The sequence below is a fragment of the Sapajus apella genome, unplaced genomic scaffold, assembly GCF_009761245.1.
Source record: "Sapajus apella isolate SASKATOON/1434 unplaced genomic scaffold, GSC_monkey_1.0 scaffold62, whole genome shotgun sequence".
In the NCBI taxonomy this organism is placed as follows: domain Eukaryota; kingdom Metazoa; phylum Chordata; class Mammalia; order Primates; family Cebidae; genus Sapajus; species Sapajus apella.
The window spans coordinates 2,028,473-2,100,561 of NW_022437002.1; positions in this window are offsets into that span (position 1 = coordinate 2,028,473).

Genomic DNA, 72,089 nt, shown 5'->3' on the forward strand with positions numbered 1-72,089 from the left:
TTGTATGTTTCAGGTCCTATGAAATGTGAACCCCTTGTCTCTGAGGGCTTCCCACTCTACTTGGAATAAAACATCGCCTCCTCCTGTAGTCCTGCCCTGCTCACCTCCTGCCCCAGCTCGCCGGCCCCTCCTTTTTCTCACCAGGCTGCAGACCCCTAGGGTTTCTCTCCTGCCTTCTAACTACGGAGCTCAGTCTTGCATTGGCAACTTTGCATTTGTCCTATTTCCTGCCTGGAACCTCCTCCTCCAATCTTCCCTTCTGGTGATCTAGGGTTCAGCTCAAGGCTAGCTCCTCTGAGAATCCCTGGCGGACATCCCTACTTAAGATGGAGCTGCCTGCCCGCCCTGCCCCACCCTCGTCCCTCCTCCATCCCTCTGTTTTGTCCACTTCGCAGTGCATGCTTCTATCTCCCTGAGGCTAGCATGTTTCCTCTTCAGTGCCTGTCACCTCCCTCTTCCCAGGGGAGCTGTGGTCACGTGAGCCCCAGGAGCAGTGGGGTGGGGGGGTTCATGTCTGTCTTGTCTATCATATCACATAGAATGGTGCCCAGCTCACAGCAAACACCCTATGGATAATTGCTGAGTAGACTGTTGTTTGTAGTTTGAGTTTGCAGCTTCTTTCTGGAAGATGTGTTGGTAATATGCTCCAAAAGTGTTAAAATGTGCAAACCCTTTCACCCACGACTCCTACGTCTAGAAATTAATCCCAAGGCAATTATCAGAAAGAGACACAAAAAGGGAAGTTAGCCTCCTGATAAAAATTGTGAGAGTCAATCAGATTAGGGTTTTAGTCTTGCATCCCCCAATTAAATAGGTGCAGTATGAACCTAAGCACGGCTAACATCAGAGTCCTGGTCCTCATCTGAGAAAGGGTATGGTCATAGGAACACAGCTCAGTGCTGACTAGTACTGTATTCCATGATGCTTGCTATGGTGTTGTTTATGTTGGGATAAAATCTGAAAGATCCTAAATATTTAACCACAGGGGAGTCCAGGTCAGTGCCACCCAGCTGAAGTGTAACGCAACACAAACTGCAAATATAAACACATATGTAATCTTTAATTTTTCTGTATGCACATTAAAAAGTAAAAAGGAACAGGTAGAATTAATTTTAATAATACATTTGGTTTCATCCAATATATACAAAATAGTGTTTCAACTTGTAACCAGTATAAACATTATTAGTGAGATATTGTACCTTCTTTTTTTTTGTGCCAAGTCTTCAAAATCTGATTTGTATTTTATGCTTACATTTATTTCAAACTATAGAAATGACCCCTGAAAGGATAGTCTTTTTTTTGAGTCTCATTCCATTGCCCAGGCTAGAGGGCAGTGGTGCGATCTTGGCTCACTGCAATCTCTGTCTCCTGGGTTCAAGCGATTCTCCTGCCTTAGCTTCCTGAGTAGCTGGGATTACAGGTGTGCACCACCATATCCGGCTAATTTTTGTAATTTTTTAAATTACCTGAGGTGAGGACTTTGAAACCAGCCTTGCCATGTTGGCCAGGTAGTCCACCTGCCTCAGCCTCCCAAAATGCTGGGGTAACAGGCATGAGCCACAGCACCCGGCCTGGAAGTATAGTTTTTATGCTTGTATTTATTTCAATTCAGACTGGCCACATTTTCAACACACAACAGCCACATGTAGCTAACAGCTACCACTTTGGAATGTGAAGGTCTAGGTAATTTATAGTGCAACTTTAAAATACAGTACAGCCATGAAAAAGCCTGGTTTTAAAAGAATATATAATCATGCAAGAAAAAGCTCACAAAATGAGATTCAATGAAAAATGTGGTGTAGAAAACCAGAAAAAGTATGCTCCCACTGTTGTTAATGTAAATATCTGCTTATGTTTATTTGAGTATGTAAATTGATGTGCATATTGCAAGGACATGCAGCAAAATCCTAACAGGGGTCATCTGAGGAAATGAAATTAAGATAATATTCATGTTCTCTTTCACACTTTTTCACTATATGTCTGCATTCTTTTTAGAATCAGGAGAAATATTGCCATTTTTAAAGTGTGCAAAGTGTGGTTGCACCATGACCTGACTGCAGTGGCCATTTGTGGATATGAGATGCTGGATTAGAGAACTGGTCCCAATTTTCTGCCTTTCTCTGGATCCATGCACTCTGCCACATGACTCTAGCTACTCCCACAGAAGGCGGAGTAAATCTCTGGACTCTTAACTTTGGGTTCAGCCCATGACTTCTTTTAGACAATGATATGTGAGCAAAGGTGATCGTTGTCAGCTCAGAACCTAGGCCTTACAGGGCACTGTGTGTTCCTGTGTGCCATCCTGTGCTTCTGCCATTTTCATGAGAAGAAGATGCCCTGTCTTGCTCTCTGGTTCTAGGAAGGTGAGGAGTACATGGGGGCAGATTTGCATCGAATCTGGGGCTCAGAACCACCAACCTGTGGATGTGTGAGAAATACATACTGATGGTAGCATGTCCCACCAATGTTTGTGGTTTTTATAAAGCGATGGCTGACTAATACAGTGTTGTTCAACTCTTTCACATGTACTCTCTAATCAAACAGGCAAAAGTTGATGGGAATTATAAATTATAAAGCTGAAATCGAGATGCTATTTGATGTGCTTGAATGTGTCCCCAAAAGTTCACACGTTGGAAACTTAATTCCCAATGCAGCAGTGTTGGGAGGTGAATCCTAGTAAGACGTGATCCGATCATGAGACTGGAGACCTCATAAGTGGATTAATGTTGTCACGATGAAAATGAGTCAGGTATTTCGAGGGTGGTTTGTTACAAAAGTGAGCCTGGCCTTTATGCTTTTTCTCTCTCTCTCTCGCATGAACTCTCTTGTTCTTCTGCCTTCTGTTATGAGATGACACAGCATGAAGGCCCTCACCAGATGCTGGCACCATGCTCTTGGACTTTCCAGCCTTTAGAACCATGAGTCAAATACATTTCTGTTTATTATAAATTACTCAGTCTTAGGTATTATATCATAGCAATGGAAAATGGACTAAGACACAAGAACACTTTGAAAAATTAAAAAAATACAATTACCAAAGATCTCCAAGACAAAAGAAGCCCAGGCCTTACCTCCGTAGCCTTGGCTTGGTCTCAGACACTCTTGATTACTGAAACCTAAAGTCAAAAAAGGACAGAATTTCCTTGTTCTGAGGTATTACCCAGTCCAGAGGATGCCAACAAAAACTTCCAAACCTCTTGATTTGAGAATATATTTTTTCCTCCTTGAAAAATTATTGGTGGTTGTCATAGAAAATATAAACAAACAAACAAAAAAAAGAAATTAAAAAAAGACAAAAGAATAATTACTCACAATCCCATTACCCAAAGATAACTTCTATCAAACATTGGCGTATGTGTATACCAATATGTGTATGTGTGTTTGTATGATTATATTTTTCCTACAAAAAGGATAACATACTATATAGAACATACTGTCCTATAATCTTCTGTTTACATTTACTATGACATAAAAATTTTGCTTTGCCACTTAACATCTTCCACAAAATAATTTTGAAATGTGAAATTATTACCTGGTTTTCACTTGAGTGGATATAACATAAATAACTCTAACTCTTGAGGCAATAGATTATTTCCAGATTATTAGATTACTGTGTGTTGATCTTTAGCTATTATAAGCAACATCTTATACATTAGATCTCTGTGTGTATCCCTTCCCTGATTGTTGCTGAGAATTAAATTCCTAGAAGTAGGATGTCTGGGTTGGGACACGTGTTTATAAAGCATCCCCTTAACAGAGTATCATGTCCTCACCTGTCTGATGAGAGGGACCCAAATCCTGCATCATTGTCTTCCCCTTTCCCCAGCTTCCTATTGTATTCAAACACCCCTGGGAAGGAGAAGTCCCTGGAACTAACATTGTCCAAAGGCCTTAGCTTGACTAGATCAGACCTTCCCTTCAGAAAGCAGAGCCCTGAGAGAAGTGGGAGCTGGAAAAGGTGAGCAGTGAGCAATCTCCCTTTGCCTGCACGCAATCCTGTATGATGGATCCTTTCCCTTACTCAGGTAAACCCATGTCTGAGGTTCCACTGGTCACCTATAACTCTGCCTCACTCTGGAGCACAACACGTGGAGGGAAGAGCCTGGGACCCAAGTGCACTGGAGAAACCTGGGCTCTAAGCTGGGCTCAGCTATTAACCCACTGGATTTCCTCACATATAATTTCACATCTCCAGGTATGACATAGACTGTTCAACTGTTCACCAAGTATTTTTTTTTCTTCCAGTGCACACAGCAAGATTACGCTACCCCCTCGCCAGCATCCTCTGTAGGTAGGTGGGACCATGTGACTGTATTCCAGCCAATTGCATGTGAGCATAAGTGACATGTTTTGCTTCCACCTTGGGCCCTTGAGAATCTCATAGGAGGAGCTCCTTCCCTTTCTGCCAGCCTGATACACATGAGCCAGGTGACCTTGACCTCAGAAACCAGGTGTTGAACACGGCAGAGCTATGAGTTGGAAGGGGCATGAGTCAAAGTTTGCCCCCTGCAGGGAGCCACCTACCCATCAGTAAGCCTACCCTCAACTTTACATGGGAGATAAATCGGCTTTTATCATGACAGATACTTAAATGTTAGGGTGAGGTTTTTCGAGCTGCTAACATCATCTTTAGTATATGATGAGATTATAACTGAGGGCTTTATTTCCTCGTCTATAAACAGAAGAAGGAAAGAAGCGAGTCAGCACCCACCGAGGATCTACTCTGTGCAAAACCCAGTGCTCCACACATTATACACATTTGCCCTTCAACTCCCTGCAAAATGCTATGATCTTAGGACTATTATCCCAGTTTTCTGGGGCCCTGACTGAGCTGCGATTCAAATGCAGGACTTCTGGATCCCAAGTTCGTGACAGACACAGCTTTGAGGCTCTGGAGGGCCTACCACCCCAGGATCCTGCTGGCTCTTGCTTCCCACCTAGCAAGCAGAGTGGTAAAGAGCATGCCGACTGGAGTCCAACCGGCCAGGACCTAGGCCCTCACCAGAGGAGGGCTTGGCTTACCTATGTCTCAGTTTCTTCATCTGTCCAGTGGGGCTGCTGTGGAAGTATCCACCACATGGTGTCATTTGAGGATGTTTTTCCTGATTAGGTTCAGGAAAAGCCTTTTTACCTTACCTCCATTGGAGATCTCCAAAGCTCTACCTCGCTGGGGGAATTAGGAGCCCATCATCATTATTCCTTGTTACCTAGGAAGCCAAATTGCCTTTGATGTTTTATTGGCCTGATATTTTCCTTCAAAGAATCTCCATCCACTGCTGTGAGAGTTGCTAGTTTCTACCAATTTGATGAGATGAGCATCTATTACCTCCCAAGGGGAAGTCTGACTCTGAAGGCTCTAAAATAAAAGGGGAAGAGGTTTGATTTCACTGGGGCTGGTTTTCAGGGGACTGGTTTTGGGGGCTGCTCCTGAGGATTCTGTATGTAAATTCCCAGGAGAAGCAGTGGGAGGCCTGGGCTCTGCAGCCACATCTGCTGGGTGACAAAAGCTGGATGGGGAGGCTGTTCCCAGGAAAATGAATCCCGGTGCTTGGCCGTGTGTTTCTCTGTGACATCCCATGAGGAAACCTGGGTTACGATGGCCCTGATCTCTCCCACCAGCTCTGGTCTCTGTGGTCTGCCCCCAGCTTCCTCCCAGTACTTCATGAAACCTCAAATCTATTTTTGCAACCTCAATTCAAACCAGTCCATTAACTTCCACCCAGTGAAAGTCATTAGCTTTTGCTGGATTTGCTGGCGCACAGCATTTTCCAGCCAGAAAGGATCTTGGATGTTTTAGGACCCCACCTCCTTCAAAGACTATGGCTCCTTCACTGCTTCAAGACTTCTAAAGGGCCCTCTGGCATTTAGATGGAGTCCGATTCCTTCCACACAGCATTTGATTACTTGCTGATCCGAGAGCACTCCCAGCCTTGCCTCTGTCTTGGCTCTGCCTCTGCCCTGCATGGCTCCTGACCTCTGGCTGTGATAGAAATTGTCTCAGTGTATTAGGCACCTCTTCAGGTCTGGGCGTTTGTACCTGTGTCTTCTCTGTCTGGAATACTCTTCCTCTCTCCCACCTGGTGAAATTTTCGGCACCCACCGGACACTAGCTCAGGTGTCCCCTCCTTCTGGAAACCTTCCCCGATCCCACCAGGGGGACGTAGCTGTTCTGCCTTCCATGCCCTAGACACCTCTGCCAGAATAGTCACTCCTGACGCTTGTTGGCTCCTTTCTTTCTGCTGTTGTTGTTTTGGTTTTTTGAGATGGAGTCTTGCTCTGTCACCAGGTTGGAGTGCAGTGGCATGGTCTCGGCTCACTGCAAACTCTGCCTCTGGGGTTCAAGCAGTTCTCCTGCCTCAGCTTCCCCAGTAGCTGGGGTTGCAGGCTCCTGCTACCACACCCAGCTAATTTTTGCATTTTTAGTAGAGATGAGTTTTCACCATGTTGGCCAGGATGGTCTCGATCTCTTGACCGTGTGATCTGCCCGTCTCAGCCTCCCAAAGTGCTGGCATTACAGGTGAGAGCCACTGTGCCTGGCCAGCTGCTTGTGTGAGTCAGCTTAGACATCTGCCTATTTGCTGTGTCCTCAAAAGACCTTTCCTTTGTATCTACACATGTAGAAAGAGAGGCAGATCTCACTCTTTTCCAATAAGGCCACCAGTCCAATAGGATTACGGCCCTGCCCTTGTGACCTCATTTTGCCCTAATTACCTCCTAAAGGCCCTATCTCCAAATACAATCACACTGGGGGTTAAGACTTCAATATATAAATTTTGGGAGGACACAGTTTAGCCCACAGAAATAAAGGGCCCTTTAAATTGGGGGCTGCTTTTAAGTTTTGTGTTCTTAGGAGAAGCCTCTAACCTAGGACAAGTAGAAGAGCCTAGCACAGGGAAGCATTGAGTAACCAACTCATCAGACAGCTGAGCTGAGTAGAGAACAAGATACTGAAGACTTTTGAAGATAGAAACTTCTATGAAAAGGAACCTTTTCAGTTTCTAGAAACAGAGAACAAAACACAAACTCTCCAAAACAATAGAGGGAGTTTACTGGCCAATGGAACTAAAAAATTCTAGATATGGGCTTCAGGAGTGGTTTGATCAGGGTGTCAGGTTCACTTCTTGATAGTTTTCTCTACTGTAACCCCTTTCATATATTGATTTTGGCCTCAGTCTGGCATTATTCATGGTGATAAAGCTGCATTAGGTTTCAGTTCAAGGTCCTCATCCCAACCATTCAGAGACATCCATATCGCAGAATTCTCAGCAAAAATCCTAGAATTTGTACTGACTGAACCAGTTACTTGGCAAGAGGAATATGATTTCCTGAGCAGCTGACAAATCATGTCCCACCTAGTTTTTTAGATGGTCACGCTCAATGAATCCTCAAGGCTGGACATAATGAAATAACGGAAAACATGAATTTTTGTCTTCTTTCCTCCCCCCCTTTCTTCCTTCCCCTCCTTCCCTTCCTTCCTCCTTCCCTTCCTTACCTTCTTTCCTCCCTCCCCTCCACTCCCCTCCCCTCCCCTTCCCTATCTCTTTCCCTTCCGCCCCCTGCTCCCTTCCCTGCCTTTCCCCTCCTTCCTCCCTCCTTCCCTCCCTCCCTCCCTCCTCCCTTCCTTCCTTCCCTCCTTCCCTCCTTCCTTCTTTCCTTCTTTCCTTCCTTTTTCTCTTCCTTTCACAAATTCTATACCGTTATTATAAGTGAGACTCTGCACTAGGTGTTATATGAGATCAGGACAAGATTGCAAGCTCAAGCTGTTGAGAATCCTACTTAAAGGGATTTTGAAGATTATCCAGAAGGCAATGAGGAACCATAATGAGATTGTAAGGAGGTAAATGGCTATATTAGTTATCTATTGCTGCATAACAAACAACCTCAAAGTTTGACATCTTAAAACAAAAAACATTACCTCAGTCTCTGTGGTGCAGGGATCTGAGCTTACCTGAGTGCCTGAAGCTCCAGGTCTCTCACGTGGCTGCAACAGAGGCCGTGGCCAGGGCTGTGGTCATCTCAGTGCTGACTCAGATAGCATCTACTTCCCAGTCCACTCAGGTGGCCCCTCCACAGTGCTCCTTGCAACACAGCACCTGGCTGACCCCATGATGGACAATCCAAGAGCATGAGAAAGAGTATCCAAATGGAAGCCAAAGTCTTTTAAAATCTAGTATTAGAAGGAAATCCCATCTTTTCTGGAATATTCTATTTGATGGGAGGCAATATGTCCAGCTTACACTGAAAGAGAGGAAATTACACAGACGTATGCAAGCTGGGGGTGAGGGCTGTTGGGACCATCAGAAAATTTGCTTGAAAGACAAAGCAATGACTTACCTGCAGCTCAACATTGCAGAGTAATGTCAGCGCCAGTGTCACAGCCTGCAACGGCATAATGAGGGCAACGACTAGCAAGGGAGGGTTTAGGGGTTGGCAGGAGAAAATCATGTTGGACTGGACGGACTTATTTATTCATTCAACAAACATTTACTGAGTTCCCACCGTGTGCTAGGTGCTGGAGATGCTGCCATGACTGAGAGAGGTCCCCCATGTCTCCTCTCATGAACATCAGTGTCTGGGAAGAAAGATTGAATGGGTGGTCATGTACTCCCTGAATGTCAAAGAAAAGGGCAGGGGTAAATCTGTGAATAGCACATCTCCACCCTTCCAAACAGGACTGAAGGAGTGGGGAAAGGCTTCCTGGAAGAAGACAGGTTTGAACTGAACCCTGATAGATGAGGAGTCAGGGGAAGAGCTCAGCACAGATCATTCCAGGGGAAGTGTCAGTTTAGGCCCCCCTTGGGGGTGGGTCTCCCTCCCCACTTATCTACACCCCTTTCTCCATCTCTGTTTCTGCTCCTGGCTCAGTCTTGGCCCCAGCCACTGCCCCTGTTTGGCGGCCTGTGTATTTGTCCATTTTCACACTACTGATAATGACATCCCTGAGACTGGGCAATTTGCAAAAGAAAGAGATTTATACACTTACAGTTCCACATAGCTGAGGAAACCTCACAATCATGATGGAAGATGAAAGGCACATATCACATGGTGGCAGAGAAGAGAGGAGAGCTTGAGCCAGGAACAGCGGCTCACACCTGTAATCCCAGCACTTTGGGAGGCCGAGGTGGGCAGATCACTTGAGGTCAGGAGTTCAAGGCCAGCCTGACCAACATGGTGAAACCCCTTCTCTACTGAAAATACAAAAAATTACCTGGGCATGGTGGTGGGCACCTGTAATCCCAGCTACTCCAGAGGCTGAGGCTGGAGAATGGCTTGAACTCAGGAGGTGGAGGTTGCAGTGAGCACTCCAGCCTGGATGACAGAGTGAGACTCCATCTCAAAAACAAAAACAAAAACAAAACCCAAAAGCTTGTGCAGGGAAACTCCCCTTTTTAAAGCCATCAGATCTCGTGAGACTTATTCACTATCACAAGAACAGCACAGGAAAGACCCGCCTCCATGATTCTATTACCTCCCACTGGGTCCCTCCCACAACACGTAGAAATTCAAGATGAGATTTGGGTGGGGACACAGCCAAAGCATGTCATCCTACCATGCCATCTGTCATTCAAATCCCTGTTCCTCTTTGTCCTTCAAGTCTCAGCTTGAAGGTCACTTCTGTCCCCACATTCTAAGGTGGTTGCTGTCTAACTGTCACTGTGAGTCAGTCCCCATGGTGTCACCCAGCTTTCCTTTCTTCCCTGCACCCGTTCCTACCCAGAATGGTCTTGCTAATGCATTATTTACCTGTCTCTTCCTCCCGACTCCAGAAGGTCTCCTCCCTGGGGCAAGGGCCTTTGTCTGTTTATTGCTGCACCCCAGGCCTGCACACTGTAGGGCCTCAGTGAGCCTCGGTGGAACAAATGAGCCTTCCTCCAGATCCCAGCTTCTCTCTTTGCAGCCTCTGACAGGAGAGACGCTTGGGTGTGCTATGGATTCAATGCTTTGTTCTCCCAAAACTCTTGTGTTGAAACCTCATCCCCAAGGCGATGGTATTTGGATATGGGGCTTTTGCAAAGTGTCCCAAAGGTTGAATCCTCATGAAAGGAATTAGTGTCCTTATAAAAGTGGCCCCCAAGAGTTCTCTGGACCCTTCCGTCATGTGAGGACACAGGGAGAAGGGCCACCTCTTAACCAGAAGCAGGTCCTTACCAGACCTGAGTCCCGACCTGCACTTCTCAGCCCTCACAGCTGTGAAAAGTGCGTTTGTTTGTTGTTTAAACCCCAGCCTATGGTAGTTTGTTATGGCAGCCCAAACAGTCTACAGCAGGTAGCTCCCCGGGGGTGACCGGCATCCTGGGCAGTTTTAAGCCCTCAGCAGGGTGACCTTACCTCACCCAGACCCTCCCCTTGGCTGCCCATCCTGACCTTCCCCACAGGGCAGCACGCGGAGCTCAGAGCCCCAGGCTGGACCCAGCCAGGCCGCTCCCCTGTGATGCTTCATGGCTCCTCTCCGGGCTCCCGACATCAGCAACATTTTGAGAGTTTGGAGAAGGAGCATTAAGGCCAGTCAAGTGGATAATTCATATTTCTAAAAAATGGGCCAAACATGGATTTACACAGTAGCCTGTGACAAACGCAGCTTCAGGAGACGATCTGGCAGGAAACATCCGTTTTTCCAAAGGGCATTACTCCCCTGGGAGAAATAATGAGGGCTTTTTTGGGATTCTGATCATTCCCAGGTGCTGACAGGCCAAAGCACCAAGAACCTCTGCTGCTCAGTGCTCACGTGTGGGCCCAGCAGGGTCTGTTCTTGGGTGTCTCAGCTAAGCATACAGCTCCCAGGTTGGCCTGTCCTGTCCAAGGTACAACCTGCAGTTCCTTCCTCCCTCCTGCTGACATGTGCCCATCTCCACTGAGGTCTCTGGAGAAGGAGCACTGGGCACTGGGCCTGCCAGGGGCTGGGAAGGCAGGACCAGGATGTGGCACGAATGGGAGCCATGAGCCCCTCATGATGTCCTTTAGTGCAGGGACCCCCAGGCCCCAGGCCACATTAATAACTGGGCCACATAGCAGGGGGTGAGCAGCAGGCAAGCATGAGTGAGGGAGGCTCCATCTGTATTTACAGCCGCTCCCCATTGCTCGCATTACTGCCTGGGCTCCACCTCCTGTTAGATCATCGGTGGCATTAGAGTCTCATAGGAGCACAAACCCTACTGTGAACTACACATGCTAGGGACCTAGGTTGCATGCTCCTGATCATTCCCAGGTGCTGACAGGCCAAAGCACCGAGAAGCACTGCAGCTCAGTGCTCACGTGTGCGCCTGCACACTCCTCCTGTCACCCCCTGGATGCTCAGCACCTGGTCTGCTGCCAGCTCAGAGGAGAGCACAGGCCATGGAGCCAGACAGACAGGGTGTGAGACCCTGCTCATGAAGAGGTGACGAAGGACCAACTGCAATGCTGCTTGGCTGTGGGCAGTGATGCTACCAGGGGTATGTGTATATGTGAACCAATTGGATGGCTGCTGTTCTAGATGCAGGCTTCAGGGTTGGGGACTGCATAGCTTCCCAGCGTCCCCACTAAATCAACAGTCCCCAGTCTTTTTGGCACCAGGGACCAGTTTGTAGAAGATAATTTTTCCACAGACTGGGGCGGTGGGGGAGGGGATAGTTTCAGGATGATTCAAGTGCATTACATGTATTGTGCACTTTATTTCTTCTATTATTACATTGTGATATATGATAAAATAATTCTACAACTCACCATCATGTAGAATCAGTGGGAGCCCTAAGCTTGTTTTCCTACAGCTAGATGGTTCCATCTGAGGGTGATGGGAGACTGTGGCAGATCATCAGGCATTAGATTTTCATAAGGAGTGCGCAATCTAGATCCCTAGCACATGTAGTTCACAGTAGGGTTTGTGCTCCTATGAGACTCTAATGCCACCGTTGATCTAACAGGAGGTGGAGCCCAGGCAGTAATGCGAGCAATGGGGAGCGGCTGTAAATACAGATGGAGCCTCTCTCACTCATGCTTGCCTGCTGCTCACCTCCTGCTATGTGGCCCAGTTACCAATGTGACCTGGGGCCTGGGGGTCCCTGCACTAAAGGACATCATGAGGGGCTCATGGCTCCCATTCGTGCTCCACCCTGGTCCTGCCTTCCCAGCCCCTGGTAGGCCCAGTGTCCAGTGCTACCTCTTTAGTAGCCTGGCATGCCAATCTCCTGCCATCCCATCACTGGCCCAGAGCTGGGGTCCTGGCCCTGCTGTCTCCTGGGTCTGGGGCCACAGGATCCTGAACAAGCTCAGTTGCTCTGGCTGTTGATCCTGCCGAACCTGGGCCCTATCCATCTCCACTGCCTCACCTTAGACCAAATCCCATCAGACTCTATGGAACACTGCAGTCACCCCAACATGTCCCCCATTCATTCTTCCCCACTTCCTGTTCCTCTTCCACGGCAGGCAGGGACATTTTAGCAAACTTTGGATCCAAATTAAGCCCTGATCCTGCTTTAAACTCCTAGTGTCTTTGTTTTTGTTGAGACAGAGTCTCGCTTTGTCACTCAGGTTGGTGTTCAATGGCACAATCTCAGCCCACTACAACCCTTGGCTCCCAGGCTCAAGTGATTCTCCTCCCTCAGCCTCCCGAGTAGCTGGGACTACAGGTGCATGCCCCCATGCCCAGCTATTTCTTTTCTTTATTTTTGTATTTTTAGTAGACACAGTGTTTCACTGTGTACCCAGGATGGTCTTGACTCCTGACCTTGTGATCCACCCACATCAGCCTCCCAAAGTGCTGGGATTACAGGCATGAGCCACTGCACCCGGCAAAATTCCTAGAATCTTAAAATCTGAACTCCTCATCATGGAGTGACAGTCATGGTGCTGGCAGGGAGCAGATGGCCCACATGGGGAGAACTGAAGGGAGTAAAATGGAGGGAGGGTTCTCCAAGGTGTGACAGGGATACAGGAAACCAGCAGGGGATGGTGAGACCCCTGGGGCTGACAACAGTAGGGGGCTGTTTCCATCTTAGTACTGAAGGGACCAAAGGAGGAAGCCGTTACCAGACTCCAGAGAGAGCTGCAGCCTTGGGAGAGGAGCTGTCTGATGGAGCTGGGGCCGTGAGAGAGAAATGCAATCATTGCTGCTATGGCTCAGAGGGAGGGAGCCAGGGAATAAGCACTCATCCTCTCTGTACTCCCATTCCTTTGTCTCCTCTGGTGCTTCCACAACCCGCAGAAGCTGGGGCACAGGAGGACACAGGAGCCCTGTTGATGTTATCCTCGCAAGTCAGTCTTCTGGCAGGAGGCTGAGCGTGGGTCTGGAGGGCACAGGGAGGGCGGCAGCACATGTAGCCCTAAGGCCCTCCAGATGTGCCCCTGCCTGCCCCTCCAACCTTATCCCCTACCCTCTGCCCTTACTGTTCCCACTACCCTATCCTCTGCTTAGTGATATGGTTTCGGTATGTGACCCCACCAAAACCTCACGTTGAATCATAATCCCCAGTGTTGGAAGTGGTGCCTGGTGGGGGGTGATTCGGTCACAAGGGTGGTTCTCACGAACGGTTTAGTACCATCCCCACTTGGTACTGTACAGTGAGCGAGTGCTCACGAGATCTGGTTGTTTGAAAGTGCGTAGCACCTCCCACCTTGCCTTCTCTTCCTCCAGCTCTGGCCAGGTAAGATGTGTCCGCTTCCCCTTTGCCTTCCACCACGATTGTACATTTCCTGACGCCTCCACAGAAGAGGAAGCCTCCATGCTTCCCGTACAGCCTGTGGAACCATGAGCCAATTAAACCTCTTTTCTTTATAAATTACCCAGTCTCAAATATTTGTTTATAGCAATGTGAGAATGGGGTAACACGCTCAGTTTCTCAAATCTGTGGAATCCATTCCTGCCTAAGGGCCTTTGCACCTACTCTTTGCTGTCCCTGGGAGACTCTTCCTCCTCATCTTCTTACGGCATTGAGATCTCAGCACAAATGTCACTTCCTCCTACGGGGTCTGAAGACACCCATCCATCTCTGTCCCCACATGATGTGCTCCTTTATTTGTACATAGCATGGATCTCCATCTAACATTTGTGACTTACTTCTTTTTCCAGGATAGAATGTCAGCCTCCCCTTGTCCCCAGGGCAGGGACTGTGCCTTAATTATTCCCTTCTACACCCTCAGCACTAACAGCACACAGCGGTGGCTTAAAGATGGCTTTACCGTGACTCTCTGATCACAGCAGGAGGTCGGGATTAGGAGACCAGCCTCCGAAGCAACACTGAGTTTGAAATCCGGCTTTAACATTGGGCAAATTTCTCCACTCCGGTGGATCTCAGCTTCCTCCTCTTTGAAATGGGGACAATAACAATGAAATTAAATGAGTAAACGTGGGAAACATTTCCACACCTGGCTCCTAGCAGGTGCTAATGAGGCATTTACTATTATTCTTGTTGTTGATTTCCGGGAACATTAAGACCCCAGGAACTGCTCCCTGCTTTATTCCCTGGGGGCTGTGCTGCTGCCTCTCTCCTTCTGAGACTCTAGACCGTGTCTCCCTTCAGCCCCTCAGGCATGCTCTGACCACCCACTGTGCCCACTCAATGCTTTCCCTTCCTCTCCCTTCCTCCACAAATGCCTCCTCCTACAACCATCCTCCTCAGGGAAGTCTGGTGGGGCAGCGGGGATGGGGGGCATCTCACCTGGGATCAGATCAAGGCGTGTTATCCGTCTCCTCCCTGGCTCCCTGCTGGGGTCATTCATTTCACTGTAATTAACCAGACAGTGTTTGACTCCCCTGCCAGGATCCCTTCGTCTGGTTCCCTGCTGTAGTCTCAATGCCTGGCTCTTTTTGGCATTCAATCAATATTGCAACCTCCTGGCCTCTGATTCCTTCCGGGTCCCCACTGCCCCACACTCCAGCCAGGTGTTCAACTCCCTTTGCGGGTCAGGCTCATCTGTGATGGGGGTGGAGGCGTTCCTGAGCAGGAGGGCTAGCAGGGGACTTTTGGTTCAGAGTCAAGATGCCTCCTCACAGCTGGTAACACAACCTGGGCCCGGCTCTGCCTGGTCGCTGGCCTGGCTTCCATCCCCAGCTTACCCTGACTTCTTTGTCCAAGCCTCAGTTCTTCCCTCCCTGGACATTTCCTGAGCTCCTCTTCTGGACTGGGCACTCAGGTTGTAAGTTGCTGCTCCTGACCTCAGGGCCTCCCAACCTCCTAGAGGTGGGAAGTGCTGTGAGAGGACTGAGAAGCGGACACAGATGGAAAGCAGGGAAGGCCCTAACCCAGCCTGCCAGGTTTCTGGGGAGTGATCTGGAAAGGCTTCCCAGGAGAGGTGTCCTCTGAGCTGAGTTTTGAAGGATACAAAACAGCTGGCCAGGGGAAGTTGAGGGAGAAGCATTCCTGATGGGGAGCAGCGCGTGCCTGTCTGTCCAGTGGTGAAAGAAAGTTGGGTGCCTTCTGGGAGCTCCACAGCAGACGCGGCGGGGGGAGAGGTAGAGGGAGGTGAAACTGAAGACTCAGTGTGGCAGATAGCAATGGGCCACAAATTCCTCCCACCTGTAAAGGCGTGCCCTTTGCTCCAGGATGTGGCCGTTTCTCCACACCTTGAATCTGGGCGTGGCCTGGTGACTTGCTTTTGCAAAAAGGGGCATCAACAAACACAAACAGCAGGTTGAAAAGCCCTAGCCCTTTCTAGTACCTGGGAACCCTCAGGCACCACCATGTGGATGAGCCTGAGCTGGCCTCTTGGAGGATGAGAGACCTTGTGGAGTGAGGCCGTAGCCGTCAAGCCCTCCCTGCTGTCCCGGCTGAGACTCAGACAGGTGACTGAGGCCACCTGAGACCAGCCAGTCCCAGTGGAGCCTTTCGAGACAGGAAGAACTGCCCAACCAACCCATGGAATCATGAGACATAATAAACGTTTGCTGGTTTAAGCCAATGTATTTCAGGATGATCTGTTATGCAGCAGAAGCTAACTAATACATGGGAAAATGGATTCCATCAGTGGGGGAATCCCACTGTTGTGCTTTTGTGCCTGGCTGGGGAGTCTGAAGTTTATCACTGTGACTGTAAGAGTAGGCTCTGGGGCACAGGTTCAAATCCTGGCTCTGCCACTTACCACTGTGGGACCTTGGGAAGTTCACTTTATCTTTTATAAACTACAGAGGGACAAAAATACCTTAAAGAACACTAAAAGTAGTGCACGCGTAAACAAACACGAAGTGCTGAGGACATTACCTGCCACATCTGAACAGTCCAGGAAACGCCGCATTTTTATCATCAAGTTTATACTGTGACATCCCCCCTGGAGCTCGGCCTGTATTGGCTGACTCAGCACGCTGCCCTTGACTGAAGTAACACTTGACCTGGGCTTTTGTCTCTGCCCATAGGGCGTCTGACCACCCCAGTGTGCCCAGGACCATCCTGTTTTTAGCACCCATAGTCCCCTGCCCCAGGAAGTCCCCCAGTAGCCCCAGGTACTTGGTCACTCTGCCTACTAGGCAACCCATAGGTCTACAGAAACTTCCAGTCCCAGCCCACCCAACTGCCCTAAGATGGCAGAGTGTCCTTTCCCTCACACAACTGAGATCCTCTTGGTTTTAAAACAATAAACATGGGCAGCATGCACAGGGCTCTGAGGGAGTGTCATTCCGCATGCACAGGAGCTGACAGCCATAGTGTTAGGTTGTTCTCAACACACCTGGGGGCCTTTGGGTAATGACTGTGTCTAAATGGAGCACTGGAGAAATTGTCAATGACACCAGTGTTTCTACAACAGGCTGTTCGACTTCACGAGAAGTTAGTAAAGCATTGAGCCAACTCCTGCAATGAGCACCTCCTGTCTGTTCTCAGACAGGGGCATCAAGACTCTTTGTTTTTGCTTCCCCCACCCCATCTCAGAGCTTGGGCCTTCCAAGACCTGGGGGTGGTCCCTCTTGAGGGCTTGGGAAAGGGGAATGTGGGGGGTGCCAGTGTCCCTGGGAAGAGTGAGGTGAGTGATGTGGGAATCAGGGGATGTGATTATCTCATTTCATTAAATCTTTATAAAGGATGCCCCCCTGCCTCTTGTATTTGCATTTAAAGGGGGTCAGAGACAGAACTGTTCTGACAAAGAAAATAAAGTCTCAACCCTTGAGGATTCAGGTGAGAACACAGAATAGGCTGCAGATCCCCCTCTGCTCTGAACTAAAAGATAAAAGGGCCTGGGAGGCTCAGACTGGACATGGTCCCTTTTTCGAGGGAAGGAGGCCCACCAGGCCGCCTGGCTGGCTCCTGCATCCTCCTAGAAGATGAGCCCGGAGTGGCCTGTGTGTGCAGATGTCCTGAGGAGGCACACAGGCCAGCGGCTGGGATGATAATAACAGACCAGACCCTCCACTAGGTGCCAGCCACGAGGGGGTGCCGCAAAGAGCAGGGCCACACCTGGCAGTCCTCCCCCTCATCGGGGGCCCTTTGCCCGGCACCCTGGTGGAGGGACAACACTGCTCCCTACCACCTGCACCTGGGCCAAGGGGCACTGTCTGCCTGCGTGTGACCCATCCACAGCACCAGGGCAGGGCAGTGCTGGGGGCAGGGAGGTGAAGAGGGCACGCAGGCCATAGGGCAGCACGGCTGGGTGTAAAACCTGATAATTTACTGACCAGCTGTGTGACCTCAGGGAAGTAACTCCATTTCTTGTTCTTCAGTTTCCTCATCTGTGAAACAGGAACAATCATGGTCCTGCCCATCAGAGGATGCTGAGGATAAAATGCGTTGACACCACTAAGGAGCTGTGAGCATCGTGTCCCCCATCAGCTCTTCAGATAAAAGGCAGGGAAGGAAAATGGTCTGATAAACTCATTCTCGCTGACAGACAGGGCAATAATAAACTTCATTTGTTGGTGTAAAGAGCTGCAAAGCCTGGGTTGGGCACTACCTCCCTCTGGCCATAATCATTACATGATTTTCACATGCAAATATTCTCAGGATCTCCCAAATCTCACTCAATTACAGCCTAAGTCAGGATGTCCTGGATCTCATGATCAAATCAGGGCCTTAGGTGGCTGAGGCATGACTCTCTCAATTGAGAGATCCAGAAACTAAAATGACAAGAGAATAGTCCATATAATCTTGGAACCCTGTTGGGCAAATATTGCCTGGTTCTGCCACTGCAGAGGCAGGGATGCCCTTGACTGGGGCCAAGGTCTGCTTTCTGAGAGTACATTGTTCTCTCTGGTCCTGGCCACCTCCTTGGGGTCTTGGTTCCACTTCCCCTCCCTGCCTTCTATAAATATAATAAAATTTCTTATAAGGAATTAGCTCAGGTCGGGTGCAGTGGCTCATGCCTGTAATCCCAGAACTTTGAGAGGCCGAAGTGAGTGGATCACTTGAGGTCAGGAGTTTAAGACCAGCCTGGCCAACATGGTGAAACCCAGTCTCTACTAAAAATACAAAAATTAGCTGGTTGTGGTGGTACACACCTGTAATCCTGGCTACTTGGGGGGCTGAGATAGGAGAACCCCTTGAACTTGGGAGGCGGATCTTGCAGTGAACCAAGATCACACCGCTACACTTTAGCCTGGGCGACAGAGCGAGCCTCCATCTCAAAAAAAAAAAAAAAAAAGGAATTAGCTCAGATGATGATGATTGTGAAAGCAGAGAAGTCCCCACATTTGCCGTCTGCAAACTGGAGACCTAAGAAAGCTGACGGCACGGCGTAAAGGCCTGAGAGCCGGAGAGGCAATGGTGTAGACTCTAGTCCAAGTCTGAGAGCCTGAGCTAGAAATGCTGAGGGTAAGAGATTGATGTCCCAGCGTGGGCAGTGGCACAGAGTGAATTCAACCTTCCTCTGCCTTTTATTCTGCTCAGGCCCTAAAGGGATTAGATAATGCCCACTTACATCAAGGAGGGCCATCTGCCTTTCTCAGTTCACCAGTTCAAACTGCAGTCTCTTCCAGAAACACCCTCACAGACACACCCAAAAATAATGTTTGAGCAGATACCTGGGCATCCCCTGGCCAGTCAAGCTGACATATAACATTAGCTATCACAGATGCTTTGACCATTCTTTCTGGAAATCATTTTGCCAAGGCCTGTGGGTTCATTCCACATACTTTCTGTCTTCCAACGTAATGTCCGTTGCTCTGCAACTGCATAACGCGAGTCTTCGTTTCTCAGACCTGCTGTAGGAGCTTCCTCTTCACCTCTCCCGTCTCCCCTAACAATTGGCTTGCCATTTTTCCCTAGACTTTGCTCGCAGATTTTTTGCCATGTGTCTGTCTTTGCACAGTGTCAATTTTACTTCATTCTATTGATCAACCAAGTCACGAGGTCCGCCTGTGTTTCAGGTGTGCGGAGACAGACTCTGCCTCTTGAGGAGAGGAGCTGCCCGTGACTGCGGTTGGATCTGCCCTTTCCCTACGCAAGGAGTCCGTGGTCAACACTGCTTAGTGCATTTTTAAAAATTTGATGCTTCAAGGGTTGATTGCTATTAATGTGTCTTGCAGATCCTAAAACCACTAGAGGTTTGTTTTGTTTTGTTTTTTACAGAGTCTGTCGCTCTGTCGCCCAGGCTGGAGTGCAGTGATGCAATCTTGGCTCACCTCTGCCTACTAGGTTCAAGCAATTGCAACCTCCACCTCCTGGGTTCAAGAGAGTCTCCTGCCTCAGCCTCCCGAGTACTGGGATTATAGGTGGATGCCACCACGCCTGACTAATTTTTGTATTTTTAGTAGAGATGGGGTTTCGCCAGAGTTGTCAGGCTGGTCTTGAACTCCTGACCTCGTAATCTGCCTGCCTTATCCTCCCAAAGTGCTGGGATTACCTGCATGAGCCACTGCACCTGGCCTGGAGGTTGGTTTTAGCCATGCCTGGCTAAAAATCACTGACCTGCAGAGACCTGGACACCAGGTTCCAGATCCCAGTCTCCTGGTGTACTGTGGGATTTTCCTACAGGAGTCACTGCTTCTCCCTGGTTCGCTTTTGAACATCCACTCATTGACTATTTACATGGAGCCAGGAATCCTGTTAGTCACAGATGGAAAGAAAAACGAAGTTGTGGTTCCTACTTGCTGAAGATTGCGGCAGAAAGCGGGAGTTTCAGTTCAATTGTAGCCTCAGGGACACAGTCTATTTTTCCTCCCATGCCTGTTTTACTAATTTTTAAACATAACTGCTATCCATGATCACACTCACCGAAATTAATAACAAGTCCTTAGTACCTGCAAGTCTGCAGACAATATTCCATTTTCCTGTGGTTTCATAGATGTTTTGTTTTTGTCTTTGTCTGATAATTTGTTTGACTCAGGAGTCAAATGGATTTGACACATTGTGATTGGTTGATAAATCTATGTCTCTTTAATTGAGAGTTTCTCCTTCACGCGTTATGTGCTCTTACAATTTATTTGTGGAAGAAACTGGGTCATTTGTCTTATAATTTTCAGAACAACCCTTTGAAGCAGCTACTTAAAGTCCACAATCCCTACCCAAACCCTGGGCAGACCCTAGCAATGAACGCCCAGCAATACTTCTTGAGTGCTGAGTGGTTTAAATATAGACTATAAACAGCCTCAGAGCAGCGTTGGTCAGTTTTTGCCATCAAAGTAGTTTTAAACGCAAATTAAAGGAAAAGCAAACTCCAACTTTCTCTTGGGGACTTTGGGGATTTGGGAATTAATTGCAGGTAAAGGGAACCCAAATTATCCAATGTGCAGTTGAGGAGACTGAGGCACCAAGAGGATGGGTGTCATCTGGGGTCGCCTGGCTAGCAGCGGGGAAGACGTGGGATTCACAGCCAAGCATTCTGGTGCACATCCAGGTTCTAACCGCTGTGCTGAACTGCCTCCCAGCCACCTGCTGGGTCCCAGGTATAGATGGATGGAGTTCTGATCCTGCCTGGGCCTCTTGACAGCGGAAAGTGATCCAGGTTGGGGATGCTGTTGAGCCTCTACTTCCCTTGTCTGTGAGATAGCAGTAGGGCTGCCTGCCCCTGGACTGCTGTCGGGGAGGATGGGATCTGGGATTCTCCCGCCTCAGCCTCCCGAGTAGCTGGGATGACAGGCACACACCATCATGCCCGGCTAACTTTTGCATATTTAGTAGAGACAGGGTTTTGCCATAGTGGTCAGGCTGGTCTTGAACTCCTGACCTCATGATTCGCCGGCCTCAGCCTCCCAAAGTGCTGAGATTACAGGCATGAGCCACCGCACCCAGCCTAGAGGTGGCTTGATGCATGGTAGGAACCCCTGAGTTGGGCCTGATCCTATCACTTGTAGGGCATGAGTGTGTGTGAAGGCCTCCCTTCTTGCCCCCTCCTCTGCCCACCCCAATCTTTGTCCTCAACCACTGGAGCCTGGCTCCCGCTGGATGACACAACCTGCAGGTCTAAGAGTCATCCATCCATCCATTTCACCCTCTCTCAACAGCTGCCCCTGCGTCCCCTTGGCCTAGGGCTGCTCACACAGGCAGTGTGGTTGTTCTTGGGAGAAGGGATATGATAGAGGCTTGCATAGGATCTGCAGTGGGCTTGGAGCACCCAGGGATTCCAAGGCCCTGGGCAGGGAGCAAAAGCAGGGCATAGGGAGGGAGATGCCGGCTCCAAGCTCTGTGTCCTCTGTGGAATCCTCAAGTCAGGGGGCTGTAGGCAGCCAGAAGGTGGCTGGAGTGGAGCTCTTCAAGGTGAGAATTCAGGGCAGGGGCCCCTTTTAGAGGAAGTGAGGGCTACTTTAAATGCTTCTCCCCTCTCTCTCCCTCCCCCTCCCCTCAAGGCTTCCAGAGCTGCCCATCTCCTCTCCCCCTCACCACACTGCCCATCTCAGCTCAACCCCACTCCAGTCCACACCGGCCCTCCCCTGCCGCTCTCAGCCCCCAGTCTACTCGGCTCTGCTCAGCGGTGCACGGCTGGGGAACTTTATAGAAACCTCTAAAAATGAGTTTTCCCTGTGTGTCAATCCTTCATCTTCTCGCTATGCTACTCCCTGAGCATTTTATAGCACAGAAAAAGAGAGAAAAAGTCAAGCTGGCATTTATTGAGATAAATAAAGGGAGTCTGCGAGGCTGAATTGTTAAAAATGCATCTTCACCTGTGCTGGTGACAGGAATGCAGCTGATAAGTCCTGTCTCCTTTGTCTTCCCAAAGTGTCTCTGCACAGAGAGGGGGCTTCGTTCCCACCTCCTCCGACAACCTGGCATTCAGGCTGCAGGAATCTCTGAGACGCAGCAATTCCACAGGAAGCAACCTGGAAACACCTTTACCATTTGGCTCTGTGCAGCGCACTGGAGCCCTTCTGATCGATTTCTCATTGTGTCTCTCCTGGGAGAGAGCGGAGGCGGTGAAACGCAGCCTGCTGCACTTCAGCATTTGCCTGTTCAACAGATTTGCTGCTATGGGTTGCACCTCCCCAGTGCCGATTAGCCTAAAACAAGAAGCACTGATTTTACCCTGAAGTCTAGGAGCCCAGGACCCCCTTGCGCATGGATCTGCAGATGGTTAGTGGGTAGGCTTTGCTGGTTTGCTTTCTCCTGAGTCTGGGGCCTTGGCTCTTATGGGTTGACCTATATGGCGCTGGTCCTCATGGCCTGGCCTAGGCTGGCCGTATTTGCATGAGATTACAAAGTGCTGGGAGTGTGGGGGAAGGTACAGAGCTCCTTGAGCTCTAGGTGCAGAACTGGCAGGATGTCGCTTTTGACACATTCTTTTGGACAGAGCAAGTTACAAGACCAGCCCAGATTTAAGGACTAGAGAAAAAGACTCCAAATTCCAATGTGGGAGATGCGAAGTCACATTGTGAAGGGCGAGACAAGCAAAAGGGGTGGGTAATTACGGACATTTTTACAAACAATTTGCTTTATTGCATTGAATCCTTGAAGCCGCCCTATGAGGGAGGAGTTACTAACGCCATTTTTTCAGACGAAGAAACTGAGGCTGAGAGAATTCCATTTGCTCATTCCTTTGTTTCTTCTCTCTTGATTGGGCATGTCAGGCACTGGGCATTGCTGGCACCAGGGACGTAGCTGTGACCCAGCTATGGTCAGCCTCACACTGTGGAAGACAAAGGAAGGGACAGACATGTGAACAGATGAGGACGATATGGGAAGTCTTGCTAAAGGGGCACAGGGCTGGGGAGACTCAACATACACGAGGGTGAGGTGTGAGGGTCAAGGAAGCTGTTCCCAGAGGAAGTTCTAAGCTGACCTCAGAGGAGGAATTAGCTAGGCAAAGAAGGGTGGGGGCTGGGTGCAGTGGCTCTTGCCTGCAGTCCCAGCACTTTGGGAGGCCAAAGTGGGAGGATCACGAGGTCAGGAGATTGAGACTATCCTGGCTAACATGGTGAAACCCCATCTCCACTAAAAACATACAGAAATCCGCCGAGTGTGGTGGTGGGCCCTGTAATCCCAGCTAATGGGGAGGCTGAGGAAGGAGAATCACTTGAACCCGGGAGGTGGAGGTTGCATGAGATGAGATTGCACCGTTGCACTAAAGCCTGGGCAACAGAGTGAGATTCTGTCTCCCACTTCCCCCAAGAAAATGAAGGGTGAGAAAAGCTTTACAGATAGAGCAAACAGCAAGAAAAGTCTGAATTGTTCAGTGGACAGGAGGTCACAGGGCTAGAAGCGTGAAGCCAGGATCCTAGCCCAGATGCAGCTGCTGCTAGCATGGGAGTCTCAGGGCAGCGTGGATAGGTCAGCAGAAGAGTTTGCAGAAGAGCTCGCTGAGAAGGGTTCCTGGAAGTCCAGAGACACCACGGGTGGTCAGAGAGTCCCCACCAAGCCTCCCTCCCAGAGCGTGGAGGTCACACGAGAAGGTGGTAGCATCTCAGACGGAGAGAACCTGGACCCTTCATCTCTGCTGGAGGCAGTGTCCACCAAGAGGGAGCCCCAGCCTGGCCCTTTGCTTGGGCTTTGCTCCAGAGAAACCAACTTACATTGAGTAAAGCCACTGGGATTCGGGGGCTCTTTGTTACTTCACCCACTCTGACATTACCCAGTCCTACTCCTCATCAACCTTCATCAGCCAGTATTCATCAAGCTCCTCTGCGCGCCAGGCTCTGTGTCACCAGGGCACAGGCATGAATGAGAACAACAGGATGCATTTGGGGAAGCAGCCAAAAAAAAAAAAAGCAGCCAAAAAAAAAAATGATGAAATGAACAAATAAATAAAATCATCACCTAGACTGAAACTTGCTGTGAAGGAGATAAGCAGGGTGTTAAGATAGCAAATGCCAGATGCAGGGAGGGTGTGTGGGATGGGCAGGGACTTCGGGAGGATGGTTGGGAAGTGCCCGAGGGCCGGAGGGAGCCACAGGGCAGGAGGAGGTTCCTGGAGAGAGGACAGATGCTATGTGCTCCCAGCTTTATGCAAATTCTCTTCATCCTCCCAGCAACCCTGGAAGGGACTGTTATTGACCCTGTTTTACGGGGAAGGGAACCGTGGCTCCAGAGAGGTGGAGTGAAGGGGCCAGGCAGAGTTCAATCCCACTCTCATGGAGCAGGGATGAACCAGGGCAGGTGGTGCGGGGGTAGGGGAGAGAAGAAGTTGTCGGCCTTACTAGGCCCAATACCGAGATCCCGTGGGTGGCCTGGGAGTCCCTGGGACCCCAGGGATATGACCCCAAGGGATGAAAAAGATGCCTTTGGGGCCAGAAATTCAACTGGGTGTCATGAGAGGAGCACAGGGCTGGGATCTGAGCTACACTGTCCTGGGCTAGCTGTGTGCCCTTGGGCAACATGCTTAACCTCTCTGAGCCTTCTGCACTCATCTCTAACATGGGGAGCAGCATCAACTCTCAGGGCTTGGGTGGGAGCCAGGGAAAGGAGGTAAGTCAGTGCCTCCAACCTGAGACCTGGGGCCTGGTTCTCTGCTGCTGTCTTTCATTCCATGGGGCTTTCCTGAGCTTCGATGACACACAGGCTCTGTGTCCACGCCCATCATCCGGCACCCTCCAGGCAGGGGACATGGGAGGATTGTGCACTAGATGGAATGCCATGGGAGCAGGGCTTCCTGGGGCCTGGGCAGGGCTTTGGATGATCCGAACCCATTGCTGCAGTAGGAGTGAACCAGACACCCAAGCCCAGCCTCGTGCCAGGGCCTCTGCGCTCGACCAGGCTGTGCTGGGATTTTCTCCTGCCTGTGCAATCTCTGATGTGTCCAACTGAGCATGAAATGACCCTTATAAAGCGTGTTTCATTTCAGAAAGCCCTTCTGAGATGCAATCTCTGGCCAGTTCTCACATCCACCCGAGGTGCAGAGCAATTTGTCCTTAAGTAAAATGCTATAGGTCACAGTGTGACCGTTTTAAAATCTTTAGTCTCTTCTGCTTTTTTCCCGTCTCACAAACCATTAATTTTCAATTGTCTTCTCTGCTTCCTAGCTTTACTCTGTGCCTCTGAAACAAGGCCCTTTCTGTCTCTCTCCTTCTATTCCTCCCCACCAGTATTTTTTGATCCTGCAGTGTTCCAGGCCCCAGGAAAACAACAGTGCGTGAGATGCCTGCCCTCGAGCGGTTTCTAGTCTAAAAGGAGAACAAGAGATGAAGGGGATTAAAGATGGACAGCACCCCTGCCCTCCCGAGTCTCCTTCATGGGGTGTGGCAAAGGCTGCTGGGACCTGGGACCTCAGGATTTTGTGTCAATTTGACTGGACGAGGGGATGCCCAGGGGGCTGGTAAAACCTTATTTGTGGGTGTATCTGTGAGGATGCTTCCAGAAGAGAATGTGAGGGTGATTCCAGAAGAGACCAGCATTTCACTGGGTAGACTGAGTCAAGAAAACCACCCTACTGCTGTGAGAAAGGCGCTGTACCATCTATTGAAGGCCTGAATAGAACAAAAAGGTGGAGGAAGGGTGAACTCATTTTCTCTGTTGGAGCTGAAATGTCCATCTTCTCCTGCCCTTGGATATTCAATACTTCTGGTTTTCTGGCCTTTGAATTTGGGGACTGAATTATACCACAGGCTTTCCTGGTTTTCCAGCTTGCAGGCAATAAATCATGGGACCTCTCAGGTGAGAGGTGAGCCAATTCAAAATTGTGTGAGCCAATTCCTATCATCTATCATCTATCTATCATCTATCAATCTATCCATCTATCTTGTCTCCCAGTGGCTCTGTTTCTCTGGCGAACCCTAACTAACGCATGCACAAATCAGTGATGTCCTCATTCCTCTGTGTCATCCCTCTTGATTGGGCATCTCAGGCATCTCAGGTTCTGTGGAAGCAATACACGGGAGGTAAGTAATTGTGATGATCAGGTAAGCTGCCACTGCAAGGCCTCCCCTGATTAGTGCACTTCTCTCCCAAGACGACCTTCCCGCAAGGACTAGAATTTGTCCCAGTCATCCTAATAGTTTGGGGCCCTGCCTCAGGGTCTGTATCTAATAGGCAATGATAAATATATATCTGTTGAAAGAATGAAGGGAAAGTGGGCAGGAGAGAACGGGGGTTTGAGATTTTAAAGAATCGCAGACTCAGCTTCCTGGGTTTCTGTCTGAAAAGCTGATCTGTGCAGAGAATCAATGTGTCTCCCACCCACGCAGGCAGCTGGCTCCCAAAATAGCAGCGATTTTGTTGGCCCCACCCGCACATCAAGAATATCTTTCAGCAGCTGAGCTGATGTGTATTTTCCTGCCTGCCTGATGTTGTTTAGCTTCTTCAGCCTCATTACGGGAAAATAGACTGTCAACATGGGCTTCAGAGGCAGAACAGGGAAGAGAAATGGACTAATTTTCCCAACTGTGGACATAATGGGGAGATTCTTACCTTCGAAGGATGCTGCTGGCATGGGGAATTTGCAAGGGAAATCACAGGGCCCATTGGTTGTGCGTTTCTCTGCTGATGAAACACTTTTCAGGGATGGTCCGCATGGCTGCTGGGGCTGACTGGCTGATGGAATGTGATCTAATAGCCTTATCAAAGGCACTGAGAGACCATAGTCCCTCTCACAGCAGATGGTCAAGGATGCTATTTTCATTCAGACGCACTGGGCCCGAAACAAGTGAACAGGACAGGCCCAGCAGCTCCGACTTTATTCTTCCCACCACCTTCTACCTGGGGACTGCCTCCCACCTGACCCCGGATGCAGCTCCATCTGCTCTGGGGAGAGGGTCCTGGGCAGACCTGCCCCAGAAAAACTTGTCTCCTCATGGAATATTCCAGACTCAGAGGGCTAAACGTTTGAGAGCAGCAGCCTGCAGGCTTCACCTCCCACCCTGCACGCTCTTCCCCTCTACTGTGTCCCTTAGCGCCCAGCTCGAGCTCCCCTTCCTCCAAGCATCCCTCGTGGATGCCTCCAGATCATGCTGGCCTCCTAATTCCAGTAGGACAGCGTGAGGCTGGGGAAGGAGCATGGGACTAAGTGGCGGAGGCTTGGGTTTGAGCCTCCCGTGCCGTCCTGGGTTGTGTGGGTGTGGGCAAATCACTTGACTTCTCTGGGACTCTGTTTCCTCCATTAAAATGTGGGCAGTAATAACAGGGACAGCTGCCAGGCTGTTTCCTCTTTGTTTTCAGATCAGCCTCCTTCATGAGATGGTGACGTTCTCCATGGCAGGTACTGTATTTCCTTGGTCAAACCAACACTTTCCCATTCTAGAGAGTTTTCTACCTTTTTTTGTTCAGCTTCACTTAGTAGTACCTCAAGAGCTGGCCAGACACATCAGAAATATGAAGAAATGACACTTCAAAAGGATCAAAAATAGACATCACTGGTGGCCACTGAATTAATCAATCCAGCCAGTGTGGACACTTACTGTGGCTGAGCCCTAGGCTTTAAAAGAGCTGGGAGAAGGAGGCTGGTGCACAGTAGTCTCATGATCATTCTTAGCTGTTATTCTAATCATGATGATGAAGATGATAATGATGGTGCGAATAACGGTAATGGTGACACTCGTCCCTCATTTCCACAACCGCTTTCCATCATCAGTCTCGGCTTCTCCTCACTGGCACACGTCCCCCAAGGCTCTGACATCATAAAGAGGCTTCATTCCTTCTCTCTGGCTTAGGTAATTCTATGACTCACATATAAGAGGAGGGGCACATTTCTTTTGGCTCAGGTCACACTGGGTATTAAAGCTCCCTGCAGCCAGGCCAGTGCTGGCCAGGATGACATTGTGATTTTTGGTTGCTGGTCATGGCGTGTGTTACTTATGATCAGGCTGATGCTTTTCCTCTGTCTCACTTCTCATAAAACAGACCATCATAATGAAACTTGTGCCATTTTTTTCTATGAACATCTGGTCAAGACTTTCTTGTACAGAATCATACAAGAAATATATGGTCCATTTCTTGAACCACCAACTTGAGGACAGTGCTAGGAGATTATCTGATTCAACTGTCTTATGGTGCAGTTGGGAGACCTTCGACCCAGGGTGGGCCCAAAGGCACACAGGAAGAGTCCGTGCATCACTTTCCTGATCTTGTTTAGCTGCCTTTCAAGTTCTCTTGTAGCACATTGAGCTTCTTTAAGAAAAATTTTTTTGAACCGAACACAATGGCTTACACCTGTAATCCCAGCACTTTGGGAAGCCAAGGTGGGTGGATCACTAGAGGTCAGGAGTCCGAGACCAGCCTGGTCAACATGGTGAAACCCCATCTCTACTAAAAACACAAAAAAATTGGCTGAATGCCTGTATTCCCAGCTACTCAGGAGGCTGAGGTGGGAGACTTGCTTGAACCTGGGAGGCGGAGGTTGCGGTGAGCCGAGATTGCACCATTGCACTCCAGCCTGGGTGACAAGAGCAAAACTCCGTCTCAAAAACAAAAAAAAGAAAAGAAAAAAGATGCTAGGTGTGGTGGCTCACGCCTGTAATCCCGGCACTTTGGGAGGCCAAGGCGGGTGGATCATGAGGTTAGGAGTTCAAGACCAACCTGGCCAAGATGGTGAAACCCTGTCTCCACTAAAAATACAAAAATTAGCTGGGTGTGGTGGCAAGTATCTGTAATCACAGCTACTCAGGAGGCTAAGACAGAGAATTGCTTGAACCTGGGAGGCGGGGGTTGCAGTGAGCCGAGATCACACCACTGCCCTCCAGCCTGGGTGATAGAGCAAGACTCCATCTCAAAAAATATATGTATTTTTAATTCTTTGCTAGTTAATTAAGAGATCTCCATTTCTTCAGGGTTGGTTTCTAGAGATTGATTATTATTGGACCATGTTTCTGTTTCTTGTTGTTGTTGTTGTTGTTGGGATTTTGGGATTTTTCCATTTGAAAAAAACAGTCACCTTTACCAGTTTTTATTGACTGGTTTTATACCGGAAAGATCTCTACCAATCAGCTTGGCTAGACATTCTGGGGGTCTCTTAAACTGATAACAACTTCAATTGCCTGTCCTTTACTTATCCCTGCTTCTATATTATTGGTGTCACAAATCACTCATCTCTACATTTTGAATTCCTTAGCATAGTTTTATATTTATAGTCTTTATGATTTTATCTTTTAAAATTCTGTACCTACCTTAAATATGATTTACATGCCACCACTACGATATTACAGAGTTCTGTACTTGCCCATATATTTCGCTTTACCACAGATCTTTGTATTTTTATACACCTTCATGTTGCTGTCCAGCATCCTTTCGACAAAGACCTGTCTTGGAGTTGCCTATGGACCCCATCACCGCATGCTGGTGTGTTGTCAGCCCCCCAGTGGCCCCTTTCCCTCCTTCCTACCCCCAGTCACCCCTGAGCAAGTGGACATGTAGAAGTGGAGCTAATGTGGACCTCAAGCACAGGCCCATCCTTTCATCTTCATAGCTCATGAACCCACACTGCAGTTCTAAAAGGCAGGTGCTGTCATATTCTTTATGTTGTACACGAGGGAAATGAAGCACAGAGAGGCCAAGACACCGATCTGAGGTCACCTGGGGAGTGAGGAGCAGAAATGAGGTTTGAACCAAGGTGTGTTTGACTCAAGCCTATGCCTGGGACTCCCACATCACCAGGAGGAGGGAACCCGAGGGCACTAACGTGGAAGGGGGTGAGGCAGGCACAGGGAGCCCCGTCTCTGGGGTCCACCTTGTGCTCTTCTGTACCACTCTTCTCAGTCCTGCCTGTCCCTTCTGTGTGACTCTATCTCCTAGGCCAGGCCACATCCTCTCTCGGTCTCTGGTCTGTGAAAGTGAAGGACAGAGGCCCCTAGAGACTGGGTGCTATCATTATCCCCACCCACAAAATGAGGAAATAGAGGCAAAGAGAGATTAAGTTACTTGTCCAACATCAGATGATTGACTCCAGAAATCTGTGAACAAGTTCAAATACTTCATGTAACTTTTTCCAAAACCCCCCCTATCTGGGTACCTAAGAATTGGCCACATCTGGCTGTTAATCTTCTGCTGTGACTGAAGTTCTGGGTTTGGTCAGCCCTCCATGAACACAGTTCCTGCCTCCGCGCCTTTGCTCATGCTGTGCCCTCTGCCTGGAGCACCCTTCCCCCTGCCTGTCCATCACTCCTACTTACACTGGGTCTATTCAAGACCCAGGCCAGACATCACATTCTGTGGACAGCCCCCACCCCCACCTCCACACATCCCTGTACCCGCACATCCTTCATCATAGCATTTAGTGGATGGGGCAGAGGGGACAGGATTCCTGCCTGTCCTCTCTGTTCACTCGCCCCTTCCTTCCAGCAACATTCACAGAGTGTGACTTCAGTCCGAAGGCCTGCATTTCTAGAAGGATGACCAACCCCATGGTGATGGTATCATTACCTCCATTTTAGAAAACCTCCAGCTCAGGTTTTGTGATTCCTGAAACCACAGGCTCCGCTGGAAGGGAGTAGTCTGGGAACTCTGACCCCGCTCCAGGCTGCCAAGGTCACCTTGGAGTTAATGAGGGAGCTCGGAGGCTGTAAGAGTACCCCCTCCCCTCATCCACTTCAACGCCTCCTTCCTGCAGCTGTGCGTGCAGGAAACATTCCTCCTCCGTGTCACACACCACAACACCCTTGCCATTCAATCAGCGGTCTCGTTAATTAAATATGAATTGATTGTGAGAGCAGTTCTCGAGATGTAGAAGTGATACACTTAGGCACCAGGTAATTAACTCAAAACAACAGGCAATAAGCATGGAGCCAGGTTACTACAACAACCCGGCAGACATCACTGAGATTCCTTTTACCCCTTGACTTTGAGGCTCACCTGTGGCTGCTCAGTTCTTATCGATTAGCAATCCGTTAAAAATGTATGACAAATTGAAATTAATTGGCCCCAGTGAGGGGTGAGTTTGATCCAGGCCAAGGTTCTGTGTGGCCTGTCCAAGGCAAGACTGGAATGTAGAAAGCCGTGGAAAGGAAACACCAACCACACAGACACTCTCAGGGGGCATTAACCCTCAAATGGCTCTCACAGGCTCTCCCTCCCAGCCAGAGCCCAGGCTGCTCTTCTCACTCACCTTCACCATGGCCCGGGCCTCCAGTGTTACTGGCTCCAACCCACGCATCTCCCTCTGATGGCAAACCTGGCTGGGAGCCAGCCATGGCCCCTTCTCCCCAGGTAGCCTCACCCCAGCATTCAAGGCCCTTCCTGATACCCCGCCTTTTTCCATCTCCATCTTCCTCCATGTACCCACCTTGTATCAGTCCATAGCGCGTAATTCCCGGCACGTTTCCTGAACTCTTTTTCCGGACTCCGAGCCTTTGAACGTGCTGGCTCTTCTGTTCTCCTTTGTTGTGCCTCTGACTGTTTCCTCCTCCCTTAGCAGTCATCTTGCCCCACTCCGCTGAAGTGGGGCAGCTCTTTGCCCTGAGCCTTCACTTTCCACCAGCCCCTGACTGCTCTGGGGCTCTGAGCCTCTCCCCTGCCATCAGATGACTCCTAGGGATGACCCCAAGAAATCAGAAACAGAATGAGGCCCAGGCACTTGGCAAAAGCCAGAAACAAGGCTTCCTAGTTGCACCAAGGAGACTCGTTCTGCTCCCACAGTCCTGCTCCCAGGCCTGTCCGGTAACAATAACAGTGATAACAGCCTCGACTGTCCTCTGCATCCCGGCAGCCCCATTATTGTTAGAGTTCTTGGGTTGCTGGAGTCAGAGTTCTCAGACTGCTGCCTTCTAGAGAGGCCTGTGGTCTCAGGACTTAAAAAACCTGAGGGGGAGATTTTCTCAAATTGAGGTGATGATACCATCACCATGGGGTTGGTCATCCCTCTAGAAATGCAGGTCTTAGAACAGACTTCACACTCTATGAATGTTGCTGGAAGGAACGGGCCAGTCAACAGAGAGGAAGGCGGGTCCTGGGGACAGTATCCTGTCCCTTCTGCCCCACCCACTAGGTGCTATGATGGAGGATGGGCTGGGTGCAGGGATGCTTGGAGGTGGGGGTGGGGGCTGTTCTGAGAACATGATGTCTGGCCTGGGTCTTGAAGTATAAGTAGGAGTGACGGACAGGCAGGGGGAAGGGTGCTCCAGGGAGAGGGCACAGCATGAGCAAAGGCCCGGAGGCAGGAACTGTGTTCGTGGAGAGTTGACCAAACCCAGAACTTCAGTCACAGCAGAAGATAGAGAGTCAGATTCTAGGGCACTAGAACTAAAATGTGGCCAATTCTTAGGTACCCAGATAGGAGGGGTTTCGGAAAACCTTACATGAAGTGTTTGAACTTGTTCACAGATTCTTGGAGCCAATTGCCTGATGTGGGACAAGTTACCTAACCTCCTCATGCCTCAGTTTCCTCATCTGTGGGTGGGGATAATGGCAGTGCCCCCTCACTGGGCTGGGGTGAAGACTGAACCCATGTGCAGTGCTTCCAGCATTGCCCGGCTCCCTGCAGGTGTCTGAGGGCCGCTGCTGGGAATCTGTGCTCATGAGGTGCCTGACACTGATATTTCCCTTTAATCCTCGGAAGCACTAGGCAGGTGGGTGGATAGGACTATGGGTCTCATTGAAGAAGCTGAATCCCAGGGAGGTGAAGTGGCTTCTTCAAGGTCACACAGAAAAGTGCTAAGATCTGCCCCCATCTGACACTGGAACCCAATCAGTGCCCAGCACAGTGTCTGACTCCTGCTGGGGGCTGCCCTCCTCCCTCTAACTCTCTTGGAGAGGTGCCTATAGCACCAGCCCTGGCGGAGCCCAGGTGAGGCGGTTCACACAGAGACCTCCAGCCGATCAGCTGAGAACACCCCCACCCATGCACACAGCCAGCCCAGACCTTCTAGGGTGCTTTCACTCCCATGCCTCCATCCCAGGCCCCCAGCTCTGCTCACAAAGGCCCCTTCTCAGGAGATGGGGTCCTTCTCCCTCCTCTGAGCTTGCCCACCAGCCCTGCCTTATAGTGGGTTCAGGAATAGTGCCTGTGTTAAAATCCATGTCTGGATGTGCCTCTGTCAGAGGAATTAGCTCATGTATACATAGAAAATCTCTTCAGACTTGTCTTCTAATATTTATTCTGGAAACTGGAACATGCAGATAAGACAAACACCTGATGCTAAAACTGCAGAATAAATTTACATTCTCTTAGCCGTGGAGAGCTGCATCATATACACCCACTTCATGAGCCAGGAAGAGGGAGGAACCCACTCCTGGTGATGGAGGGTTTTGGCAGGTGCTTCTCCAGCAGCAAAGGCCACCACTGTGGAATCCTGGCCTCTCAGGACCTAACAGTCCTTAAATCCCAGAGTCTTAAATTTCCAAGTCTTAGAATCTTTACTTAATAGAATCTTAAAACTAAAATTTCTTGAAGTGGAACCCAGGATCTTAGATTCTCAAGCCTTAAGCTTTTTACTTAATGGAATCTTAAAAACTATAAAACATTGGGTCAGAATCTCAGAAACTGAGGCTTATGTCAGTTCTCAGAATCTTAGAATTTCCAGGTCCTTAACTATCAGCTTGCCAGTTGCTTAGCCCACAGCCAAGTTCCTTCTACTCTGTACCAACAAGTAGACTCCTGGCCTCAGTTTCCTCCAGTGCTCCCTCCTTCAGGAAGCCCTCTCTGATCTCTAACTAGATCAGAGTCCTCGTTACAGGTCGCATGGCTTCATCTGCATTGCCTTGTTAGGTCCCCTACAGGTTCCATGTTACATTTATTTTCACGGTGATGTCATTGAGTTTGTCTCCTCCCATCTCCCGAACTGGGAGCCCCTTGGGTGTGGGTTCAGTTTCCTTTGCTCTTGCTGCATGCCTAGCACAGGACCTAGTACATAGCAGGTGCTCAATTGATATTTGTCAAATGAATGACCAAAATAATGAATGATTTCAATGAATGAGTGGTTGACTGGCTACCAAAGCCTATGCTCTTCCCACAAGGCTACAGAGAAACCCCCCATCACCGCATATCTGCCCCAGAAGGCTGGGTTAGTGTCAGCAGCATGCCTGGGTAACTGGGAGCCTACTGAGCTCACATGGGTGAGGGTGTGAGGTCAGTGATTAACCCTCCCCCAAGCCTATTCTAATCCACTGAGAAACTTCTGGTGTTGAGTGGCCGCATGGCCACCATGGCTAAGAACATAGGCCGTGGTGTGAGAATCCTGCATTTAAACCCAGCCCCTCCATCTAACAGCTGAGAAACCTCAGACAAGTTATTTGAGTGCCTGTGCCTCAGTTTCCCCAGCTATAAGATTGGGATTGTGCAAGTTCCCATCTCTTTTTAAATGAGCTCATTAAGCTGATAGCACAGCGTGGAGTGCCCAGTTGACATCTGGTGCGACTCCGCACATGCAGCCAGGTGGGAATACCCAGCAGATTTGGAGGTAGAAGCTGGATCACATGGGGCCTACGTGGCAGGACCCCAGGAAGAGAGAAGCCATCCTTAGGGAGTCAAAGAAACAGACTCAGTCACAGAGTCTGGGGGCAGATGGAGGCCTAGCTCCAAACGGTGTGAAGGTGGAGCCTGAACTCAGGCTGGCCCACCCCAGCAGAGTCTGCGTCTATCCTTGGAAAATGGCTGCAGAGGCTAACAGAAGCTAGGGCCTATAGAGCCCAAGCTGCCCTGCTCCAAAACACATAAGGAACCTCACAGTGAGGAAATACATTGAATCAGGGGTCAGGGAAGGCCTGTCTGAGGAGGGGAACTTTGAGCAAGGACCTGAGTGAGTAATGAAGGAGCAAATTATGCCAAAAAGCCTTCCAGACAGAAAGAACAGAATGTGCAAAGGCCCCAAGGCAGGAATGTACTTGGTGTAGTCAAACAATATCAGACCCGGTTTTCTGCCCCCTTCATTTGCTTGACCTCCCTGGGCTGGGAAGACTGCAAGACTTTGGGGCACATCAGGAATAAGGGAGAGGATGCTTCCCCCAGCACAGTCGACTTTAAGGTGGATTCTGTGCACACAGTGGGTGTTTAAGAAGAAATGTGTTCAGTTCCGGACCCTACATGGCCAGGGAGATCCTGACAGCAGGTGCACTGAGAGAGAGGGCTAGGGTGTGAGGAGTCTGGAGCCCCTTTAAAAGACCTACCTAATTCACTCACTCCTCCAAACCTTCCTATATTTGTGAGAAAGTCCTCATATGAACCCATTTTACAGGTGAGAAAACTGAGGCCCAAAGAAGTGAGTAGCTTGCTTTTATCACACAGCTCGAAGCCAGCAGAGTCAGGATTCAAGCCTGTAACCAGCAGACACAACAGACTGGCTGGTCAACCCCACTTCACACCTCTCCCTAAGGACAAGGTGTTCTGAGTGGGTGATGGGAATCCACCGTCCACCACGGGGACCACAGAGCAGGTGTTTCCATGTGCAGAGGAGGCTTTCGGGTCAGGGAACCTGGGTCTGAATTCTGCCGCCTTCATTTGCTTGCTGTATGATTCTGAGTATGTTTACCTCACTTCTCTGTGTCTCTGTAAAATGGGAATGACAGCCATTACCTTGGATAGCTGCTTCAGTGATTAAATAAGAGAACGATGTAAAGTTGCCCTAGTCAATGTTAAAAGTGCTCTTCAGAGGCTGGGCATGGTGGCTCATGCCTGTAATCCCAGCACTTTGAGAGGCCGAGGCAGATGGACCACTCGAGCTCAGGAGTTTGAGACCAGCCTGGCCAACATGGTGAAACCTCTTCTCTACTAAAAACAGAAAAATTAGCCAGGTGTGGTGGTGCACACCTGTAATCCCAGCTGCTCAGGAGGCTGAGACAGGAGAATCGCTTGAATCAGGGAGGCTAATGTTACAGTGAGATGAGATTTCGCCACCGCACTCCAGCCTGGGCAACAGAGCAAGACTCTGTCTCAAAACAAACAAAAACAAAAACAAACAAACACACACTCTTCAGGCACATAGCAGGTGTTAAGAAGTTTGTTCCTCTTTTTAGGGACTCGGAGCTTCAATATTCTCCTATCTCTCGTTGATTCCAGAAGATGTTCCTTAACCACACATAAGGGTGAGAAACACACATGCGCAGAAGCTGCAGGAGGCTGAGGCTCTAGTGTCCCCGCTGTGCGGGCCCCTACAGGTCACTGCGTTTCTCTGACTCTCGGTTTCGTTTTCAATGAAACTGGAACATGATACGCCCTGCAAGGCTGTTGTGAGGTTGAATGCGGTGATGTAAATTGAGGGCCAGGCTTGGAGCTGGCACGGAGTAGACACTAAAATATGCCAGGTTTCCTCCTTTGATGAGAGGAGCTGAGAGACTTTTCTGGCCTGAACGTGCAGCGGACCGGACCGGAAGGGCAGTGAGACCGGAAGTGGGAGGAGCCTAAGATGGACGACTCCGCCCCAGCCTCACTGTGTCTCCTAGGGGGCCACCACACCTCCCTGACTCTGCACTTTGCTTTTCTTTAAAACAGAGAAAATTATACTTGCCCCTAAACTTGAGCCGGCAGCCACATTTCAGTGACGCCTCAAGGTCCTTCTTTCCTGGACCCAGCAAACCGCATGAGAATCTGGAAAGTGAGACAAGACCTGTCTCTGTCATGCAGTGGGAGGGACCCAGATTGATATACTGAGAGGCACCCGATTTGGAAGCAAACACTTCATTACTGAGCAAGTTTTCATAACATTGATTGCATCGCCTGTTCTCTGCATTTTTAAATTGCAAAACCAACTAGCGTTCTGGCAAGGGGAAGGGAAGGCAGAGCCCCGAATGGCTTTGCCAGCTCTGCCTTTTATGATGGCCCGAGCAGTAAGACAAGGTACATGGCTATAGAGGGTGGCTGTGACAGGGAGGCTGCTTGCCACAGTATCAGCAGCCCCATCCACAGGATGAGAAGACCCTCTGAGACTCTGGGGTCCTGAGGCTGGGTGAGACCCCTCAGAGCAGCCTGGTGGAGACTGGCTGGGGATCCCTGGGGAGGTGAGCTGAACAGCCACAGATCAGAACAGAGTGGACACTCCCTGGCGGTGCTCGAAAGTGGCCCCACGCCAGGCGCAGTGGCTCACTCCTGTAACCCCAACACTTGGGGAGGTTGAGGCAGGTGGATCATGAGGTCAGGAGTTTGAGACCAGCCTGGCCTACTAAAAATATAAAAATTAGCCGGGTGTGGTGGCACCGCCTTTAAGCCCAGCTACTCAGGAGGCTGATGCAGGAGAATCAGCCTGAACCCGGGAGGCAGAGGTTGCAGTGAGCAGATCACACCATTGCACAACAGAGGGAGACTCCATCTCCAAAAAAAAAAAAACACACACACACACACACATACAAAAAACCAAGTAGCCCCACATCAACCCCCTCTCCCCCAGGACCTCTGATTTTTTCCTCATTTGCCTCTATGTATATTTCTTTGAACACAAGCAGCTCCTTGACTGTTTCCTGCTTCATCCCTGGCACCGGAAACTGGCACGTAATAGGTATCAACATGAGTGATGGTTACACAAAGGAATGAAGGAAGAGACCACAGCTTATTGGAAGAGAGGGGTTTTGTAATCAGAGCCAGTCTTGACTAGGGGCATCCTTGGGACAGGGGAGTTTGCTCTGTCACTGGGAGTATTGGGAGCGAGCTGGGGGGCTCAGTGAAGATGATCAGACAGAGGTGATTCCAGCACTGACCACGGGATATGTTTGCGCTTAGGACCCTTAGCCTACCCGGCTCACAACCCTCTCCTCCACCCTTTTGCAGAGATTTTGGATTCCTCTTTCTCTGAGGGAGGCAGTGATTTGTTGTGAATCAAAGATGAGTTCTATCCCAGCTGCCACTGCTAGCTAGGTGGAAACTGTGAGAAAGCAGCATGTTTCCGTTGTTTCATCTGTAAAATGGGACTTGTAGTTCATCCAGCTTCTCTGGTTTGTTGAAAATGGATAGAAAAATGCTTTGTAAAAGATTCAATGCATGGGCATGTGTGCCCTCCTGGAGTAGCTGCAGCCTGTTTTAGAGCAAGTATCTAATTCACCAGTGCAGCAGGGGATGAGGGGGGAGAGGATTAAGCTCCCAGGGCAGGTGGGGTGATGGGTGGGTGCCTGGTTGGGGGGTGGTCATCCTCCTAGGTGTGCCAATCAACAGGCAGGTCTGAGAGGGAGAGTTCTTGTTCCAGGGCTTCTTGAGAGCCTCTAACCAGGCAAGAAGGGGAGCTGGCAGTGGAAGAGTGGAGAAGGGGAGAAGACACCGTGCTAGGAAAAGTCATTCATTGGTGAGGCAGAAAGGGCTTCTGCTTTTGAGGATCCCTTGGGTAATGGTTTCTCCTGCCTTGTGGTTGCTTTTTGCAGAAGGTGTTGTATGCTGAAGCTCACATGAGCCACAGGTGGGTTACCAGGCAGCCCTTAGGCTGTCCATCCCTAAGCTAAGCAGCCTCAGCATTGTGAAGACATACACGGATTAACTCAGAGGACCTCGAGGCTGACCCAGCTGAATGGAGTTATATGGGGGTAACTGCAGGTGGACCCTAGGCTGGCTCAAGTGAAGAACACTTCTCCCCTCCCCAAAAGCAGGCATGCAGAATCCCCACAGGCCTTGAGCGAGGCCACTTCCAGGGGAGATGCCAATAGCCTATGTCCCTGTCTGCTTCTCTCCCCAGCCCCAGACCAGCCACACAGGGTTGAGGTAAGATGGTTTGGGAAAGAACTGGCACATCCACGTCCACCTCCATTATTTTCTTGAAGAGACAGTGCCAACCTCCTCCTCCTCCTCCTCCTTCTCCTCCTTCTCCTTTTTGAGACAGGGTCTTGCTCCATTGCCCAGGCTAGAGTGAGGTGATGCGATCATGGCTCATGGCAGCCTCAGTCTCCAGGGCTCCAGTGATTCTCCCACCCCAGCCTCCTGAAGAGCTGAGACCACAGGCATTTGCCACCATGCCTGGCTAATTTTTAAATTTTTAGTGGAGACAAGGTCTTGCTATGCTGCCCAGGCTCATCTCAAACTCCTGGGCTCAAGCGATCCTTCTTCCTCAGCCTCCCAGAGTGTTGGGATTACAGGCATGAGCCCCTGTGCCCAGCCTCAGTCTTCTTATCTTTAAAATGGGATTGATGATAACACCATCCTCATAGACGTAACATAATCTGCAACTATCACCCATCCGGGATGTAAGAATATAAGGCTCACAGGATTCCTTTTACAACCTGCCAAATCACTCTGAATCTGGAGGTTAAATGCCCACACTCAGCCCTGCCTCAGTTCCCCCAACTTAGCAAATATGAAAAGCTGGGATCAGCAGACCTGGGTTCACACTGTGGCTCCATGTCTCAGGCCTGCGACACTGGACATGTCACTTAACCCCTTTGTGCTACATTTTCCTCTGGGAATGAAGACAGTGCAACCTCCACAGGGGTTGGGGTGAGGCACAGTAAGGGGTAGTCCGGCGGTGGGGGGGCATGCAGCAAATGCTCAGAACAAAGGCAGCATCTCCTCCGCTCTTCTTTTCTTTCTCCATCATCTTCATCTCCTTCTTCCTCCCCTTTCTCACCCTCTTCCATCTCCTCCTCATTCCTCTCCCTCTCCTCCTTTCCCTCCTCCTTCCCATCCTTCTTATCTCTCACTGCACATATTGAATTTTATGTAATTGGGATCATACAATTTATTCAGCTATTCAGGTTTTTAAAAAAAACTCACTGTATATCATCAGCATTTTCCCACATCATTGAAAATTCCTCAAAAGCGTGATGTTAATAGCTTCGTAATTGTACCTCATTTAGATGCACCATCATTTACCTCACCATCCTCGACTGTCAGAGGCTCGGAGGCTTCCGGGGCTGTTCTCATACACATCAGGCTGCCATGAACATTCAGGCACCGTTTACCTGGGTCCCTGACCACTGCCAGCATAGATTCCTGCAGGTGGGATTGGGGCATCAACAAACAGGACCCTTCCCAGGCTAGGGGTCTTTATCACCCAGTTGCTTTCCTGAAGTCTCCCTAACTGGCACCCCCAGCAGCCCATGGTGGGTGCCTGTCCCCACTGCCAGAGCCTTGGCCTGGGGCGCTTGACTCCCAGTGACATGATAAACAAATCAGATCCCCACATGCCCAGGAAGCCTTGTGGCAAACACAAGAAGCAGGCTGGGGTTGGCGGCCCGGCAGGGAGTCAGGGCAGCTGGTCCCACCCCTGTCCTCACCTGCTATGTACATGGGCATGTCCTTTATCCTTTGTGGGTCTCCATATAGTCACCTGTGCAAAGCCTACCAGCTGCTGTCCCTCCCTCCAGCCCACCCAGTACCTAGAACACTACATGGCACACAGTAGGTGTTTAGTCAATATTTGTTGAAGCTTGAACTACCAAGTGCTCTTTAAACACACACACACACACACACACACACACACACATACACACACACACACACACACACACACGGCCACCACATCCTCCCCTATTCCTTTGCCTGAGCTCCCATCGTTTACATTTCTTTCCTCCTCCCTGTGCTCTGCTGAAGACAGCATAGGATGGTGGTTGATAAGGCATATGGGGGTCAACCACATTCTGCAGCCGTATGGCCTGGGCTCGAAAGTTACTTCATCTGTTACTCTGTCTCAGCTTCCCCTCAGTAAAACTAGGCCTGCAGTGCTTACCTCATAGAGTTACGGTAAGAATTAAAGTGTTATGGAGGAAATTTTAGAATGATACTTGGAGACAGAAGCACTAGGTAAGTGAATTTGAGATGCTGCTTCCTGTTTCAGGGTTACAGATGTAAAGCCTATAGGCACAGAGTAAAGATGTCTCCTGCCTACCCATCTGTGGTTTTCCAAGCCTACTTGGAGCAAGGAGGAGCACACCTTTCTGCTCCCCTTACATTATTTGGGTTCATGTGACCAGATCTCCGAAACGAGTTGTAAGCAGAAGAGGCTTAGGATGCCTCCAGGCTGAAGCACTTAATTTCTAGCACAAGACCCCTTCAATGCGCTCTTTCCTTGACCTGGGTATCTTGGAGGAGGCCTCATGCTCTGGTGGTGGAACTGCAGAGGCAGCCCGAATTGCCAAATCCCCTGGACCTACAGTATGAGCTGTGTGAAGACAGTGAGATCGGGAGTGCTCACGGCAGCCGAGTCTCGCTTAGCCTATTTACAAGGATTCAAGCAGGGACATCAGTGTGTGGTGGCCTCCTCGGGGGTGGTGGCAATGTGGGGAGCACCTATCACCACTTGGCCTCAACTCCTGCAGTAGGAAATAGGGTCCCAAGTGGTCACATATTCTCATTTTTCAGGAGAGGCCAAAAATGAAAATTTTTATTTCAAATCTGAAAACTTTTCTTGGGAATTAAATAAAAGGAATTTTAAACCTTGAGCGAGTTAAAAAAAATCCTGCTTGCAGGTTAGATATGCCCAGAGGCCACCTCTGGCCTACATGACCAAATCTAATCCTGGCATTTAGAGTCTGTCACGGTTTGACTCTGACTGGCCCCTCCCACAGCTTCCAAACCTGACCCTGAGCTCTGGCCATATTGGGCCAATGATAGGATACTTGCCTGGACCTTCCATCCATGGGAACTTTGGGCACAGATACTACTTGGCATATAGTGGTGGCTTGATTGCTCAAGATTTTATCTGTGGTGACCTGGGAAAATGTCCCCGTGGAGGACCACCCTGTGGCAGGTGCAATGATTCAGGCATTCAAAAGATATGAGGTTGCGGGTGCGGGACAATACTTATAAAGGTAGCAGGGTTGGTTGGTACCTCCCTCTGTTAACACAACTCAAACATTTTTACTTTGTTGAGAATTGAATCTAATTTGTATTCCCACCCTGTGGAAGGGTAGAGAGAGACAGGGGGCTCTTAATAAGCCCTTAATGGTGAGGTGTGAGAACCAGCCATCATGTGGCTCACAAAGAGGCCCCTATCCCTTGAGGGGAAGAGAAGACTGCTGAAAAGCAGATCAAAGTTCTGATTGTCAGAGTCGTAGCCTTCTAGACATGTTTGAACGCTGCTCAGTCAAGGAAAATCTGCTATACCAAGGTCAGGGCCTTGATGGGAAAAAATCTGAAACTCTGAAGCAGGGGACAAGGATAGCAGAAGATATTAACCCTGCAACCCTCCTCAAAACCCTCTGGCTTTCAGATATGGCCTACCATTCTCAAGAAAGGTCCAGAACTTCTGCTGTGCTGAAAGATGCTGCAGAGGCCTCACCTCCATAAGGTAACAGGAGCCTCCTTCAGCACCTGACTCACTCTTCCTTCTGGCTGCCAGACTGTGGTATAGGGATTCAGTTCTATCATAATTTAGCTTGGGAGCATTCTGGGCCTGATAAGCAAGAAAGAAACTATCCAAGAGTAACGAGAATTAGCTAACATGTGCTGTTGGAGCAGGGGAGTAGATTTGATTTATGTTGATCAAGGAGTCGTCATATAAGACTGCATGAACAGAACTTATTGACTTGAGAACATGTTGGGTGTAGAGACAAAGTGACTCCGTCTTGGATGCTAATCTGCCATGTTGACTTCTGATTAGCCCCAGTCCCATGAATGTTTTCTGATTCCTACTTTATCTACTGTTCCCCGTGCAAGAGCTTGTCAACCTTGATGATGTTATCACACCAAGTATAGGCTATGATGCACGCAGCGCTGTTGCCTGTTCTAGAGGACTGCCTTTAATTGTCTTGCACAGAGCACTTACCCTTTCCCTATGGCATATAAGCCCTAGATCTTGGTATTAACAGCACAGAGATCTGCTTGTCTTATTGCTGCCTGAGACCATGCTTCTGTCTGTAAGTTCCCCCAATAAAACTGAATCCGTCTGCCTTATTCTTTGGTTTCTCTACTCCTTCAGCATTTGGGAGTCTTACTGCATATATGACCCTTTCATGGAACACTGGGGGACACGGATTTAATAATCCAGCAAGGTCCCCAGAATACACGCAGGAAAAAGTGATGGCTGATTCTTGGTGATGTGAAAGTGCCTGAGTTGCCTTGGCAGGTGGCAGAGGAAGGAATAGAGGCTGAGTGGAGTGGGCAGGCTGGAGTGGATTATGCCCACAGGAGGGCCCTGGGGACACATCATTCACCAAAGCCATCAGGAATGCACTGGGGAGAGGGGCACCTGTGTCCCTGAGAAGTGAGAAGTGCTGTGTCCCTGAGAAGTGGTGCCTGTCGTGAGAAGTGTTGTCCCTAAGAAGTGCTATGTCCCTGGGAAGAGGGGCACCCATGTCCCTGAGAAGTGGTGCCTCTCGTGAGAAGTGCTGTCCCTAAGGAGTGCTGTGTCCCTGGGAAGGGGGGCACCCATGTCCCTGAGAAGTGGTGGCTCTCCTCTCATCTGGGATGAGGGGTCCTGAGTAATAGAGGTCAGCTTGTGGCTTTTACCACCAGAAGCAAGGGGGCTGCCATTACTAAAATGACTGGTAAGGTCAGTGGGAAAGCCACAGGAACTGGATCTGTGGGAAAGTGTAGAGAAAGATGGCCACAGGGGTGCCACTTAGCACTGATGGCCGATAATAGACAAAGATGGATGCTCCTACCACACCGTACCGTTCAGCAATAGAAAGGAGCACACTATTGATGCTAGAAACAACTTGGGTGGATTTCAAGGACATTACATCAAATAAGAAAAAAGTCAGTCCCAAAAGGTTACATACTGCATGATTCAATTTATATAACATTCTTAATATGACAGAATTATAGAAATGTGGAACAGATTAGGAGTTGCCAGGGGTTAGAAATGGCAGGAGTGGGAGGATGGTGACTATGACTTCAGAGGGGTAGCTGGAGGAAGGTCTTTGTGGTGATGAGATAGTTCTGATGTTGATTAGGGTGTGGTTACAAAAATCTACACATATGACAAGGTGGCTGTATAGAACTATGCATCCAAATTGCACCCATGTCAATTTCCTGATTTTGATATTGTACTAGAGGTACATGAGTTGTAACTATTGGGGGAACTGGGTGAAGAGTATGTAGGACCTCTCTGCTATTTTTGAAACTTCATGTGACTCTGTAATCCTCACAAAATAAAACTTAATGAAAGACAAGAATGGGGAAGGGCTTACAGAAGCCCCTCCAGTAAAACATAACCATCAGTTGCTCAGTTATCAGACCTGAGCCAATTTTCAGATCTGGAGCCTACTGAAGCAGTGGCCAAGTTCTCTTCAATATGGTAAGTGTAGACCGTGATGATTCCCCCAGTCCTTCCCCAAAGGGACTGACAGTGAGTCATGCAGGTGACTGTCCTCTGGGGAAAGGAGAATATCCAGACATTTTGAGGACAATTGGGCACAGAGTCTGAGATGGCACTGATTTCTGGAGACTCAGTGTCATCAAGACTCCCTTGTTAGAGGAGGGGCAGACAAGAGTTGGGTAGTAAGCAGAATTCTGGCTAAAGTCTGGTTTACACTGGGCCCACTGGCTCTGCAGAAACACCCGGTGGCTCATTCCCCAGTCTTAGAGTGAATAATTGGAATTAATACACTTGGCAGTTTGCGGAACCCCGCATTTGGGCTCTTGGCTTGTGAGGTAAGAAGGAAGAAGTGAAAACCTCTGATCCCCTTCCTGGCCAAGATTACCTTGAACACAATATCACATCTCCGGTGGGGGCTGGAGGATGGTGAAGATTAGTGACATCACTAAAAATGGAACAGAGACATGTTCTTATCATGTCTCCATTTGATCTGCAAGCCTGGCCCCTGTGGAGACAGAAGAGCCTGGAAGATGACCTTAGGCCACTGCAGCCTCCATCAGGTAGCAGCCTTGAGTGGAGGCGACGTGCGGAATGCAGCATCGCTCCTGGAAGAGATTAGAGTTCTCAGGAAGGAAGTACACAACCACAGACTTAGGAAATGTGTTCCTCTCCATTTCTATGAGAAAAGGGGATAAGAAACAGCTCACATTCACATGGAACAGACAGCAAGACTTATTTACAGCTCTGTCACTCTGAGCTCTACAACTTTGGAGATCCTGGTCCCCAAAGACATATACTCTTGCTAGGACACACAGCAAGAGACCCATTGAAACTACAAGTTATAGGCACCCCACAAGGCACATTTTGCAGAATAAATTTCTAGGGAGAAAAGCCAAGAAATTAAAGCCTGCCCCGAAGGGAATCTCCAAAAAAGTGGAGTCACAATAGTGGCTGGGGGGATGGATGTTGTTCGGTAGGAAGAGGTAGGGTTGCCTTTATACAAGGGGGCAGGGGAGAAGGCTTGTGAGCCCGGGTAATCCCCTGGGTGTCTGCTGGTGCTCCCTGGCCCCATAGGCACTGTGAAGGAATGCAAACAGTACTCCTGGCTTGAGAAGGGTATGAACAGCAAGGGTTTGCCAGTCTCCCTTCTCAGGAATAGGGGTTTATTCTATGACATACTGGGCAGGAAGTGCTATTTGAGACCTAGGGCATTTTAGAAAGCAGAGGAGGAAGGTGGGAGGATGAGGTGGGGAGAGGTCAATAAAGGAGCTGGAGCTTTCTTCCCGTGCTGAGCTTCAGGAAGGGAGTCCATGGGGGCCCTGGAGGTGCAGTTTCCCAAGCCCATGTGCAGAGGTAAAGCAAGGCAGCATGCTGGGTGCCAGTGAGTGGATGCTCTGAAAAGGAGAAAGGTGTTCCAAATTGGGAGTGGAGGGAGACTGGGTTGTACCAAAGAAGGAGGAAGAGGGGGAGGGGAAACAACTCACAAGAGGAGGAGATGGGAGGGGAATCCATTTGAGGTCCACGTGGGTCGGACAGCAATGGCGTTTTCTCATCCCTTTCCAGTGACTTGCTGTGTGGTCTCGTTCACTTCTGCACCCCAGGGCCTCAGTTTCCCCATCTGGTTGGTTAGTCCTAAGTGTGTTGTAAGAGATTATCAGGCTAATGTGTGCAAAGAACCTAGAATAAGACCATGAGAGCTCAAAATACAGCAGCAATCATTGGGACTCTGCCCCTGTGGGCCTGGCTGAGCCTGCAGGTGGTGGATGTCTCCATCCTGGAAAACCCACCCTGGCCAGCAGTGAACTGCATTTCCCACTGGATCTCCTCCCTTGCTCCTCCCCCCCGTCCCTGTTCTTCTCCCACTTAACAAACAGCTTCACTTAAAAAGCCATCTGGGAGGATGGATGGCACAAGGCACATTTTGCAGAATAAGTTTCCAGGGAGAAAAGCCAAGAAATTAAACGCATAGCACTTACAATTCTAAACTCATTAGGCCCCATGACTCTGACTGCTAGAGAATTGTATTTCTGAATTATGAATGCATCTCTCACCCCCCACGGCCCAGTGTTCTAGGCTTTGTCCCATTTGTCTTCCAGGGGGCCTGCTCCCCTCGTCTCCAGTTGCTTCCCTCCCCTGGGGTAAACTCCGTCGTCTTTCACCAGGATGAGCTGCATCTGGGCTTTCCTCATCTGAGTCTCTTCTCCTGTGTAGTCCCTGCCCTACCTCCAGCGGCTCTTCCTTCTCCCTACAGTCCTGAGTGAAGGGTTGTCTTCTGTGGAGTTTCCCAATGGAGGTTTGGGGCCAATGAGTGGATGCTCTGGAAAGGAGGAAGGTGTTTAAAATTGGGATGGATGGTTGGCCCTGGAGAGGTGTAATGAGCTCCCCATCTCTGGAGGTGTGCACAGAGGAAGGGTGAGCACTCAGTAGAGAGGCTGTGCAGGAGGCAAATGTCAGAGAGGCCGAGAGCATGGGTTTCAGAGGCTAAGAATTCTGGACTGAGCCCTGTCCATGTTACCCACCAGGTGTCTGACCTTTTGCAGCCCACTTACCCTCACTGAGCCGCGGTTTCTTCATCTGGAAAATCAGGCAGAATAATAGTTCCTGCTTCCTGGGGTTGTCATGGAGACTAAAGAACATAATGTGTGCAAATCACTGAACAGAACACATATTATTATACTCAGGAGGAGGAGGGGCTGGGTGTGACACCCTGGAGGAATCTGACATGCAAAAGTGTTGTCCTTTCAAAAACAGAAGACCCTGAGATCCAGTGATTCAATTATCCTAAGATTACAAGTCTTTAAAATTTTAAGCCTTTAAGAAATGATTTTGTATTCTATGAATTCTACTCACCTAAGGCTTATTAGTAAGGTGAAGCTGTGTGCTTTGAAGAAACCTGCTCGGAAGCTTCATCCCACTGGGGGCGCTCATCTCAGTCCTGCACTGTGTGATGTCTGGGGAATATTTATCCCCGACCCTCTGTGACTTTACGTCCTCCATCTTTATTCCCACCAGCCCTTCTGTTCCACTGGAGACAACTTCTCCTAATCCCCGCCTTACCTATAGAATCCTTTGTCCCCAGCCACACCTGACTCCTCAGTGTTTCTAAACCTTCTGCACTCCTGGTTGATGTGGTTTGGCTGTGTCCCTACCCAAATCTCATCTTGAATTGTAGCTCCCATAATCCCCATGTGTCATGGGAGGGACCCAGTGGGAGGTAACTGAATCATGGGGGCAGGTTTTTCCCATGCTGTTCTCGTGATGGTGATTAAGTCTCGTGAGATCTGACGGTTAATAAAGGGCAGTTCCCCTGCACATGCTCTCTCACCTGCTGCCATGTAAGACATGCCTTTGCTTCTTCTTTGCCTTCCACCATGATTGTGAGGCCTCCCCAGCCATGTGGAATGTGAATCCATTAAACCTCCCTTTCTTTATAAATTACCCAGGTCTTGGGTATTTCTTCATAGCAGTATGAAAATGGACTAATACAAGCTTTTTCTGCCTTTAGCCCTCAACACTGAATCCATAGCTGCCCACTGAAATCTCACCTTCAAGCTCTAGATTGAAAGCAGGACTTCTCAGAGGCTTAGTTCACCTCCCAACGGAAATCAACAGTAATCGATGCCCTGCTTGGTGTTTCCAGTAATCACAAATATAGCAACAACTATATCAAGTTTGACTCATTATTATTGCTGGGGAGGAAACTTCTGACCTTCATTTGGTACCAAGCCAATGTCTGGTGCTTTTCTAAGACCTTGTTCTACTCCCCAAGGAAAGAAGAGATTGGTCAGAGGTAGACACTGAGTGGGCAACCATCACAAGCAGACAGGGTCAGTGCATGGAAGGTGATGGTGGCCAACCCAGCTCTCTCCCTTCTACACCTCTGCCATGGTGAAGCCAGGGTGGGAGGAAGCAGGAAGTCTCACTCAAGTGTCCCTTGGACCTCTAATCATGGTGCAGTTGGCAACAGAAAAACCACACTAGAGATTCAGTGAAGGGTCCATCCGATGCAGGAAACTGGTTATAGGTAGGAGAGGGATGAGCTGAAGAGCCAGACAGATGTCGAGGCCACCTGGAACACAGCAGCAGTGGAAAGCAGCTGTCATTCCTAGGACTGAAAGGACACAGACAAGGTGGCATGCCTGGATCCCAGAAGCTGGAATTATCAGGTAGGAGCCAGAGCCATGGTGGAAGGAGAATGTCCAGAGAGCTTGGAACCACAGAGACAGCGGCTGTGCAATGGGAGCTGGAACCACAGAGAGGCAGCTGCTGCTAAAAATGGCACCTGGAGCAGGAAGGCAGCATGCTACTCCAGCACCTCTCCCAGCTTAATCCACCAGGAGGCCAGAAGGCCGAGGAGTCTGGAGAGCCTAGGTTCCTGAGACACGAGGCATGAAAAGGGGAATAAATGAACAAATGAACTGGAGAGCAGATGGTCCACTGGTAGGCATAAGTTTTGAGCTGGGAACTACCAGAGGCCCCCAAATGGTGGTTGCAGCAGCCACCTCAGGTATTTACATAGCTATTAATAAGACTTCTTAAAAATCAGTCAAGGGTCAATCAGAGAAGCAGAGATGCTCTAAGTGTTGTAGAACAAAAGGTGAGTGTGTCCAAATGGCCCTTGCTTTGGTTGGGTGCCACAACTGAATAAAAACCATGAGAATGTGTGACAGGGGAAGAAAGAACCAAAATTTCCCAGGCCCTGCTTTTCCCATAAAAGTACTTTAAAAATGAGATTTGTTTGTATTTTTAATTTACATGTTATGTTTTTGGACAGATTGTTAGGGTCAGCCATTTTTAATGATCTCGGATGTCCAAAGCAGCCTTGAGAGAGTTCTCTGTCCTGCTTCTGACTTCACTTGTGGTAGGACCATGTTCATTTTGATATCAAAGGGGGGAAAATCTTGTAAAAAAGAAAAAAGAAGCAGCAACAAAAACCCAGGCTTATTGTGAGCATTCCAGTAACTGTTGTGAATGTACTTGGCCATTCTACAAGTAGTTGGTTTGTATGAGATGGTGAAAAAGACCAAAGATAAAACAGGTAGTGTGTTTTCTCAGGTGGTTCAAAGGGCCCTTTTTGCCTATGAAGTTGCTGCTCGTTTATGTGTCTATTTTGGCCTGTTTGACGTATGTGTAAAACTATGTTGTCCAATAATATAGTGGAATTGTATTTTGATGAGCTGTTCTAACAGAAAAAGAAAAGAAAAAGGTGGTTTTGTTTTTAAGAGGGACTAGGTCTTACACAATTGTGGGGATGGAGGAGCAGTCTGCAGAGGCTGTTTGCTGCCTCTCGTTCTAGTGCTGAGGCTGAGGTGCCTGTAGGTCAGCTGGTCAGGGAGGCATGAAGGATTTGGATGTGGACTTCGAAGTGGAGACAAAGTGAAATCTAAGGATAACATAACCGGTGAGCTGGGACCCACAATGACACCTTGGAACATTTGTTTGTCCCTCACTCCTTCTACCTTGATGTGTGGCCTGCAGGGAGGTTGACACCATTTGCCACAGAGCTCCACGTGTGCCTGGTCCAGGACCTGGGGAGGCTGGAGGAAAAGAGCTGGTGGGAGCTGGAGAAACCCCTACCAGGTGGTGTCCAGGCCAACATGGAGGACCAGCAGACCAAGCCGCCCCATGCCTGTTGCCCAGCTATGACCTTCAGAGGGCAATAGGCACAGATGCTGCCTCTCTCCTGCCTTCCAAACGTGTGCATAGCATTTCTTGTGGACAGGGGACAGGGCCAACTGGAAACCATGTAGGGAAGAGAATTTGGGAAACGTGGTCCTGACGAGCTTAGCTGACGCAGGATGAAGCCACCACAGAGTGATCCCCGATGTCCACTCTGCCCTTTCTCCTTGGAGTAGAGCTGCTTCCCCATGAAGCTCTGAAAGAGAGGGGAGGGCTGGGAGTGTGGATTGTTAAGTGGGATCCAGACATTTCTGAGATCTGGCTGGAATCCCCCACAATACCTTGGAAACCAGCTGTTTACAGTGATGCTCAGCGTTTCAGTATTTGGACCATCTGGGGAGGTGCCTAGCATCGCTCAAGATGACTTAAGCCAACACCCGGCATGGGAAGGGGCACGTGCTGGTCCATCTTCCTGGCTCCCTGATGATTCCAATCCAGGGTGGAGAGCCATGGGTCTAAGACACCCACATTTCACCCAGGTCCCCTGACAGTTTATGGTTTATGGGGGAGTCTGTGGTTATTCACACTGAGATATGAGGAAAGATCAAGTGTGGGCATGCTAATACCCTGAAAATCTGTTTTAAATGGCAGGAGTTAATAGATCTTCATTCTCAGGCAGCTCCATGTATTTTGCAGAAATAAGAAGCACAGGCCAATAAGCAGTAAGACCAGCTTGTGCTGCGACAGCCTCAGAGGCTGTGGGACCCTGGCTCTGAGGACACTGCAGGGGGAAGACACCCTGAGGATCCCACAGGTGCTGAGTGGAGAGGGTGGAACACAGCAGAGATTGCCTGTGGGGTCATAGGAGGCTTAGAGATCCCCTGCGGCCCCTCGGCATCCCCTAAACAGACCCGCAAAGGAGGACCAGGAGCAGGCAGATACCCAGGACTCATCCCTGCCAGCCGCACGTGGGCACCTAGGTCTACCCCTTCTGGGAGCCGAGGTCAGCAGAGGCCCACTGCCCTCGCTTCCCTCTGACCACAGCACTCCGTAATGGCCCTGCCTCTAGTGCAGTGATAAGGTTGGGCCACGCCTGAAGGTGCCACCTCAAAGCTCCCAGGTGCTCCTAGTGTGCCGCCTGGTGAGGATGCTGCTCTAAAGCCAGGGTTTGGGCTGCATAAGCTGGGGACCGGGGTGGGGAGGTCCCCAGTATCCCCTCGCCTCCATGCCTCCAGGGGCTCCATGGCTTTGCTAGAAACTCACTGTGGAATACCCCACTGCTCCCAGCAGGATGTGCTCTTTGATGTGTTAGGAATGTTTGCTGAGCACCTACTACGTGTGGGGCTATGCATAAGGGGGCTGTGTGTGTCTGTATGTGCATCTCTGTGTGTGTGTCTCTGTGTGTGCCTGTCTGTGCATCTGTGTGTGTGTGTGTGTGTGTGAGATAGAGAAATCCAGGTTTTTACCTGATTCCACAAGGACTCAGATGCCCAACACCTCCTGTGGGGTCCCCCGAGCCTCACCCCAACCACTCCATCTGCCCTAGAAGACCTAGAGGGCCTCCTTCCTCACCACCATAGCAAAATCCCAGCAATGAGTTCCCTGACTCAGCTTGGGTCCCGTGCCCGGCAGGGACCCACTCACAGCACGGTGGACGGAATGCCCTGCCTGGCTGTGCCCGGACCCCCCCACAGAATCACATGGACTGAGCAGGGTTGGGAGGGACAGTTCCCAAAAAAAGATGGGGGTTCTGACACCAAGAGGAACGGGGGCTGCTGGGCAGGAGGACAACGGGGCCCTGCAGGGCACTCAGGGCGGCCAGTGGCTCCAGGGAGCAGACAGGGCCAGGGAAGGCCCGCCAGGCCCGAGTGCTGCAAGGGTGGCTTGGACACAGGTGGCAGCTGGCGGCTGTGGGTTTCAGGATCCAGGACCAGCCTCGGCCACATGGGCAGAGGGTCTGAAAACAGGGACCAAGCACTGCTGTGCGCTGTAGGGCAGCAGGACACACAACGCCCTGAGAGGCCTGGCTGGCATTAGGGCTTTGTGTGTCAGGGAGAGGCATCTGCGGGGAAGTAGGGGCTGGGCACGAGGACTCTGGGCATGCACTGCTCACCCCTCAGAGCCTCAGCTCTCTCCAAGAGAAGGAGCAGAGGGAGCTGAGGGCCTTTGAGCCGTCACACGCTCAGTCCTGGGTCCTTCCAGGCTCGCTCCGTGGCATCTGTTTTCAGCCCCAGCAGCTGAGGTCTCTAAATCTGAAGGTGCCCAGCCGAGCTTGCGCTCCGCTCATCTCCATGGGCAGGAACTTGGTGGTGAATAAAGGCTGCTCTAGAAGAAGCCTGAGTCCTCTACCCTGGGGGACCTGAAGGGATGGGACAGGTGGCTTCCACCTGCACAAGGGGATTGAGGGTCACAGAACCCAGGCGCCAACACCCTACCTGGGCTCAGATCGACAGGGCTCTGGATGCTGGAGCCTGGCTGAGGGGCCTGTGCTCAAGGCCAGCCATCCCAGCCGCCCATTTCCATGGCAACCAGAACCCTCCGACTGGAATTGAGCCCCACGCCCACCCGGGCCCTGCCACTGGGAAGGGACAGCCTCAGGGCTGGCTTTCCTGCCTGAGGCATGTGCCCTGACATAGGCCATGATGGGCAGGGGGACCAGGTGATTGACCTGGCCTGAGCAGATCAGCCAGCCTGCGAGATCCATAACCAGGTAATGTGGGGGGATCATTACAAATCCCAGGGTCCCTCCTCTCCCCTGCTTGTTTTTAATCAAAATCTGGGAGGCATTAGCTCAGGGAGGAGATGTGGGTGCGTTTTCTCAGCCTGTGGAGCCGAAGGCACTGCCCTCCTCCGAGATGTCAGAACTGGGCTCAGGGCAGGGTCAGATCAAGCCTGTGCACTGGAGTGGGTAGGCTCTAAAGGCTGCAGGAGGCCAGGGCCTGGAAGGGGAGGACTCCTGGGTGGGAGTCCCAGTATCAGAGGCCTGGCTGCTCCCTGGCTCAGCTCTGCTTCTGTTCTGGAGGCTGAATAGAACCCTGCCCTAGTTCCTCCCCGGCTGCCCTCTATTGATCCCTCCACAGGGTGGATGGTCCCTGAAAGAGTGTCAGGTAAGGCTCAGGCTTTGGGGGCAGCAGACCTGGGGTTGCTTCTGCCTCCTCCCCGTCCCCCTTCCTTCGCACATTCTCCGCTCAGCACACACTGTTCCCAGGCCTTCTTTAGCCCCTTCAACCCACTACTTCCCACCCCAGGGCCTTTGCACACGCTGTCCTGCCCCCTTGACCACTCTGTCCTGTCCCTACTCTTCACGTAGCTCTTCTTCGGGCCTCAACTTAAATATCTGCTCCTAACATCACCCCCTATCTGAGTTAGTCCCCCTCATTATCCTCCCACAGACTCTTGTGTGTGGCACACTTGGAGACATCTGAGGTCTAATTACACATTTGCCTGTGTGCCTCTTCCTTAAAAGACCATGTCCCCTCCTGACTGTGAGCCCCAGGAGGGCGCCACCTTGTCTGAGTTGTTTATTTCTCACTCCTGCCCCCAGCACGTGCCCGGCACATAGGAGGGAGGAGCTCAGCAAGTGCCCTGGGTGAATACGTGGAGCTTTCACAATGGAAAGAGCGAACCATGCAGAAGCTCGTGTCTCTTTAAGTCAGGCAGAAAGAACTGAGAGTGTTGTTAATTGTTTTTATTTGGGGGATGTTGGTTTTCATTTTATTTTCTCTTTTAATAACTCACACTGCATAATCAGCTGGTAATTACAGCTTCCATCTCTGGTTTCTGGCTCCCTGACTCGGGCTCAGAGGATGGGAACCGTTTCATATTTAATCAGTATTTGAGCCAGAACGCTCTCAGGGGAGCAAGCTCATGGGGTGTGGAGTTTGATTCTCAGTGATGTTAATTAGAACAGAAAAACAGCCTGAGCTCAGAAAGGGGCTTCTGTGGGCCCCGGTGATAAGATGGGAGGCCACACCTTTGCTCACCGCTCCCCCTTGGCCCATCCCTGCCCAGGGCTGGGGCAGAACTTGCTGTCCCTCCTGTTCTTGGGGTGCCTCTGCCAACACGCCCAGGGAGGCAGGACAACCACTGATGGGCACAGGGGAATCAGCTGCCTCACCTGTAAGTCCTCCTCAGGAGCTTTCTGGAAGACCCAGGTGGTGAAAGGAGCAGGGGGAATTATAGGGAGAGATTAGGGGCATTTCTAGCAGTTGGTCCTATCTCCTCTCCAGTGGGGACAGGATTTTCCTTAATCAACCACCACTCTGTTCTCACCTGGCTGCCTGTGTTGGCTCCAGCCACTGTCCTCCAGCCTCTCCCAGGGAGGGAGCCCTGCCCTCCTGCCGCCCCCAGGGAGGGAGCCCTGTCCTCTTAGAGCTCAAAGTACGCCTGTACTGAGACCAGAGGAGCACAAGAGCTTGCTACAGAGCAGAGGTTAGAGACTCATCTTCATTTGTGGACCAGTGATTTTTCCCCATCCCTGGCTGCAGTTCCAAGGCTTCCTTTTATTAATAATTCTAAATTTATTGATGGGAAGAGCAGGAGCCATGACCCCAAATGGCTCCTGGGTACATAGACTGTGGTGCTTACCTGCTGGTCCTTCCAGAGAGGAGAAAAGCTCTTCTCTCTGGGGGCCGAGGGCTGGACCCTGGGGCATGCTTGTCAGCTTTTTCAGCAGCAGAGCCATGGGTGGGTGCACGAAGGCTGGGGGCAGGGATGGTCAGGGGTAGAGAGGGAGCAGCTGTGCAAAGTGGGTCAGTGTGACCAAGCAGATAGTGGGGGAGGGATGACTGCGGAGGGACCTTGGGAGCTACACGGAGAAGTTTGGGCTTAACCCTGAGTGCCGTGGGGAGCCCTGGGGGGCAGGAGGCCTTGGGGATACTGGGCAAGACATGCATTTTAGAAAGATGAGAGCCGCTGCGTGTGGGTGGGCTGCAGCAGGAGAGATGGAGCAGGACCAGCTGCCGGAGGCTGTGGCCTCACCCAGGCCAGACATGATGGTCCCTGGAGCAGATAAAGACAACTGGGATGCAGAGAGGGCCTGGTGTGCAGAGAGATTGGGGTTGGGAAGAGGGAGAGGCTGGGGAGACAGGATGTGACCATCATTCGATGTGGATATGAGAGAGAGGGTGGGAGGGGGTGTGGTGACCAGATCTCCAGCCGGGGAGGCAGCAAGGCCATCAGCAGTGCCACTTGGAGGCCTCTTAACTATCAACCCAGTCATCTCCTAAAAGGCCCAGCCTGGGGTCCAGGAAACAAGAGTGGCCTGAAGAGTCACACGGAGTCTCATTACTCTTGATGGGGGTACGTGCAAAACCTCCTCGGTGACCTGGAAACTGCTTAGGGGCATCTGGGCTCCCTCCTTCCTCCCACCCACATATGGCAAAGAAAAAACTGCTCTGAACATAAAAGTTTGGCTGGAAGTAAACAAATTAGTGACGGTGATGTGCTGGCACTTTATTAATTACTTGCCCTGAATATGTTCAAACCCAGGCCTTTAATTTAGATGTATTTGGGATAATTCAGATTTATAAGACCAGCTATTACGCATTAAGTACATAAAATGCCAATTGGTTTTCATAGGAGATATTTATTGAAGGATAAAAAGGAAAATATGTAAACTCTAATTGCCCTTGAGTTTTCGCTTCAGAGCTGACAGGGAAGTACAGGAGTAGGGCAGGTCCACCCACCCCACGAGACGCTCTCACTGCCGTGGATTGTAATTTGTCCTCCCCTTGCTGTTCATTTAAATAAAAACCAGACATCACACCACAAAGAGGACCTGACCACAGTGGAAGCTGCTGTCTGGGGCTGTGTCTGAACCAGCGTGAGGGTGAAAGGACAAGTGGGCTCGGGGATGCGTGGTGGAGCGAGCACTGGATCGGGAGTCTGGAGCCCTGGGCTGTGGTCTCTGCTCTGATTCTGGCTCCTCTGGGCAGATCCATGAACTGGGGGGGGGGGGGGGGGGGGGGGACTCGGGGGTGGGGGGGTCATCTCCAGCTCTAGAGTGGGAAGGATCTGGACAGGTGTCCCACCCCTCATGGTGGATGGTCACTCAGTCCTTCCCGGCTGTTGCATGACAAGGCAGAGCAGCTCAGGGGGCACCGTGTCGGGCAGGCCTCCCTCCGGTGGGGTCCGGCCCCCACCACAGGACTGTGTGGACGAAGAGAATGAGAGCTTGAAGGCCAGGCTCTGAGCTGCGCTCATGGTCTGGTTGGTGAGACACGATGCCCAGCCAGCTGGGATCCGGCTCCGAAATCCAGGAACTGGATTTGAAAGAGGCTGGCGGGCTGTGAAAATGTCTGGGAGCCTCCATGAGGAAGGACGTTGGTGGTCATTACTCTAACCTCCTTCTTTTCCAGAGGACTTTTGCACAAGGCCCCGCGGCCTGGCAGTGACAAGTGGAGAGACCTGGGATCTACGGCCAGCTCTGCTGTCGGGCAGCAGTTTGACAAAGCACCTCAAGGTGAATGTTGACCTCTGCCAACAACTTCTTCCCAGGCTGTCTCTAGGAGCCCAGGACAGTCACCTATGCCCACCCCCAGCCCTTCTGTCTTTGGTCTCCAGGAACTGACTCTACTGAAACAGCCATTGTTCGGATTCATGGACAGGAGCAGCCCCAGCAGGGTGGCGGAGGAGGAAGGTCTGCCTCCCAGGACTGCTTCCATGATGACAGCAGCAATGACAGCCCTGGCCAGTTTTGATATTCACCAAGAACCACTTTCAGTAGACCATCTCCTCTAACCCTCCTGACAGCTGTCTGAGCAGGATGCTGTGGTCCCACCCAGATGCCGAAAAGGTCTCAGAGTGGGTAAGTGCCCTGGCCAAGGTCCCACAGCTAGAAAGAGGTAGAGTGTGGCTGTGTTCCCGATCTGCTGGCCCCAGCCCTTTCCCCAGCCCAGGCTGCCTCTCTAACTGGTCTGCCTGCAGCATCTCTCTGCTACTTGCAAGAATGAGTCTTACCCCTACCTGTGGGCACTAATCACCATTCCCAGTCTGACCCTTTCAGCCTCTCCACCTGCCTTCCTCTTCCATCACTCCCACGCTCAATGACAAATCATTCCCCAGACAAGCCCTGGGGTTTCAGTAAAGGAGTCATCAATGACACCATAATGGTCCAGTGAGCAGCCACATGGTCTCATTTAAGTAATTTTGATGCCACTGCATCTCAGGCACTACCCGGCTCCTATTTTCCACTGGTAATGAGGTCCTCACTGCACGTCAGACAACCGATGCCCAAATCCCATCCCTGATGGTTTGTTTCCTGGGATCACTCCTATTGGCAATTGCTGTAGCTGTCAGGGTTCATTTAAAGAAAATCTGAGAAAAAAAAAAGACTTTGAACTTGGCAGATTAATTCAGGGAACTCCCTGCAACCCGGGATCAGTGACTTGGGAGGTGCTGTCGCCCCCGAGGGCTGGAGGCACAAACAGCAGGAGGTGATGCCAGGGGCTCAGGACTGCGCGTCCTGCTGACTCTGGCCAGGCTGGTTCGCACCGTTGCTGCTGGTGTAATCCGTCACTGCCAGAGCCACCCACCTCCTGGGCAGCTGCAGCTGGCCCCTATAGCTGCTGCCAGAGCCACGGAAGAAGCAGGAACTTCTTTCTTTTGCATATGCCAGGAAAAAAGAGAGAAGGAACAGCCAGTGATACCTCCCCGGCTCCCGCCTTCCTCTGGAAGCTCCCATTGGCCAGAGCGAACTGCAAGCCCAGGGCCAGGGAGCCTGGGGAAAAGGCTGCAAGAAATGGCAAGTAGGAGAATGAAGTGCACAGTGACTTGGGGCATGCGCTTTTACACGTGTTTGTAAAAGACAAAAAAACACGTGTTTGAAACCCAGCTCTGTGACTTACTGGCTGTGTGACTTTCAGCAAGCACATGACCTCTCTGAGTCATGGTTTCTCCATAACTGAACTGGGGGGTAATAGCATCCACTTCACAGGGTTCATATGAGGATGAGATGAGATCAGCTCTGCAGAAGTGCCCACCACAGAGCCTGGCATATCATATGCCCACATTTTACTCCATGCCCTTGAACAAGTGCCTGGGCCTCTCTGGGCTCTGTTTTCTCATCTGTTAAATGAATGAGGTTAGACTAAAGGCTTCCTATGGTTTTTCCAGATTTGATGGCTATGAATCAGCCTGAGGTGAAACAGACAAGGTCGGACTGCCAGGCGAGCCAGAAGGAGGATCTGGCTGCCTGGACGGAGCCCAGGGGAAAAACTAAGAGGCAGAAGTGATGATCTGACTGTGTTTGAATGTTCTGAGTGGTGCATTTTGCTGGAGAGTGTGTCCAAATGACAAATGGATCATACTTCAGTGCCCTCAATGTTAGTTCTAACTCTTGGCTAATGCTGCCCCTGGCAAGGGCACCTGTGGTCTCCATTCTCCTTGAGATGCTCACTGCCCGGAGAACAGGAACGTGCCTGGAGCAGCGTGTTCTGCACACTATACAAAGGGAAGATAAGCGGCCCCCCCTAATGTCCCTCATGTAGATTCGGTTTGTAACTCTCACACCTTCCAGAGGCCGGTGCTCCTGAGCTTTGAGAGTCTGAGTCCTGACTCAAGGCTCAGGTTTAGGGGCTGGTTGAACTGTTAGGAGCCTCATGCTAAGGAGTGTGGAGTTTTTTGAGTCAGGCAGAGATGGGTTTGAGGTTCTTCCAACCAGCATCATTTATGAACTTCTCTGAGACTCAGCTTTCTTATTTGTTAAATTGGAGGCTGGCTGTGGTAGCTCACGCCTGTAACTGCAGCACTGTGGGAGGCTGAGGTGGAAGGATTGCTTGAGGCCAGGAGTTTGAGACCAGCCTGGGCAACATCACTATGACTAGACTAGAGACTGTCTCTACAAAAGAATACAAGAATTATCCAGACATGGCGGCTCATGACTGTAGTCCGAGCTACTGGCGAGGCTGAGGCAGAAAGATTGTTTGAGCCCGGGAGTTGGAGGTTGCAGTTAGCCATGCTCTCACCATTGCACTCTAGTCTGGGCAACACAGCAAGACTTGGTCTCAATAAATTAATAAACAAATAGGAATAATAATATCTACAGTGTGTGTCCTCTCATATCTTTCCATCCTTTTGATGCCTGGACACCGGCTCCCTCCATGTCTTTGGGGCAGCACTCACCACCTGCTCCCCAGACCACACAATTCTGGCAGGGCCACCAGTCACAGCCCTACCTTATCTGCTGACATGGTAGTAAAGGACCCAGTCACGGTGTCTGTGCCCCATACCCGTGAGGGGTCTAAATGGTCAGCATGTGACTAACCTGGTTCCTTTCTGGGATTATAGAGAGCGATACTGGGAGAGAATAACCCTGTCTTCCCTCTAGGGTCACTAAGTGAGATGATGTGAACTTGAAGTTGCCAACTGATGTGATTCTCACTCCTCTCCCTGCCTCCTCTTGAAGTCCAGCAAAAAAGGGAGAGAAAGTGCCTCCCACCGGGAGTCCAACAGGCAGAGGCGACAGAACGAGCAATCCAGTGGCTGAAGTGGAATTCCTGGATCCAGCTCTACTTGAAGATATTTGTCTCTGTCTTTTCCACTTCCACAAGCCATTACATTTCCTATTTGGGGAAATCAGCTTGAGTTGGATCGCTGCATTTTCAACCAAGTACATTCTAACTAATACATGTCATTCTTTATTCTGTGGTCAAGATTAAATGAGATAATTTAAGTAAAGGGATTACAATAGCTCATAGTCCTCGTCCAGTAAACATTAGCTTCTACTATTGTTGCCCTCAGTTACTTGTCCCTTCCATCTGTCTTTGGCCTGTGAGTTTCTGTGACACATGACCTTTGCACCCGCTGTTGCCTCTGCCGTAAACACTCCTCTCAGCTCTTCACACAACTTCTCATCATTCAGGTATTCGCACATCTGTTCCCTTTTTTGAGTGGCTCTTCCTGACCATCTGCCTTTGACCTCCTCATCGATCACTCCTTGGGGTGCTACCCAATATATTTCCCTCATCACAGATTTCATACTCACTCATTGGTAGTTCGTTCATTGTCTGTCCCCTCCCACCAGACTGTGAGCTCCAAGAGGGCAGGAGACACGTAGATGCTGTCACCTGCATGCCCCCTGTGCTAAACACAATGCCTGACATCTGCCAGGCACTTATATCAGTCAGCTATTGCTGTGTAACAAACCATCCCAAAACCCAGTGTTTAAAACAATGGCAATGTACGCTCACTCATGCAGCATGGCTTGGCTGTGGTTAGCGGCTGTAGGGGCTGGACTTGGCTGGCTAGATCTTCACGGTGCCGGTTTGCCTGAGCTTGTCTCCCTGCTATGTGCTGGGCTCAAGCCTCCCACGTGTGTTGCTGAGCCAGTGCTCCTGTAAGCTGCACAGCAGAACTAGTCAATCTAAGCTTGAATGACATTAGCTACTTGAACCATCTCAACCCTGAGCCAGGCTGCCTTCCCCATCCAGACTCTAACCAGGCTCTAGACCGGCCAACCCCCACCATCAACAGCCTTTCCATGCCCAGCACTGGCATGAAACACTGCCCAATCATCCCAGTCTGCTGAATTCTCACGGTGAGGGTGGCCTGAGTCAACAGGAGCTCAGGAGCTGAGAACTCATTTTAAGAGAAAGGACGCTCATCTAAGCTCACCTCCTACTCTCTCTCGGGGGTGAGAAAAGGGAGCCTGCCCAGAAATATCATTTTCTGCTAATTTCAAAGTGTACAATGCACTTCTCTCGGCTGCTTTTTTTCTCTTAATGCATACTGTCTGAAGAGAGCTGGGGGCAGTCCCTTCCCTGAGACCCCCCAGTCCATGCCCAGGCCTGGGAAGTCAGAGAAACCCCTGCTGCTCCAGCCTCTCCCCTGCAGAGTCCTCCACTGCCCTCCCTCCTCCCCAGCCCTCCCTCTTGGTGGTGCTGTCTGCTCTGCCTCTCCTCCCCTCTCAGTCCTCAGCTTCCTCTAGCTCCCCTCATCTTGGCCTCTCTCTTTGCCTCCTCCTCTTTCAGATCTATCTTGAGAACGATCTGGTTGCTGTGCAAAGATAAGAATTTTTCTGAGAACTTGACCAAAATGAAGCACTGAAGAACTCCTGCCTTGATTCAACCAAGTTTTCCTAGGGTGCTTTATGAAAGGATGACTTGGAAGCAGCCTGCGGTGTCTGGGATCTATGCCACCCTCATTTTAAAGATTAAAACCACTAAAATCTGAGCTTCTCTAATCAGCTTCCAAAAAGTTTTTCCACCCATTAGTACCAACTATTTCACAGGATCCTTTGAGAAGCCTGTGAGTTTGGCTGGACAGATCCTATTATCATTCTATCAGCGGAGACCCAGAAAGGGGAATTAACTAGCCCAGAATCAAGGAGAAAGTGAGAGGGAGAATTGCAACAAGAGCCTCTTAACTATGTGACTTCCCACACTTCCCACAGTCTAATGGATGAGAGGTGGGAAGATAGCAGGGCCCTGTCCCATCAGCTGGCATTTTCCTGGTGCAACCCCTGAGCTTGGAGCAGCTATAGAGATAACCATATGTGTTAAGGATTGGTCCTTGTGTGTTGAGCAGTTCTCAGCACACGGTAGGGCTGCAGAAAACATGACAAAATGAATCAGTGCCTGATGCATCTATGAATGGTAAGGGTGGCCTGGACTAGCAGAAGCTCAGGAGCTCAGAAAGCTTTGTCATGAAAAATAAAATGCACTGGAACTCTTCTCCCACCCTCGCCGTCTCTCTGGAGTGGTGGGAGGAACCCGCCCAGAAATGTCACTTCTGCTCATCTGTGAACTGAGCAGCCTCAGAGAGCACTATATCACACATCCCTCCCGTGTCTTTCCTATGGTCTCCCTCACCCTCAGGGATGATTCCAAGCCGCTGCCCTTCTCAAGCCTCACCCCAGCCTCCTGGGCTCTCGCTTGCTGCCAGTCATCTGCCTCCTCTGATACTGAGGCAGTGAGGCCATGAGGAATGCACTCCCTTTCCCTTCATCTGGTTCTTCCCCATCCCAGGGCCAGAGGTGCCTGTCCCTGCAGAAATTCATCCCTCCAGCTAGTCTCTGGAGCCTCTCCCCTTCTGTCTCTGCTGGGGCCAGCTCTCTCCAGCATCCTACCTCTTTCCCTCTCTGACCCTTTTCTTCCATTCCTCCACCTCAGTCTCCCGAGGCTTCTCTCATCTAAGCTGCCCAAACCTCTCCCGTTCTTGGCCTTAAAACAAATCCTCAGGTGCTCTCCTGGTCCTCAAGCTATTTCTCTCTTTCCTATCATGGTAATATCCTGCCTCCCATCCTCAGGTGACTCCAGCTGCCTGGACATGCCACTCCCATGCCTGCTTCAGCTGAAAACTCTTACTCATCCTTAGGTCCACTGAAAGGTCACCTGTTGGAGGAAACACTGCAGCAGATGCCAGTGCTACCCCACCCATGTCCCTTTGGCCATCCTGAGTTGTCCTGCAAGAGTGGGATGTTCTGGCACACTGACAGCCATTGTCTTCAGATGCTCCCTTCTCTCTTCTCCTTTACCTGTGGGTTTGCTCTGGCACCACAACATCTAAGTGCAGGGCACTAAACGCATCCCAGGGACAACTCTTGAACTGTGGGGGACGAGAGTCAGTGGACAAAGGCCCCAGCCTCCCCAGCCACCAGGAGGCTAGTCCTGAGGTGTGCTCCAGGGGGTTCCTCAGGGGTCCCCAGAGGGAGGATCCCAGCTGTCCACGCAGCTAACCACTTATGGAGACACTCTCTGTTGGCTTTTCTTCTTTCCCTGCACTCCTTCACTTGTGTTTCCTGGAGTAACAAAATCGTTCCCAACACCTCCAGAAGTTGAGTCCTTGTCTCAGGTCTGTATCGGGGCACTCACTCTAAGATAGATATCTTTCTCATCTACCCATGCCCAAGGGAGTTAAGGGCTCCAATGTCTATTTGAGCACATCTTATGACAGTTTTCCTCCTGACCAAGACTGGGCTCCTCAAGACTAAGGGAAAGTTTCTATTTCTCTGTGTCCCCATCATCCAGCAAATGGATGGTGCACAAATGTTTCTTGAGTGAATGAGAAAGTGAATGCACACATGAATGAATGAATAAAGAGTTATGCCTCTGGGGTACCTAAGCCAGGTGGACAAGTCCTGCAAAACAATTACGGATTTATGCCAGTGTGTCTGGCCCTTTCAAAGCCAGCCTTCTTTGCTCACATCAAAAAGTCTGTAAACTCTACACTCCATTCAAACCCAGGGGCCCTTCTCTTTGCCTTCCCATTCTATTATCCATAATACAATCATCTGCATACTGCCAGGACAGCCTCCTGTTAGGAAAACTTTTTAGACTCAGCAGGAGGTCCTGACTCTAGTTAAATAAAGGTTAAAGAACAGAGGGAATTTCTATGACAATATGACATAAGTCAATGTGCCTCCTAGAGAATGCCACTCCAGAGAGATAGATTTGTCCCAGCTGGACTCCAGGCTTATTCAAAAGTGCTCAGACAACTGCCTGCTCAGGGCTGATGAGAGCAGCCTGGGGAAATAGTCACTGAGACACATGCATTTACTGAGTCCACATAGGTGCACTCGAGTTTCCAGCAAAAGGAATCAAATCATTGTAGAGGAATTAAAGTGGCTGCTGCCTGGCTGAGATCACCTGAGTTGTGCAGACCATATAAGGCTTGGATCTCCTTGGGGAGACAAGACACTCTAAGCACAGGTGACATACCCTGGAAACTCTAACTCAATACCTGGTCCAGCAAAAGATCATTCATTAAATGAGAAAACTGAGGCTACAAACACCAGGTCAATGACAGTCCTGAGACTCTAAGCCTAATCCAGACAGCTTCTATTCCACCCATGGCTTCTCTGAAGAGCAAGCAGGGTGGGAATCATGTTGCAAAGACAAACAAAACCTTGGAGCTATTCAGAGGCAATGTTCCCCATGGGGAACTAGAAACCCAGAGCCCTGAGATCTAATACTGGCCACCTTGCTGAGTTGCTTCCCTTCTCTTAGTCTCCCTCCTCATCTGTATAAGAGGAAAGCTCATAATCTTTAAGGTTTCTTCTACCTCCAAAAAAATATGTTACTCTGGGCCTCAGTTTCCTGTCTTTCAGGTGGGCATAATATTCAACTTGCCCAAATGCTGTGAAGATCATAAAAGGTCCAGAAGCTCCTTGGCAGAGATGTATGAAGTAAACCCCGGAACAGTATTATCATGGCTCATCATGTGCAGCAAGATGATGCTTGGAGCACAGCCAGGGCCACTTCTGAACCATCGGAAAGAACCAAGGGGAAAGCCGATGTTAGTTCCCAGACAAGCAGCTCTAGAATCAGGGGAGAGGTTTCAGGCAGGGCTATAGTGATTGGAGTCCCTGGAAAGCTCCTTGTGGAATGAGGGGAGGCATCTTCAAGGCAAAATTTCCTTCACTGTCATGGCAATTGACTTGGAATCACAGATCTCAGGCTGCCTGAGTCCAAGGGAGAGTTGGACGTTCTGGAGTGTGGGCAGAGAACTGTTGGGAGGTGAAGGAATGAGGAGGAAAAATAAAGGAACATAAGGAGGAGCAGAAAGAGGATGAGACCCCCTCCATAGTGCAAAATGCCAAAGGTGTGTTTTCTAAGGTCAGAATCACCTGAAATCAAATATCCCCATCACTCATGGGTTAAATGATTGAGGAAAACTCACTCACACTTTCTAGATTTCAATTTTCATTTCTGTGAAATGGGGAATGAGAATGGTACCTCTTTCATAAGAATAATGCTGGCAAAGTACATTATATCTGGTCCAGGGAATTTCTAGCAGTGGTAGCAACAGCACCAGGAATAGTTGTTTCAAATCTACAAAGCTGTGTGTTCCTAAGGAGGGGAGGAAGAATCCATATCACTGATAGTGCAGACAGAAGGAGAAAGGGCCATGTTTTTGGAGAGAGGCAGATGGGTTGGCTCAAATGAACAAAATCTAAAGAGGCACAGATATCCAGGCCTTATAAGTGAAAGACTGCAGCTAACAGATTTTATTATGTTAATGAGAGCAAGGATTATTCTTGTCAGTCTAACAGCAATTATATTTGTGGGAGAACAGTTAAGAAGCGATGTTCTAATGGTGACTGTAATGAGTATTGTAATAAGAAGCTCAAGGCAAATTTTGTTTAGTAGATCAATCAAGAAGAAATTTAAATAGAGACTTATGAGTGAGTCATTGTCTTGTGTGCAAAACAATAAGTGCAAATGTTAGAGCAACAGGAGAGGGGAATTCATATGACTCAGCCTGACTGTGAATGACTTCCCAATGAGGTAAGCAGCCAATCTCACATAATGCTTTGGAGATAAGTGACATTTCTAAAATTCCACAGAGATTGAGTAGTGGAGCCTTGGCCCAAGTTTGGTTCTATCTTATACCAAAGCCCCACACACTTTTCAAAGTTGACTGACTTTGAGGCTTTGTCTATGACTCTCCCTGGACTCCTTTGCCCAGCAAGACTGGGTGCCAGAATGGCTCCGAACAAAGGAGTGTGGACAATGGCAGGGAAGGTCTCCTTCAATGATGATAGACTATGCAGAACAAATAACAGGGAACTATAGTTTGCAAAGTTTACTAGGATCATCTATAAGGTGGTGGGGAAAACCCACACATACTGTAATACGGAAGTTGTAGAATCTTTATATTAAGGAGATTGTTCCTGGAAAGGCCCTTGAGATCATCTGGTGCAGCCTGACATTTCAAAGATGAAATAAGTGAGGCACAGATGATGAAGGTGACTTGTCAAAGGTCATGGCATGAGCAGCTGACAGGAGTCAAGGACTAGAGCCAGATTTTTCTGATCCATACATTGTGCTTTCCCCCCCATGACCATGATGACAGTCTCTAGATGTTTGTAAATATGAGGCTGTCTAGATAACATGCTATGCAGAAGGAATTTACTGGTCCAGGTGACCTGTCATAACCTGTCATGACCTGGGTTCTCCACAGTTTTGACACCAGTAGCCAGAAGACACCAGGTTTTTGCCTTGGCTTTAACAATACAGACCTCTCCCAGCCCTTCTTCCCCGTGGATGCCTCTGTCCATGGTACTGAAATAGGGTTCTTGCAGATGCATTCTTGTCTTAAGTTCTGTGTTCTGTTCTCACCCTTTGAGAGGTGAATGAAGACTAAATGGGCTGAGTACTACTGCAGGCTGGGGAGTACATTTTTAAAATCAATCCTATTACATTGTGATTTACAGAGTATAAAAAATTGACACATTTCTAGTATGTAGGGCAAGTACCTTTGACAAATTTATAATCATGTAGATACGCTATTAAGGAAAGCTCCTCCATACCTCTTAGCCATCAACTTCTCCCCATTGTTCCCTGTTCAGTATTGTAATACATTACGGTACAGAACAGGCACCATGGATGGTAAAACCAGGGGAGGGAAATGCGAGTGTCAGAGAAGTCTTCCCAGGGAGGATGAGCTGTAAGTTGAGGCCAAATTGAAGAGATGTTAGTCAGGCAAACAAGTAGTATAGAAGAGACTCCAGGCCTATATTTTGAGTTGATACCATTTATGCATATATTTTTAGCTTTCCAGTTTTGGGGAAGAAGAATACCTCTTTACTCCTCCGGAATCACATCTCAGTCAGATGCTACTATTTTCAAGTCATCCAAGCTCATAACTACATCTGGGAAGTATCAGCCAACCCTTCTTCCTAACGACCATGGTTTTATTCTTAAGTGGCTACCCCAAATGAGAAAGGGGCAAAAGCAGCCCCATCCAGCCTCCACCCTAGGACACAGGGCATTGAGCTGGTCTGCTGAAAAGCAGAGAAAACCACATCTACCACCATAGACAAAAAATGTCTTTTGAAAAAGCAGTTCCAAAGTGGTTCCTGAGAAATTTAGATGAAAGGTAGTAGATACATAATAATAACATGTATGCATACACCAGAACATGCACATAGAAGCACACTGACATGGCTCCCCATATGCAGGTATGCATTACCAAATACATGTATGTACACCCTTTGCCTCACACCAAGTGAACAAACAGACAAAACATTTCATGACGCAATCCAGCTCTCTAAACTCCATAAACTCAGCTCCAGGTATAAGTAAACCACAGAGACTCAATAAAGACATAAGTTGTGAGTCAGGGCAGCCACTTGTATTTTGGGGTCCTCAGGTTCCTCAGCTATAAAATAGGAGATAGAGTGGTTGAGGATAGGAATTGAATTGGGTTGATTCCCTAAGGGCTTTACAATTATCACTGTAGAGGTTGGGACTTCCCCACCAGTAAAAAGTGAGTAACGGTAGACTCTTTCTTGACAAGTTGCTGGAGGATTACATGTGAAATGTTTAGTGTCAGGCATGACAACTAGAAAGGGTTCATCATGGGGGAGTTTATTATTATCAGCTAGGAAGTAGTTCTACCCTTCAATGAATGTGGTGATTGGGAGGAGAACAAATGCTGGCGCCAGTTCTGCTCTGATAGGCTGTGTAGCTTAGGGAAAGTCCCCTCCCCTTTCTGAACCTCAATTTTCTCATCTGTAAGATGAAAGTGATTGGATAGGGTGGTGGAAGGCCTATCCAATACTCACAGTTTTTGAACTCAAAGCTGAGCTTGTACTAAACCTGTACCTCTTCTTGCCTGTGTAAATCTCACCTCCTTTTCTGTTTCCTCCCCATTTGCTTTATCCCAAACGAATAGTGCCATTTAGGACTTCTGTCACCTGTGCTGGGAACAGGCCCTTTATCCCCGATGAGCTCTGGCTACTGCCTTGCCAGAGGCGTCAGTAAGGGCTCCAAGGGCCACCAATTGAATGACTGTTGTCATAGAAACTCTCGCAACTCTTCAGATAATTTTTCCCTCAACAGCTTAGTTGAGGAATAATTGTCATACAAGCAACTGTGCATATTTAAGAGTAAAATATAATAATAAAATAAGCACCTTAGACAAGATACTGAGAGTATCTATCATCCACAGCAATGTTATATGTATCCCTTTTTAGTCAGCCCTCCCACCTACTCCCCTCTCCCTCACCATTATCCCAAGTCAACCACTGATCTACTTTCTGTTTCAAGAGATTAGTTTGCATTTTCTAGAATTGGAATCATATAGTATGGCACTCTATCTGGCTTCATTCATTCAGTACGATACTTTTGAAATATACCCATATTGTTGAACATATCAATCCTTCATTTTTTATTGCTGAATAGTAGTTTATTGTATGAATATATCACAATTTGTTTGCTCATTGGCCTGTTAAGTTGATGGAGGTTTGAGTTTTTCCAAGTTTTTTTTTTGTTATTGTAAATGAAGCTGCTATGAACATTTGCATGTGTTTGTATGAACGTATGCTTTAATTTTCCTTGAGTAAGTAACTAGGAGTGAAATAGCTGGATCACATAGTACGTGTATGTTTAACCACAAAGGAGCTATATCATTTTATATTCCCACTGGAAGTGTAGGAGAATTATAATTTTTTCATATTCTCACCAACACTTAGTATGACCAGTCTTTTATATTTTAATCATTAAAATAGGTGAATTTTAGTAGCTCACTGTGGTTTTAATATGCATTTTCCTAATGACTACAGTTGCTGAGCATATTTTCATGTGCTTATTTGTCATTCATAAATCACTTTGATGATATTTGTTGAAAGCATTTGCCTTTAAATTCGGTTGTCTGTTTTCTTATATCAGGTTTTGATTTAAATATGAATATATGTCTTTTAGCAGACCCATGATTTACAAATGTTTTCTTACAGTCTGTGGCTTATCTTTACATTCTCTTTAAAAGTGTCTTTCAAACAGCAGACATTTTTATATTGATAAAGTCTGATTTATCAGTTTGTTCCTTTATCAATTGTGTTTTTGATATTATATCTAAGAAATCTTTGCTTAAACCAATCTCATTAAAGCTTTTTCCCTGTGCTTTCCTCAGATGCTTTATAGTTTTAGGTTTTACATCTGGTATGGATCAAAGTTCATCTTTGTTTGTTTGAATATGGTTATCCAATGGTGCCAGAACCAGATTTTGAAGAAAAGCCTTGTCTCTTTTGAACAGAATTATTTTTACATCATTGTAAAAAATCAAGTGTCTGTATATGTGTGGGTCTGTTTCTGGACTCTATTCTATTTCACTGGTCTGTCATTCTTGATGCCAACAACACATTGTAGTTTTTGTAGTATTGATATTGTAATTTTAGAATAAATTTTGAAATTAAGTACTGCTAGTCTTCCAACTTTGTTCTTTGTGTTTGATATTGTCTTAGCTATTCTAGGTCTTACATTTACATATAGATATTAGAATCATTTTTTTCAGTTTCTGCAAGGTATACTGCTGGGTTTCTGATTGGGATTGCAGTGAATCTATAGAACAATTAGGGGGAAACTGATAGTGTTTGTTGTTTCCAGTGTGTAGAGCTTCTGTGATATTTTATGTTATTGTAAACGTTATTGTTTTTCTAATTGTTATTTTTGATTATTTATTGCTAACATATAGAAATACACCTGATATTTGTATATTGCTCTTATATCCTGCAGCTTACTAATCTCTTTCTGTAATTCTAGTAGCTTTGTTTGTATTATAAATTCCATTAGATTTTCCACTTAGGTGTTCATGTTGTATGTGAATAAAGGGTATTATTTGTTTCTATCTGTACTGAATGACTAGCTTTTCCTTGTCTGATAGGACTGGTCAGAACCTCTAGTATAATAAATGAATAAAAGTGGTGAGAACAGATATCCTGTCTTTTTCTTGATTTTAGGGCAAAATAGTTACTCTTTCACCATAAATAAGTATGATGTAAGCTACAGGTTTTGTAAATACTCCTTATTAGGTTGAGGAAATTCACCTCTATTTCTAGCTTACAGAGAGTTTTCATTAGGAATGAATGTCAGATTTTATTAAATTTTTTTTTCTGTAGATATTTTGTAGAGTTTTTTTGTTTTTTTGAGTTTGTTAATATGAGGAATCACATTGATCTTCAAATGTTAAACCAACCCTTTATTCCTGGCATAAGTCTCATTTGATTATGATGTATTACACACTTCATATATTACTGTATTTTATTTGTTATAATTTTGCTTAGAAAATTGTCATCTATTTTCATAATGAATATTGGTTATAGTTTTCTTTTCTTGTTATGCCTTTGTCAAGTTTTGATATAAGAGAAATATTGGCCACAAAGAAAGAGCTGGGAAGTATTTACTCATCTTTATTCTGGGGGAAGATTTTTTAGAAGATTGCTATTATTTATTTCTTAAATGATTGGTAGAATTTTTCAGGAAAGCCAACTGAGCTGCAATGTTACTTACGGAAAAGATTTTTAACTATAAAATGTAGTTTTAGTAGATTTACTAACGTTTACTTTAGACTTAGATTTAACAAATTTACTTGAGTTTTTGGTAGATTTACAACTATTCAAGTTATATATTTATTCCTGAGTGAGCTTCAGTAGTTTATATTTTTCAGTGGATTAGTCCATTTCTTCTAATTTGTCAACCATATTGGCATAAAGTCGTACAAAATATTATCATATTATTATTTTAATATCTGTGGAATTTGTGCTAATTTCACCCCTCTCATTTCTGATATTTGTTCTTTGTGTCTTTTTTCTTTTTTTCCTGATGATCTGGGTAGAGGTTTATCAATTTTATTGATCTCCTCAAAAACTGGCTTTTGGTTTTATTGGTTGTCTTTATTATTTTTTCTGTTCTTTTACAGCATTGATTTCACCCTGATCTTTGATATTTTCTTCCCTTCTTTATTCTGATTTTCATTTGCTCTTTCTTCTCAAATTTCATAAGATTGAATCTGAGAGCACTGATTTGAGACCCTTCTTTTCTACTATAAGTCATTAATACTAAAATGAAGTCTCTAGGTACTGATTTAGTGACATCTCACAATTTTCGATATGTTGTTTTTAATTTTCATTGCATTCAAAACACTTTCTAATTCCAATTTTTATTTTCTTTTTGACCTGTGGATTATTTTAAATTGTGTTATTTAGTTTTCAAACCGTTGGTGATTTTCCAGAGATCTTTCCATTATTAATTTCTAATTCAATTCCATTATGGTCAGAGAACATACTTGGATTGCTTGAATCCTTATATACTCATTGAGACATTTTTATGGCCTAGATTGTGATTTATCCTGGCAGGAGATCAATGTGCCATTGAAAAGAATGTATATTCTGTTATTGTTTGTAGTATTTTATAATTGTCAGTTTGGTCAAGTTGATTGATTGTGCTGTTTAAAACTTCCAAATCCTCACTGATTTTTGTTGTTCTAAATTCTGTGAGAGTTTATCTGCTGCTTCTTGCTGTTCTATCATTTTTTTTCATGTATTTTAGAATTCTGTTATTAGGTGCATACACATTTAGGATTGCATGTCCTCTTAATGAGTAGACTTCTTCAGAATTAAGAAATTGTCTTCTTTATCCCTGGTAATATTATTTTCCCCAAAATATACTTTGCTATTAATGTAGTCATTGATATGGTTAGGCTGTGTCCTCACTCACATCTCATCTTGAATTATCCCCACATGTCAAGGGAGGGACCTGTAATCCCCACGTGTTGAGGAAGGGAAGTGACTGGATCATGGGGGTGGTTCCCCTGTGCTGTTCTCAGGATAGTGTGTGAATTCTCGTGAGATCTGAGGGTTTTTAAAGCGGGAGTTTTTCCTGAGCTCTCATTATTTCTCTCCTGCCATCTTATGAAGAAGGTGCCTGCTTTTCCTTTGCCTTATGACATGATTTTAAATTTCCTGAGGCCTCCTCAGCTATGTGGAACTGTAAGTCAATTAAACATCTTCCTTTATAAATTACTCAGTCTAGTGTATTTCTTTACAGCAGTGTGAAAATGGACTAATACAATCACTCTGATTGTCTTTTGATTAATGCTTGTGTGGTGTATCTTTTTCAACCTTTTATTTTTAACCTATATGTGGCTTTATATTTAAAGTTTATTTCTTGTGTAGATGGCATACAGTTGGGTCTTTCTTTCTTTTTTATCCAATCTGACAATCTCTGCCTTTTAATCGACCTTTTTTTTGACATGTTGGGTTGTTATGAGGGTTAAGATATATGTAAAGATAAACATCAACTAACGCTTCCCCCTACCTCCTCGCCCTCTGTTGCACATCTTTTAATCTTTACAACAGACTTCTCATCATGTCTCCTTTTGTGGCCCTTATTACAATAGGTAAGTATATGTTTCTGTGAAATCCCTTGTTCATGGCTCATTTTCCAGACTAGTAACTTGAAGTCCC